The sequence below is a fragment of the Pollachius pollachius genome (genome assembly GCF_949987615.1).
Source record: "Pollachius pollachius genome assembly, chromosome: 9".
NCBI classification, from domain to species: Eukaryota; Metazoa; Chordata; class Actinopteri; order Gadiformes; family Gadidae; genus Pollachius; species Pollachius pollachius.
In genome coordinates, this window is record NC_136942.1 from 22,018,810 (window position 1) to 22,089,781 (window position 70,972).

General features: G+C 44.9%; 7 protein-coding genes across 14 annotated transcripts in view; 4 read left to right on the forward strand and 3 right to left on the reverse strand.

Moving 5' to 3' along the window:
- LOC307080885 (anoctamin-9) overlaps positions 1-2,983 on the reverse strand; it is a 14,234-nt gene extending 11,251 nt beyond the window's left edge. For 2 of the 5 annotated variants that reach the window (XM_079743845.1, XM_079743844.1), the window contains exons 1-5: positions 2,673-2,983; positions 866-940; positions 661-783; positions 310-446; positions 41-90 (exon numbers count right to left, since the gene is read on the reverse strand). In XM_079743845.1, coding sequence (XP_079599971.1) covers positions 41-90; positions 310-446; positions 661-783; positions 866-940; positions 2,673-2,693 — 406 coding nt within the window. In that variant the 5' untranslated portion in view covers positions 2,694-2,983. Of the gene's footprint in view, positions 1-40; positions 91-309; positions 447-660; positions 784-865; positions 941-2,672 lie in introns of those variants that run through there. The other 3 variants (XM_079743846.1, XM_079743847.1, XM_079743848.1) reach the window with 3 other exon arrangements.
- Positions 2,984-6,022: 3,039 nt separating this feature from the next.
- On the forward strand, positions 6,023-33,340 carry ano5a (anoctamin 5a). 2 transcript variants are annotated; one of them, XM_079743486.1, is made up of 20 exons: positions 6,023-6,276; positions 8,568-8,635; positions 13,004-13,111; positions 13,546-13,614; positions 14,726-15,010; positions 18,451-18,561; positions 18,733-18,848; positions 19,204-19,338; positions 19,673-19,778; positions 19,877-19,937; positions 20,371-20,522; positions 21,345-21,419; positions 21,903-22,131; positions 23,038-23,207; positions 23,421-23,518; positions 23,652-23,782; positions 24,007-24,212; positions 24,732-24,931; positions 25,411-25,516; positions 31,283-33,340. In XM_079743486.1, exons 1-20 carry the CDS (start codon positions 6,207-6,209, stop codon positions 31,511-31,513), a joined length of 2,727 nt encoding a protein of 908 aa, XP_079599612.1. In that variant the 5' UTR covers positions 6,023-6,206; the 3' UTR covers positions 31,514-33,340. The 2 variants fall into 2 exon arrangements, with proteins under 2 accessions (XP_079599612.1, XP_079599613.1); XM_079743487.1 differs by lacking the exons at positions 6,023-6,276; positions 8,568-8,635 and adding an exon at positions 11,991-12,003.
- A 1,037-nt stretch (positions 33,341-34,377) lies between these two features.
- LOC307080731 (P2Y purinoceptor 4-like) lies at positions 34,378-35,382 on the forward strand (the record flags this gene model as incomplete). Its single annotated transcript, XM_079743596.1, has 1 exon — positions 34,378-35,382. The coding sequence occupies exon 1, from the start codon at positions 34,384-34,386 to the stop codon at positions 35,380-35,382; it is 999 nt and encodes a 332-aa protein (XP_079599722.1). The 5' UTR covers positions 34,378-34,383.
- A 1,033-nt stretch (positions 35,383-36,415) lies between these two features.
- Positions 36,416-43,043, forward strand: slc17a6a (solute carrier family 17 member 6a; the record flags this gene model as incomplete). The annotated part of the gene is made up of 12 exons (XM_079743490.1): positions 36,416-36,501; positions 37,949-38,204; positions 38,464-38,582; positions 39,403-39,517; positions 40,514-40,601; positions 40,770-40,856; positions 41,006-41,148; positions 41,562-41,711; positions 42,069-42,201; positions 42,282-42,392; positions 42,488-42,615; positions 42,705-43,043. 12 exons carry the CDS (start codon positions 36,416-36,418, stop codon positions 43,041-43,043), a joined length of 1,755 nt encoding a protein of 584 aa, XP_079599616.1.
- A 6,333-nt stretch (positions 43,044-49,376) lies between these two features.
- Positions 49,377-50,515, reverse strand: fancf (FA complementation group F; the record flags this gene model as incomplete). The annotated part of the gene is made up of 1 exon (XM_079743491.1): positions 49,377-50,515. Exon 1 carries the CDS (start codon positions 50,427-50,429, stop codon positions 49,377-49,379), a length of 1,053 nt encoding a protein of 350 aa, XP_079599617.1. The 5' UTR covers positions 50,430-50,515.
- Positions 50,516-54,218: 3,703 nt separating this feature from the next.
- gas2a (growth arrest-specific 2a) lies at positions 54,219-66,332 on the forward strand (the record flags this gene model as incomplete). The annotated part of the gene is made up of 7 exons (XM_079743492.1): positions 54,219-54,363; positions 56,024-56,145; positions 59,136-59,280; positions 60,862-60,925; positions 63,284-63,482; positions 63,727-63,834; positions 66,120-66,332. 7 exons carry the CDS (start codon positions 54,219-54,221, stop codon positions 66,330-66,332), a joined length of 996 nt encoding a protein of 331 aa, XP_079599618.1.
- Positions 66,333-69,831: 3,499 nt separating this feature from the next.
- svip (small VCP interacting protein) overlaps positions 69,832-70,972 on the reverse strand; it is a 4,882-nt gene continuing 3,741 nt past the window's right edge. For all 3 annotated transcript variants that reach the window (XM_079743493.1, XM_079743495.1, XM_079743494.1), the window contains one exon: positions 69,832-70,565. In XM_079743493.1, coding sequence (XP_079599619.1) covers positions 70,551-70,565 — 15 coding nt within the window. In that variant the 3' untranslated portion in view covers positions 69,832-70,550. The remainder of the gene's footprint in view (positions 70,566-70,972) is intronic.

The window sequence follows — 70,972 nt, forward strand, 5'->3', positions numbered from 1 at the left end:
TCTGGGAGGCAGAGTGACCCTCATGTAAAGACCTCTTTACCTCCCGTGCTGATAGTAGTGTGATTCACGATGTAGTGGACGATTCTTATCCTGCAACAAACAAACGCTGGCACTTGAGCTAATAAAACCACGCATCACACATCCAACCATTGCATCTCTGTGTCCATTATATTCTGTGATTAACTTGCAATTTATAAATAAATATGTGATACAAGTTATAGAATAAAGCTTCCCCAATGTTGGATATAAAGCGATGCGTCAGAAAGGCGTCACTGCACGCATTTTGGATTCAGTGACAGAGTGCCTCACCTGGTTCTGAAGGGCATAGCGTTCTGTTCGTCGCTCCAGCTGCAGGCATCAGACACCTTCAGTAGATGTCTGTACCTCTCGAAGATCTCCTTTGGGGCTTGGATCCCATAGAAGATTATGTCGTCATCTAATATTTTCTAAAGTAAATAAGTCTAATTAAGAATTACAATTTTTTACAATATTAGTTACTACCTAGACACGATAACGATAACATGATACAGACCTATCAGTTACAGATTGTGAAGCTGCATGAATCTATCCCTGATGACAGAAAGCTCACTAGTCTGAATCATCATTTGTAATATGTGATACCAGCCTTAATGGACAGTTGTTATGTGAATACAAACTTACCGTGACTTTCAACTTCTTGCATTTTAATGCCTCAATGAAGGCCTTTTGCTTCTTGAAGGACTCTTTGTCCTGCTCCTCCTTGGTTTTTCCTACCAGGACGTAGTCGTAGGACAGAGGGGCGTGCTGCGCAGACAACCCCACATGACATCAGTCATTACATAAGGCCTAATGATGCTCATGTTGATCAGCAGGTGTCTGTTCTTACCCCATGGGGAACCCCCACATGATCTCCACCGTTCTCCTTCACCACCCCCATCAGCTCCAGGAACTCAATACTCGGCTACAACAGAACCACATTTAGATCAGGGCATCACGTCATCATCTGGAATATGGCCATGTACCTCTGAGAAAGCAATGGCGGATCTACACGGGGGCCTACGGGGGCCTGTGCCCCTGTAGACATGTCCCTGCCCACCCCCTGTGCCCCCCCCCCCGTGCAGATCAAATAAAACAATTATAATTTTACTGATTTTACGGAACTAATGCGACACATCGTTCTACAAGGGTAAATTAGAGCGGCGCACCCAAACTACATGCTGCTGCTGCTTGGTAAATGAGAGCTCAGCGACTACTCTTGGAGAAAGGAGCCACGATTTCTCCTGTTGCAAGAGTCGAATCTAAGCAAAACGATTTCATTTAGCAAGTGACTTGTTGTTCTTGCACTTAACCGTGTTACTGTAGTTCCTCACACTGTTGATGAAATTAAGTTTGTAAATGTCTGGTCTCGATATATTTAGAAACGTAATCATATCCAAGCAAACTCTTCAAAGCAGAAGCGAGTATCCAAATGTCAGTATCCTTGCTAGGTCTAGGCTACACAATGTTGTGATGTTAACCACGTATTTTCATCCATTTTGGCTAATGCATTGGGACAGCAAATACATTTGAGTAAAGAGTAGTAGGCTATCTGCCATTGTTAAGTAGGGAGAGATGGTTATGCAACAAAATCTAATGCATGCCCCTATGTTTTTTTTCTTCTAATAGAAGCTACCATTAAATGAGGAAAGAACAGTAGAGCAGGGAAGTTTTCTTTGAGCTCTTTAGACTGTGCAAGATTGCTGTAACCCTTCCTGTAAGCACAGCCTCTTGGGAACACAGTTTCTCCGCACTTCGTTATACCCTGGAGTTTTTTCACATTGAGACACTGTATGTTGTACCCTGTTTCATTTTTTATGGCCCTACACTTGTACAAAACCAATGTTTATATGATTTTGATGATTTAGGGCATAAGCTCCATCAATTTAAGATCGTTTGACAGAATAATACAGACTGGTGAAGTTATTAACCCTTGTACAAATAAAATGTTTGATGATTTTAAAGTAAAATATTTGCCTTTTTTGTGGCCCTCTGGTTTAACACTGGCCCCTCCTTGGCCCCTCTAGTAAAATGTCTCTAGAACCACCACTGGAGACAGATATATGTCAATATATGAAATATATGTAATTAGTGACACCTATCCAAATATATAATCAACACCAAATTATGGTTTCACTTGTATCTGAACGGGGGGATTAATAAAGTTGTTACCTATCACGTTCCAAACTATTTTTTTTTATGGATATTGGCCTATCTCTAGTTTATATTTAATTGAATAAATACTAGTAAAGTTAGGCATACTGCGAGTGCTTATATGAAACTACCTGCCTATAGTAGTGTCCCAGTTCTCTGTGACACTATATGACACACTATGACACATATCATATTACCTATTCATCGAACTTGAATAGGTATTTGAAACCTGTTGCATACCTGAGCAAAAATGAAAGCTAAACACTGATTTGTTTGATACAGTCAACAGGTGTGAACACAAACACATTCAACTGGGCCCATGTGCGATACGGTTGGTTACCACTTACCAGGCAGTCATCATATTATAGAGCATTTAGTAGACATAGTCTTACAGAAATAATGACTCGATAGTACACTTTAGTACATGGTTGTAGTTTTTGTAGTTACGTTGGCTGATATCTGTGAACTAAACCCAGTAGTATTAACATGTGATGGTGACTGACCTGGCGTCTGTGTCCCGGCATGATGTGGTTCGCTACAGGTGTGATCAGGCCAACGGCGAATTCCCCCACGGCTTCAGTGACCGTCTCACAGGTGTCGTTGAAGGTACATCAAGTTCTCCTTTTCTCCGACAGGAACACTACTTCCGTAGTCCCAATCATCGCAGACGCCTTTTTCTATTCGCAGCCAACGAGGAATGCAGAAGCGACTATACCTGTTGCTGTGTTGTCAGACGGCGCTTGTTATTCTAGCCTCGTGGCTTTATGGTGCTGGTGAAGGTAAAGACGCGTGGCTCTCATCGAGTGACGGCACCTGCAGGATGGAGCGGTGGCACCGTGGGAGGCAGGTGTCAGTAGAAGGCGTAAACCGCCACTGCCTCCGCCAGAGGGCTAATGTGCGGTTGTATGTACCGCAAGAGGGCGCCAAAAAGAGGGCTCCATAATCGACGAGCGAGCTTACTTTGACTGGATGACTATTTTATTTAAAATGTATAAAAAATATATTGTAATAAAAAAGATACCCATGCCTATTCAGCAATATAAAATATTATTTGTAGGGTTCGGCAATCCCCAAAAATGTAATAAAATAAATAAGTGATAATTAGTATAGGCCTACCCAATGGTATTTAATGGTATTTCACTCAGTCTAGCAGTTTTATTTTGTATAACGTTCCTCGGACCCTCACTACGTTCGATGAAAGTGCTTTTAATTATTTTGCACCCTCATCATGGTGTAACTACAGGATCTAAGAGAAAGGAGGGCCTGCACACTGTATTAATACTCCAGAAGTGGATTTATTAACAGGCAGCCTTTCGATCGCTATGATCTTTGTGCCTGATGAAGATCCCTAGCGATCGAAACGTTGCCTGTTAATAAATCCGCTTCTGGAGCATTAAAACAGTGTGCAGACCCTCCTTTCTCTTATATTCAATACTATTGTCTAGCACCTGTGGATTACCTTTGGATGTGCGCCCCACCCCTCGTCTTAGCAGAGCCGTGACTCCCTATAAGCGAACTAAGCGGCCGCTTAGGGCCCCCAAGAGCGCTGATTTTTTTTTTTTTATCATTTTATCATCATTTTTTTTATCCTTATCATGATAACCTAAAATGACCTCATTCTGAATGAACTGGCAACCCTACACATGTTTTTTGTTAAATTATAATTGTAGGCCAATGCAGCGGCTACTATGGATGTTTATTATTCTAATTGATTTCATTATTAAGCTATATCATCTTAACTCATCTTATTTGCAAGAACGCTTTCACGATTTTGTCACAATAGACTAACTTATAAGACCCTTTAAAAAGCAACTTTGTTGAAGATGTTTTAAAGGGGACATATTATACCACCAGGTGTGAGTGTGATTAGCCATACAAGCCGTTTCGAAAATCTGCCCCATCTGACATCATTAGTGGTCGTGTCCACCTAGATCTGTGCTGGATAGATGAGCAACATTTACTTCAGTCTACTGGGTAGGCTGGTAGACTGATCTATCCAGCACACATCTAGGTGGACACGCCCACTAGTGATGTCATAAAGGGCAGATTTTCGAATCGGCTTGTAAGGCTAATCACATTCACACCTTGTGGTATAATATGTCCCCTTCAATACTAAAGGTTGCAAGCCGCCTAGTGGACTAAACAGTTTGTGCTGTTATAAAATTTCAGACAGTAAAGTAAAAGAAATGTGGTTAGTGTGTAAGCTTTACTTTGACTGTTTCAGTGAGTATACTTAATAAGTAGTAAAATAATTGTGGCTAATCATGCTGAAAGAGGTACAGATAAAAATCGTAAGGGTTATGAATGCACACAGTTGCTCTGTTTCAAAACTACAACTGCAAAGGAGGGCCCAAAATTATCCTGCTTAGGGCCTCCAGGTTTACACGGCCCTGCTTCTACAGGATCACCTTAAACTGGAATCCTAAATCACCATGAACAATTACAAAAGCAAGATTAAGGACTATTTAACCACAAACTGTACATGTCCGATACTGAGCACTGACTTACTGACAAATGGAATTTATGCTTTACTGTGATTTGTGTTATTGTGTTTTGTGTCTTGTATTGTACTTAAATGTGAATTTTGTTTTTTAATGTTAAACGTGATACTTTTATGTCATGGCTGCCTTCTTGGCTCAGACTCTAAACGTCAATGGGAAAATCTCCTGGTAAAGTTATACATATTGACAATTAACCAGTAGGTATAATAATACTAACTACTTAAATCAATAACAAATATAAATATATTGTATAGTAATCACAATGTAGGCTATAGCCATAAAATGTCATTCCGAGTCTGTATATAGAACACACCATACTTATAATATGTCATCTGTATATAGCTTAACAATAACAGTGAGGTTAATGGTAGTACACTCACAGTACACCAAGTACCAACTGGACCTGTACTTGAGCCAGTTTCATGAGAGTCCATCACACCCTTCACACAGGATCCATGTTCTCTGGGTTGATGTAAGTAGAAGGGAAAGCACATGGGTGCTGCTTCTGTTCCACCTTGTTATTAGACATGTCTCCGCTCCCCTCACAGACTCCCCCATGGCAGTGCACACCTACAGGCCCAAATGCCCAGCAGCCTGGCATGTAATATAAGGCTGCACAAGCAAACGCGGTCAAGAGAAATGAGCAGCTGTATTTCTGCCCTGCGCCACACCCCGTGAAGAGAGATACATAATTACAACCAGGGCCTGACTACGTAAACCACTTGAGGGAAACAGGAGGCACTCGCTGCCTGGGACACTAAATTTATCCCGGCGATGGGCAGGAAAGAGGTGGTTGGAAAATGTGAAGGAAAGGTAATACAGTAAACCAAGACCCCCCCTGAGTCTCGTGTGAGCCAGCTGACAGTGGCAGTTGAGGACATTTCCACGGAGAACAGACCTGGCATGGTTCTGTTCAGGTACTCACAGGGCATGAGGGTATCTGTGACCTATTGGTTAAGGAGTTGGATTGGGTAACCGGAGGGTGGCTAGTTCGAATCTCAACCGGTTGGCAAAATTTGGAGGGGGGAGTAGTTGTGCAGAACTCTCCTACATCCTCATCCAAGCTCAACTCCAAGCACAGCTCAAAAATATGGATTTATACTGTAGACTGGTATTAAAAATAAAAACTGCTCAGCTACTCGTCTTTTAAAGTATAAAATATACAACATTTTAAATTGTTAAAATATTATGATATATTGTGATAAAACAAAACCACAAATGGTTGGAACCTGGAACCCTTACATCTCAAGATGTAACGAAAGCTGTGTTCCCCGCCCCTCAGTGACGAGGGAGAGTGGTGCAGTCCGGAGCACTGGGGCGTCACTGGCACGGTGGTGGAGCGTATAGTGAACACTAGGGTACTGGGGAGGAGTGTTGCCAAGTGATCGTGATATTTGCACGCCATCGTGTCCTTGGAAGACACGAATTACTTTAAGACATTTCTACCCCCTGTGGAGGTGTTGGGAGGTTGAGGAGAGAGACCAGGCTGCCCAAGAGCCTCCAGCGCGCCGCGCGTCACCTTGGCGTCTCCGCACCATGAACCGAATAACGGGGAGGACGGGTGACCAAAGTTTAATTGAGATGAGTCCCTCCGATTCTTTTAACGGTGAGTTGGCATTTTAGAAATACTCTCTATGTTGCTTGCTTCAATATTTCAGCAAGTATACCTATGAAAAGCGATAGTTAAAATAGCCCAACTGGGTTAAGTTGGCTCATTAGTCGCCTCCGGTAGCGTTATAAGTTAAGGCTTACAGTTGAATTATTGTTGTATTAATAGCCCACTTCTATACTTTTCCCTAAGGAAGCTTTACTTTAATTTGCGCGTTAAACATATAAAAGATAGGCCTATATAGGAAGCCAAGGCTCTTCTGAGTCACATGTTGCGGGACAAGTGGAAAACCCCGGTCACTGGAGGGGGCTCCGGGGGGCACCAGCAACCCGCCGTCAGGCTCAGAGAGGCGGGCTCAGAACACAAAACTACCGCTGCCTTATATGGGTCGACTGGAAAGTAGTCTAAGCTTCTGGCTTCTCCAGCTAACAGATTTTATCTTATTAAATTATCTTTCGAATTAAAACAGCAAAAGGAAATACAAATTCAAGCCCTTGGAATAGCCTATTTTATATGAGGGGAATCAGTTTTAACACAACAGATTTCAGTCCAACAGACTGGACAGCAGGCAGGCACTGCGGGACATAGGTAATGAGGTAATACAGCATTTAGTTTAGCTTTGAGTTGGGCTTTTAGTCTAAACAAATTCAAACTGAGATTCAGACACACCACACCTCTCAAACTACAGTAAATGTGTATCTCTCCCTCTCATTGACCATTCACTGCCATACAAAGATGTTTGTTTATACTTTATTTGGATAAAGTTTAAATCATAAGCACTATTATGATGCTATCCATCTGTATCTACTCGCCCCTTTATTTATCACCTTTAACTTCCCACCATAATCGTGCTCTGTAGTTTCGCTTCCTGTCACAGGAAGGCGAAACGTAAGTGAGGCAACTCGACGCCCGATCCCTATCTAACTAGCTCAAATCAGGCTGTAAAACTCAGGGCTACCTGCAAAACAGAAGCAGTGTGATGTAGCACGTGAACCATTGGTCATCAGCTGTTTTTCTTATGCTCAAATCTGTTGGGTTGCTATGGACAAAGGGAGTCCCACCTGGCCCTATGGCCTTCTGCAGATTGATCAGCTGCCGTCCCTGTGGACAAAGGCTGCTCTGTATCTGTGACCAGTCTTACTGCTGGCCCGCTCCTCATCAACTTCACTAAGCTACTCACACAAGAAGCGTTCTCACTTACTGTGCTAGGCTATTGCCACATGTTGGGGTCCAATCCTTATGATGCCACTGTAAATGGGTACATTATTTATTCATTCATATCATATTTCATATTTATGTTTTGAATATGATTCCAAAGCATGCAATGCTAACTATATGGCACTTGTACTATACATCTGCTGTATGTATTCAGCATTGTATTTATCAAGGTTGTGCTTTGCCTGTATATTGCAGGAAGTAATTAAAGGAAGCCATTTATATTCGTTTTGAATAAAGAAATGATCTGTTTTTGTTTCCACTGTGTTTTGCACGGTCAATATGTTTTTTTGGCAGCAGTGTAAATATGCTCTTTGCTGGACCGGCCTAAGAATACCCTCCACTTGTCATTAATTAGAGCCACTGCTCCTCGAGCACATGTTAAGCGACTATGAGCTGGCCCGGTGGAATTGTATGGTGTGAGGCTGGCATGTTTGCTCTCCCTTTGTGCGTCCCGGTCGTTTGTTGATGCTATGACAGACAACTTGATAGCCTTGTTCCTTGAATGTATGGTGGGGCATTTTAATTAAGCAACTCCACACTTTTATTATGGTAGATTTCAATGGTCGCTCAGATTTCAATGATAAATGTTGAAATTAGAAGGAGTCGTTTTTTTAAATATATTTTCCAGCCTTTTAATAATGTCTTGTGATAGTTTTTCTTACCAAGGCTCTCTTTCTTAAGTTGTCTAAGGCTAACCCAAGTGAGTCTTTCTTAAGTTGTCTAAGGCTAAGTTATCTTACCCTAGTGCCTCTTTCTTAAGTTTTCTAAGGCTAACCCTAGTGAGTCTTTTTTAAGTAGTCGAAGGCTTACGCGAGTGACTCTTTCTTAGGTTGTCTAAGGCTAAATTATCTAACGCTAGTGATAGACGGCACCATTTGGTTACATGTCAACACTGGTCTGATCCCTGGCAGCTGTTTATTTGCATTTGCTGAAGACAACCTTTGTTTGTTTCATGGTTGTTTCCTAGTTTTCATATCTAGTTTGGCTTGATTAGTTTGTCCCCCTTACCTTTAAAATGTTTATTATCTTATTCAGGTGAGTCATTGATAATGCATGTGTTTGTCTTGCAGGTGAGAGCAATGGCCCCCACAACCCCTACACATCTGCCTCAGGATCCTCCCAGCTGGGGCAACAAGGGGTAACTACACACAACCACAGGCCCTTACATTGACACAGTCACATGATGCCAAAAAATAAACTTCCCCTCCACTGATTAACAGAGCAATGTATGAATCATATTTTAAGACATTGTCTTCACTTTGAGTGCTTCTCCTTTCAGTAAAAGTTAGTTGTTGATTCAATTTGTAACTTGCATCAGGAATCACCAATGGCGTGCGGCCAAAAAGTTCTGATTCCAGAAACACCACATAAATGTGGAATTTCCGATTTCTAGTGACTGACTTCCTCTTAAGCTGGCCGCCGAAAGTACAATCACAACCCAAGGGCTTCCTATTTTGGTCCTCACTATCTACCCTTGTGTCTTAGCAACCAGGATTATCTTTTTGGATGTCCAATGGCAGGACGCTCTCAGTCACTGCTGTCATTGGGCAGAATGAATCAGGCTGACAAGAAGTGTGTTTATATCCCACATATCCAACATATCCCTCAACAGCTAACTTCATGAAGGTGACATCGCTTTTTACATACAATTGTCGAAGGCTCTTGAATCCCAGGCTGGTTCCGCTCAGTCCAACTGCCATGCGACAGGAAACGACACGGGAAACAACCCCCAACTGTCCCTAGTGTCTCCCCCATGAACAATAACCCTGTCTTCTTCTGCTCTCCTGGTGCCTCAAACAAATGAGCTCCCTGCTGTGTGTGTGGAGTCGTGTGAGTCCCTGAATGGCAGCCAGTTCTCCCTGGCCCCCTCAGACCACAGCGACAGCCCCCAGGCCCTGCCGCTCAGCCTGGAGCGCATCAACACCCTGACGGGGGTAAGGCGCATGCACGGGCATGCGCTGTGTGGCGTGTCTGTGTCTCACCGGTCGGTGTGTCATCCATAGGGCCGCACGGTTTCAGCGCGGCCCTTGTCCTCCTTTGGTTCTTGTCACCATATGTTGGTTATGTAAACTGTACACAAATGCAGTGGGGGCGTCATCGGGGTTAACCGCTGTCTGGGCTTCGTCTTTTAACGTTGCCGCTAGAAGCCAGCGGTCGTGTGGGTGAAGTTTATTAACTTGGCGACACGGCCCCGGCCTTGTTGCTTGTTTTGTCCTTGTGTATGTGTATTTGTCTGCGACAAGAGTTCCCAGAGTCTGGATGAATGTGGGACTGGATGTGGTGGGCCACTGTGTGGGTGGGTAGGGCATACTCCCTCACTGTCCCTTACTGTTTCTTCTGCAGAGCTGGAGAAAGCGGGCACTTTTCCTCAAGTTTCGCGCACGGGTACGGCATGGTAAACCAGGCCTGTGGTGTGGTGTTAGCTACTGCTGTGCATATGCCTGCCCCCCTGTCTGACAGCCTCTGAGTTATGTAGAAGCCAAATGAAAGGAAAGATCTAGAGAGATATCTTTCCAATTCAGTTGGAGGATTACTTTATTACAAAAACGACACATACGTTTGTCAAGTGTTAGCATAAGCGTGTTGTTTTCTCTGGTTAGTGGAAACATGTGGGCATGAGATACAGAAGGTGTTGAATTAGAATGGAAAGCAGGTTGCTTGGTTCTCACCTGCGATCGTGTCTCTGTGACTGAGCAGGAGGTGAACGCCAGAGGTGTAAAATATAATTGGATGGGGACCGGCAAACACAAACTATTGTGGAAGTCATGGCTGTAACTGTGCAGTGGTTGTGTGTGTGCAAGCATGCTTCTGTGTACATGCAGAGTCTTAACATGTGGGCAGGAGGCATGTAGCCTTCGCCTGAACTTGGACTGTCGTTAAATGAACACACATTTTGACTTTGAAGGTTTTCTAAATAAAAGACTGGTCATTTCGTCATTTAAAGCTTCTAATTTAGGTCTCAAAAAACGCCTAAGAATGCCAAATGACAGCCGACTGGGTCACAGACTAGTAGGTCAAGTCGTTTATGGCTCTGCTTTTTTAGCTCATTCAAGCTAATCATGAGAGTTGGATGAGAAATTTACTTAATAAATGTAAAGTAAAGGGAAACATTTCATGTTTCAAAATGTTTGTTTCAGAAAGGGGATGCATTTACTTGAAAGCTGAACAAGCCAATCCCCATTACATCAGTCGTGTTTCGGAAAGTGAACCCTTGCTTATCGTCCATTTGAACTGTCAGCCACCCTCCTCAGGACGTGGCTTCCTGTACGTCTTTCCCCTTTCCCTTCGCCGACCCCAAAATAACACCCTCAAATCAACGTTTCCCTTAGATCTCCACCCCGCCCAAGCTCTCCTCTCACCCCCATCCCCTCATCTCGTTCCATGTTGTGAACCCCTCAAACTAGATGAGAGATGTTCATGTACATCGCCCAATACACACCCACTACTTTGGGGTTAGCTGATTGATGTACGGACGTCTCTGGCCTGCGCGGGCCGCACCTCGCGGGGCCAGGGCAGGTCCCAGGAGCTGCAGGGATCCCATAAGGGAGAGCTATAATTACCCTAAATTAGAGAGACGCCGGGGCGAGGGCCCAGTAGGAGACAGCAGCTACCATGCCATGTTCAACATGGCTCCCAGTGTTCTGGGAGACGCTTTTAGCTCTCTTTCTGTAGTTAGGGGCCTGGTATGATTTGGGATCAGGCGGGATGTATAAAGAGGCCACACGCGTCTGCTCAAAGACCCCCTTTCCCGTTAAACATGGGCGGAGTGGGAGCTGTCGGATTCAGAACATAATTGTAAGCTGCTTCTTGGTGACTCTTAAAGCGTACTGTATGGAATATGCAGGCTGGGAGGGCTGAGTTGGAGTGGTTTTATATTTGCTCAAAGGTTTATGAAGTGATTTCTTTCTTAAAGTTATCAGTTATCAGTGATCAGTTAATTATCTGTTTCCATGTTCCTGAGTCCCTTCCTTATCATCTTCATCTGTAGTTTTGCTTATTCACTTGTCTCTCGTGCTGTACTGAGGACACAACAGAGAGAGGTATTTGTTTCTGTCACAATTTATAGGTTATCTGATTTGGATCTCAGGTTGCATGGAGATATAATATGCCCTGGGGGTAGAATGAGCTAGTGAATGAGCTAAGGTTGGCAGGGGCTATGCTAGCAGTATGCTGATGTCATCTCTAGATGCTCCCCCCTCTCTCTCTCTCTGTCTCGTGTTTATTTATTTGTGAGTCTCCCTTTCTCTCTCTACCCCCCCTCTTAACCAGATTGCTAAGCAAGTGAGGGCTTGTTTTGGGGATGTCAGAGGAATGGATGGAGCGTGTTGAGCTAGGAGATGAAGAGAAAGAGAGAGTGAAAGGGAGCGGAAGAGAGGGCAGAGGAGAAGGGCTTAACCAAACTCCCTGGAGAGAGAGAGAGCGAGGCAATAGATATCCGGCCGCTCTGCAGACGCGCTGACACCCACACACACCCACCCACACACACAGAGGGAGTTGGCGATGGAGGTAAAGTGCTATTCCTTATCCTTCCCTTCCCCTTCTGCATCGAGAAAAGCCTTAGTCATTGTGAGTACTTACACCCAGTAAGGCTGGAGCCGTAGTCTCTGGCCTTCTCAAAGATCATTCTAGGGCTGCATTCCGGTCTAGTTAGCCACTGTTGCCAGCGAAGGCATTCCTGTCCACGTTGCAGTCATTATTTTTAGTCTTTGGCAGAACAGCTGTACCGGCCAGTGGCACCAGACGGTCATCTCTTCTGCTCTCCGTTGTTCCCTGAAAACACTTCTTTGCTAGACTAGTGCTCCCACCGCAGCTTGACCTGGCCTGGCTGGAGAGGCACATGGCGAGGAGGGGGGGCGGACAATTCTAATGTCTTTGTGTAAACAACAACATTGGTCCCAGATAGTGGTGGAAAGCGAGCCGAGCAGAAAGAGGTTGGGGTGGGAGTTGGATGCACCCTGTCGGGTGCTTTTTGATATTGAGTGTAAATGGGAGTCCATGACGTCATCACGACGTGTGCCCATCCCCTTGCTACGGTTCCCTGCTCCCTTATCTATCGTACGCTGCCCACCTAGCTTCATCCTGTGCCTCGTACTCCCTGCAATGAACACCATCTCTCTGGTTGCCACAGCTGAGATGTCAGCCTGGTAGTGTGGTGTATTTAAATTAGCTTGAGCTTTGTCAAAGCAATATGACCCTGGGCTGTTCTCGGATTAAAGCATTTGCATCGCATGGGATACAGTTTGAATACTTACAGTGAAACCAATGTCCTGACCTCAACACACTATCGGTTCATGTGTGTTTGTGCAGGATATTTATTCCTTAACAACAATGTTTTATGGTCCGTATCATGGCTCACGTCGCATGGGTTGTGCTATCAGCTGATGATAGGAGAATGGCGTGGTTTGAGTGCCGTGTTCATTTGATTTGAGGGCCATCTTGAGAGCAAGGGTAATCATCTTTTCATGGGTTGACATGTTGACGCCTGGTCTGTTTTTCCATCTCCTAGATTGATAAGAACACACAGAGTAAAGACTCTGTGTTCTTCCGGGACGGAGTGCGCAGAATTGACTTCATCCTGTCATACGTGGACGATAAAGATGGAGAAAGGAAACAGGTGAGGAACGGAAATGCACTTTAATACTGAACGTTAATAATGTTCATTAATAATGTTCATGAACTAATATCTTCCAGTTATGTCAGTAGGTATAGTAGAATGGCCTCAGGCTATGTCCGGGTTTGGGGTTGTAAATGAACAATGTTTGTATAGCTCTGTTATATTGGCCCCGCTGCCCTCCCCTTGGCCACAGCTCTCCACACCAAGAGATCCTCTCACCCAGGTGCCAGAGCTGCATGGTGGGCCTCAGCCACCAGGCAGCTCTTGTTGATTCCTCCAGACACACACTTACCACATCCACAGACAGTCTTTCCCTCCAACTCACTGTTTCCACTGGAGATGCTCAGATCATACGCTTGCAGCATGAATTCCAGTGGTTTGTCGGCAGAAACAGTCTGGATTTTTCAACAATATGTTTGTTTATTCCTCTGCAGGAAAGGAGAAGGGAGTTTGAGGCCAACCTGCAGAATGCTGGCCTTGAGCTGGAGACTGAGGACAAATCGGTGAGGAGCTGCCCTGTACTGTTGTGTCTTCTCATTGGACTGCGCATTCTCAGGACGTTGTTGTTCTTGTTTCTCTGTTTCTGTATTAAAATACTGGCTGTCTTCTTATGGGATAGTACAAAGCACAAACTGTATGTTACTTAGCAGTCCCTGGACCACCTCTTAAAGGTCCCATGGCATGAAAATCACTATATGAGGTTTTCTAACATTAATATGAGTTCCCCTAGCCTGCCTATGGTCCTGCAGTGGCTAGAAATAGCGTTAGGTGTAAATCGAGCACTATGTATCCTGCTCCGCCTTTGAAAAAATGAAAGCTCAGACGCGCAGATTTGGAATTTGGCCCCATATGTCGTCACCAGGTTACCCCTTTCTCTGCTTTGCCCGCCCAGAGAATTTGGCCTGACAATGAGCTACGATGGTACGAGAGCCACATGTGTATGTGTGAATACACACACTGTAACGAAAGTGTTGTACACTTCTTTATTATTTGGATAACACCAATCTTCTGCTGTTGGTGTTATGGCGCATAACACTCAACATAAGGTAAGGTTTGCGTAAAGCTCCCATTTGGTGAAAAGACTAGACTGTGTCGGATTCTCTGAGCTCTCTGGTACTTCCAAAACGAGAATCGTAGTGGGGGTTATCTCGGCCATGGTTGAGAAGGAATTGGGGGAAAGGAACTTTGGCTTTGACACCCTGAAGTCCAGATTGAACTGCGACATGGATGAGAAAGGGATTTTTTTTTGCTCATTGTGTGACTGGCTCGTAGTGGCTATAATTCTGTACCACGGCTGAATTTCTTGACCGTCTTCAAGTACTGTATTAGGGGCCCTAACACCTATATAAAAGCATCCACAAAATAGCATGCCATGGGACCTTTAAACCAACACATTTTATTGGATGGAGAGGACAGCTTGACCTGATTTACCTCCTGCTACTTTATGAACTCTAGCTGAACTAACCACCTGTGAGTTGATTAAGGCTGAACCATCATCTAACAATGACTGAATAGATAATAGTTAATCATCAGTTACTCTACAAAGCCCTGTACACATGATCCAACTGCTGTTCCTCCTCCTTCCTCCTCCTTTCTCTCATTCTCTCTCGGCAGGAGTCGGACGACGGGAAGACCTTCTTCCTGAAGATCCACGCTCCGTGGGAGGTGCTGGCCACCTATGCAGATGTGCTAAAGATCAAGGTTCCCTTCAAGGCCAACGACATCCCGGACCACAGCCAAATCCCTATGAACTGGCTGTCCACACCGTTCCGCCTGCCCGAGCTCATCATGCACCCTGAGCCCGACTACTTCACTGCAGCCTTCAACAAGGATAAGGCCGACTTCTTCCTCATCGACGACAAGGACACCTTCTTCTCCCCATCGACCCGCAACAGAATAGTGAGTGCCCCTCCCCCGTCTGACCACCGGTCCACTCTCTAGTCCTGGAGTCAGGGATCATCCACTGGCACTCAACTAGTTTGGTCATATTAATAAAACCATTTTTTATACAATCATAATACAAATTATAAAGATTATTATAATATAGGTATAATTGTTTTATAAAACAAATTACTTTTCAGCTTGATTTTTTATGACTTTTCCTAAATCTATGGGGTGAACATGGCAAACATGAAATTAACAAAAAGTCCTGTACACATTTTGTACACATCGGTGTTGTTGGGGTCATTCTGACCCCTAGCACTATTATTCTATAAAACCCTAATTCCTATCTCGTTTTTGTTGTGTTAGATGATACTGAGGGCTCCTACAGATTAATTTGTGTGTGTTGTGTGTGTGTGTGTGTGTGTGTGTGTGTGTGTGTGTGTGTGTGTGTGTGTGTGTGTGTGTGTGTGTGTGTGTGTGTGTGTGTGTGTGTGTGTGTGTGTGTGTGTGTGTGTGTGTGTGTGGCGACCCGGCCCCAGGTCTCTCTCACGCAGGAAAACACTACACGCCAAGATCCGTTCAAAGCGCAATAGGGCGTTTACTCATTAATTAACGGAAAAACCCCGTGGGTCTGTGCCCAACGCAGGGAAACCAAAAATCATACTGGTGACTCCATGAGCCACGGTACAGTCCAGGGGTTTGTCTCTCCGGCCGGGCCGGTCTCGTCCCTGGCGAGGGAGGTCACTCCCATCGGTAGTGCCGTCCCAGCGGTGTGTTCCGTGTCGGCGCTCGTCGTCCCGGCGTGCAGGTTCCCTCGTGGCCGCTGGGGGAAAGTCTGATATATCCACGAGTCTGCCTGTCCGTATCGGTCCTGGAGGTGCCCTCCTCTGCTCGGCTCGGACTTGCACTCTGCCGTCGGTATGAGTACCAGAACCAGGTCGGCGGGCTGAAATATGCGCAGCTTGGCTCCCCGGTTGTAGACCCAGGCTTGAGCTTGCTGGGCCTGCCTGAGATGGTTCCTGACGATGGGCCAGACCTGCGCCTTGCGGTCCCTCACCTGCTACATGTGGTCCACCATAGTGCGATGGGGGGATGGCAGACTCTCCCATGCCTCCTTGGCGAGGTCGAGGAGTCTCCTTGGTCTTCTCCCGTATAGCAGCTCGAAGGGGGAGAAACCCATGGAGGCTTGGGGCACTTCACGGACTGGGAACAGGACATGGGGCAGGAGCTGGTCCCAATTTTTCCCATCGGTGTCCATGGCTTTCTTAAGCATCTGTTTTAGTGTTTTGTTAAAACACTAAAACGTGTTGTAAAAAAAAGTGTTGTAACACGAGCCCGTAAGTCTGGGGGTGGTACACCGATTTCCAGAGCTGCTTCACCTGGAGGAGAGCTCTCGGCTTCTCCTGGGTGGTCTGTTCAGTGGCCGTCAGGGTGTCCGGACCCTGGTGCCCGGGACAGTGTCCTGGGAACCGGAGACACGGCCCTGACCGTCCCTCATCCGCGAAGGTCGACGGCATGGAAACGTCCCGGTTCCCGGGACACTGTCGGGCTAGGTGTCCAGTCTGCCCGCAGCTGAAGCACCGTCTGTCCTCTCGGGGCTCCTGGGAGAGGGTCGGCGGTCCCGCTGGGGGTGTTCGGGGCACGGGATTCGGACCTCGTCGGTCCCGGTGCGTTTCGGCGGGCCTCGAGGGGTTCCGGATGCTAAAACTCAGTTCTTGAGCCACCTGCCAGTTTTCCAACTGCCAGACCAGCTCATCTACCGTGCCGGGGTGGTTGGTGGCGAGGGTTCTCCGGGCCTCGGCCGGGAGCTGATGGACGGTATTGTCTATCAACACCCTGTCCAGGAGGCTGGGTCCCTCTCCGTCTGCGAGCCATCTGCGGATCAGCCTCCTGTGTTGGGAGATTTGAGTCTGCACGGCGCCTCGGCAATCAAATCGCCATTCGTGGAAGTGCTGGGCCCTGGCGGCGAGGCTATGTCCATAGTAGGCCAATATCGCCTGTTTCAAGGCAGGGTACTGGCTGGCACGCTCCGGCGCCAGGTCTTGGCTGGCCTGCTGGGCGGGTTAGGTGAGGAGGATGTGGGCCCACTGGTCCTCCGGCCAGCTCTCCCGACGTGCTGTCCTATCGAAGGCCTCCAAGTAGGCCTCGGTTCTCTTTCCTGGGAGAACATCAAACAGCCTTTTAAAGGGTACCTGGTCTTCCACGTCCTCTGCCGCAGGTGTTCTCCATTGCACCAATTAGAGTGACCCAATGGACGCTCTCTGGCTCCGGCTGGTGGATATCGGCGGTATATGCCATCCACCACCTCTCCCTCGGGCCGCCTGGCCTGAGGGTTTGGGACCGGGTTGCCACAGTGTGTGTGTGTGTGTGTGTGTGTGTGTGCGCGTGTGTGTGGGTGTGTGTGTGTGTGTGTGTGTGTGTGTGTGTGTGTGTGTGTGTGTGTGTGTGTGTGTGTGTGTGTGTGTGTGTAGGGGTGTGAGGAGAAAACAGTTCCCATGAGTTCTCTGATCATTCAAGAAGCAATGGGAGAGGCAGGACATATTTCCCATGAGAACTCACTGACAGTTCTCATGGGCAGTTCAGCAGCTCTGATCATTCTTGCAGTATGTGGGATGGGGCAAACAAAGTTCCGGCGAGAACTTTGATCATTCGACAACATTTCTCTTTGCATTTGTGCCTCAACTAAACATTTTGAAATGACCACCAGACAGAAAAATATTTGTTGCTAATGAGGTTCTGTCACAGATGTTTCAGGGTGTCCTCCTGATGAGAATGAAGCCAGTGAGATAGGACATTCTGACCCTTCTGTGGTTTCTCACAATTATACCCTCTTGTTATATCTCAACCACCAAGAACTGACATGACATCCAAAAATGGAAAGCTGCTGATCCCCAGTTATACAAGACAGGGTAAACTGACTGCATCTAAATGGTTCCAGGCCCCACCAGATATGCTAGCAGCAGTCATATACAAGACAATCTGCATTTTAACCATATTTTATTTGACTGAATACATTACTATATTTAAATATCAACATAAAGCCCTGGAAACAACAAAACCTAATTTGATTTTCAATATAGGTCAATGAATGATATCGTACAGTGATTTGCATATTTCGCAATAGTCAAATACAATCAATACTTGATGTATAAGGGGAGGTTGGGGGCAGTCATGTATTATTTACTGGGCTATAAAAATGGTCAGTAGAAAGGCCGAATGAGGCTGAGAGAGAAACTTGGTTAAGACATTCAGTTGCAATTATTTTCTGCATGTTTAAATTGCTGGGGTCAAATTGACCCCAAACATCAAAGCTGTACGTTTATTTGAACATAATAGGAGGGTTAACAGGCAACAAAATGTTTTGGGAATTCATATTTAAACTAGAAAATGTCATGAATACATGGCATATAGTTGACCTCCTCCTCCTCCCCCTCCTCCTCCTCCTCCTCCCCCAGGTCTTCTACATCCTGGCCCGTTGCCCCTACACCACCGAGGACAAGCAGAAGAAGGGCATCAAGCGGCTGCTCAGCAACGGGACCTACTCCTCGGCCTTCCCTCTGCACGACGTAAGCCTTTTACCACGCCAACAACCGATATTATCTGCAGAATCCATGCCCTGAATGCTGTGTGAGGATGACGATGCGGATGATGATGATAGTGATGATGATGATGGGGACGATGAGGATGATGGCGATGAGGATGATGATGACGGTGATGATGTTGTGACCTCTGTGCAGTCCAGGTACTATAAGAAGTCGAGGGATCCTAACTGTGAAAGTGAGCGCTTCAGCCTCTACAAGCACTGGGCCACGTTCCTGTGCTTCTTCAAGGAGCAGCCCCTCAACCTCATCCGGTAGGTGCCCAACACTACTCACTCGTACCTGTGTCCTGTTGTTCATGTCCTTATGTCCATTGTTCATGGACATAAGGACATGAACAATGGACATTGTTCAACAATGGGTTCATTGGGGTTCATTAGGGAAACCCAATGAACCCATTGTTCATTGGGTTTCCCTAATACTTAAACTCACTCATTATTTTGATGCACATTTTGGCATTTAAGCATTGCTGATTACGATGGTTTTAGATTATATTTTATTTGCCAAGATGCGGTTAAAGTAAATAGACGGTATTTACACACAATCATTGGTGTTATTAATATTATGTTAACCAACACCACTAATCGTATTGCCCTCCGCTGTTCACAGGAAGTATTATGGAGAGAAGATCGGGATCTACTTCGCCTGGCTGGGCTTCTACACGGAGATGCTGTTCTTCGCGGCGGTGGTTGGGCTCATCTGCTTCCTGTACGGCCTGATGACCTACGAGGAGAACGAGTGGAGGTCCGTCCCATGGAGATCCATGTTCGACCCTCAACTACGAAGCTTCAGTAGTGCAAGACTGTGCTATGTGATTGTGTCTATCTTTAAAACACTGCCTTGTTGTTTTTCATTTTTGTAAAACAATATGATAAAAATGTACATTATGTATATATATATACACTACCCTTCAAACCTTTGCGGTCACCCAAACAATTTCAAGTTTTCCATGAAAACTCACACTTTTATTCAACGGTTTTCTAATCATCAATTAGCCTTTTAACACGTTAATTTCTAGTGACCCCAAACTTTTGAACGGTGGTGTATAATTTCACCTTTGTTACTATTTCCTATGCAGTAAAGAGATATGTGATGAAAACATCGGAGGCCAGATTATTATGTGTCCGCTGTGCGACAAGAAGTGTGGATACTGGAAGCTCAACTCGACATGTAGTTCCTCCTGGGTGAGTCACAGTCCTATTAATACACCAACATAATGTTCCTTTCTTTAAACACTCTTTGACTTTCAATAAGCATTACTCTAATGTGCTTCTCTTCTCAGCAATCGCACCTATTTGACAACGTAGGGACGGTGTTCTTTGCCATATTCATGGGGATCTGGGGTGAGTAGTCACTCGTGAGGCAGCGTTCTTTAGCCAAACAGCGCCAGCCAGTGGTCAAATAACCCTTTTTGTGGCTTGTAACAGCAGGTATTTCGATTATTTAACCTCAAAAAAAGCTCACAACCAGAGTACAGTAGTAATAGTAAAATGTATTAATTCAAAAGCATACTTTATACGCAGGCCAGAATTTTGCTGTGGAAGTCTACTTCTATATTCTGCCCTTTTACTTTGGCCAACTAGATGAATGTAAACAGTCTTCATCCCCATGGGGATATGAAGGCGTTGCACGTGTTGAACAGCTGCAAACATCAAAAACGACTACAATTATATTTATATAAATAATAAAAACATAATAGTGGATTATATTTGACAATGTGATAAGCGGCCCAAGTAACTGGGGTCCTGCGGTCTGCCCGCGGTCTGCCCCCTGCAGTCACTTTGTTCCTGGAGTTCTGGAAGCGGCGTCAGGCCCGGCTGGAGTATGAGTGGGACCTGGTGGACTTTGAGGAGGAGCAGCAGCAGCTCCAGCTCAGACCCGAGTACGAGACCAAGTGCACTAACCGCCGCCTCAACCGCATCACGCAGGTGCTTGTGTTCCCATGGTTACCATGACCCAGACCGCGCTCCGCGCTGAACCTTTGGTCACTTCCTTTTCTGCGCTGGTCGTTGGGGTCTGGAGTTCTAGAGGAGAGAATCCAGGCCCAACTCTTCAGTACCGATTTGTTTAATCAGCGTCGTGGAGGATTTCAGTTTTCTGTATAGTTTATTCACCTGCCTCAAAGGAGCCTCAATCATGGATGTTGGATTGATTATATCATGTCTTAAAATGAAATACCTTATAGACTATGCATCATACCAATTATTTTTGAATGAGCAAATATAAAGGGGTATGGGACCATATCCCCCCCCCCCCCCCCCCCCCCCTCCGCTCTAGGAGATGGAGTGGGTTCTAGAGCGGACCACTGCTGATCTGGTGGGCAAGGTGCTGCTCTGCTGGGCCAGCATTCTCCTGTGGGTAAGGCTGGATCAGCACCCCCTGAATGCTCTGGTCCTGAACAACAGACCTTGCGCCGCAGTGCACCAACGCTTGTGTGGAGAAAATATAATATCCTAAAGAAGAGCGTTCTGGAAAATACTTACATATAGAGTCAGAGTGCCCCAGCAGGCCCTGAAGTAGAGCATTCTGGAAAATACTCATATTTGGAATGCCCCAGCAGGCTCTTTGCCCCGCAGTGACCTATTGACCCTGCAGGAGCAAACCTCTTCCCGATCTTGGATCAGGGCTGAACCCTGCTCTGCCTCCGGGGTGAAGCTCTGGTTTCTAAATCTCTTCAGAGTTCTCTTTTCAGCATAACAACCAGTGCAATGACTCATAACTTCTCCATGCTTTGCTTGGTCGCTCTGTAGGAGATGGAGCCCTACTTACCCGTAACAAGCAAGTGTGCTCGCACGTGCCTGTCTGGAGCCACCGTCCTGTTCTGGGTGAGCATGTGTCTCTATCACCTTTCATGTAATTTCAAAAATAGCTTTTCAGTACCAGCCACCAAATATGTTTTTATAATATACAGCGATTTAATTAATCTATGATGTGAACAAACATCGTTATCCCCATAACAGGGCACTATGGTCCCTGTGACTATTAGAATTTAAAATATTGGAATATCATATTAACATACGTTAAAGCTAGATTAAGAGATGTATAAATTGGTGCTCAGGGAGTTTGTGTGGTTTCTGACCGCATGACCGTAATCTAATGTGTTCCAGTTGGCATTAAACCAGTTTGCGTGTGTCTATGTGTGCATGTGACACATGCACGCAGCGCTTGTGATAACAACAAAGCGCTTTATGATAACAACAAAGAAGAGCCGGCTTCCCACTGATGCTCTTCTTCTGCGCAACAGAGCTACTGAGTTCCTCACGTCTTCCCCGTCCCCGTCCACCTCCCAACCCCCCGCCGCTCCCCAGATCTCGCTCATCATCGCCTGCATCATCGGGGTGATCGCCTACCGCCTGGCGGTGTATGCGGCCTTCGCCAGCATCATGAAGGACAGCCCCACCAACAACCTGCACATGGTGGGCTCCCTCATCACGCCGCAGCTCGCCACCTCCGTCACCGCCTCCTGCATCAACTTCGTCATCATCATGATCCTCAATCTCATGTACGAGAGGGTGGCCATCTGGATCACCGACATGGGTGAGGGAGCCTATTGAGCCCGGGGGCAGCAGTAGCTCAGGAGGTAGAGCGGGTTGGCTGGTAACCGGAAGGTCGCTATTTACATTTACATTTACATTTACATTTAGGGCATTTAGCAGACGCTTTTATCCAAAGCGACTTACAATAAGTGCATTTGTTACAATAAGTACATTTGTCATAAGAAGTGAAACAATATATCGCTGTCGGTACAGTAAAGATGTTCATAGAACCAAGTGCAAGTATTACAATCGCTACGCTAACCCATTCCCCGTGTAAAGCAGCGATAGCAGCTACTGTAGATGCTACACAATTAAGTACCTTGAATAAGTGCAATGTACAAGGGCCAGGACGTACAACATTCAATGGTGGCTGTGCATTGGTTTCTATGCAGAGTCGAGATGAACTCTGAACAGGTGAGTTTTGAGTCTTTTGCGGAAGCTGTTGAGCGACTCTGCGGTCCTGACATCGGTAGGGAGCTAGTATTTAGAATCACGGAACCTCCTAGCGAGTGTCGAGTTGCCCTTGAGCCTCACCCTGACTGCTCCTGACGAGCTGGCTGTCGCCCTGCCTGGTTCTCTCCACCGTCGGTGTGTGAATGTGTGAATGTATGGTTGTAAGTCACTTTGGATGTTAATCTTAATGTCCCCTCAATGTTAATATAAATCTGAGACTGTTTCTTCATCGTATTTTGGAATTTATTTTAGTTTTTTATGTGCTTTGGCAATAAAAATGTACATCATGTACATGTACAAAAATAAAGCTCTTTGATTTAATGAAATGAAATTGACGGAGCGAAAGATGTGAAGGGAAATGCTTCTGCTTCAGGGCGGTTCTCCAGTAGTTCAGGAGTGACAGAGTCGCAGTCTACCGCTGGTCATTTACCTGTTGCCTTGATGTGTGTTGCAGAGATCCCCAAGACCCACCTGGAGTACGAGAACAAGCTGACGGTGAAGATGTTCCTCTTCCAGTTCGTCAACTACTACTCGTCCTGCTTCTATGTGGCTTTCTTCAAGGGCAAGTTTGTGGGCCACCCTGGAAAATATGTCTACATGTTCGGCAAGCTGAGAAATGAAGAGGTATCTATCTATCTACCTGTCTGTTTGTCTGTCTATCTGCCTATCTGTCTTTCTGGCTGGCTGTCTGTCTGTCTGTCTGTCTGTCTGTCTGTCTGTCTGTCTGCTGTATCCATCTATGTTTGTCTGACTCTCTGTGTCTCTTTCTGGGCTCTTATTACATTTTGAACATCACACAAGTTATTGTAACGGTACTGCCCCCCGGTGTGTTTGCAGTGCGACCCAGGTGGCTGTCTGATCGAGCTCACCACACAACTCGTTATCGTGATGACCGGGAAACAGGTGTGGGGCAACATCCAGGAAGCCCTGGTCCCGTAAGTACCACCTCTGTCCTTCACATCTTCCCTCACAGTGTGCAGGTATCTCCTCCCTGCGTAGACCGCCCCCTAGTGGCGGACACTGGAATGCATGTATTGGATCCGTCTATGGGTGTGTGTCGCCCTGCAGGTGGCTTATGAACTGGTGGGGGAGCCGCAAGGCTCGTAACCACCCGGAGAGCCTGTACAGCCGCTGGGAGCAGGACCACGACCTGCAGGGCTTCGGCCAGCTGGGGCTGTTCTATGAGTACCTGGAGATGGGTGAGCGTTCACAAGCCGCCACGTCACGGCCCCTCCCGCTAGGGGTCGTAGTGTGTTGATGTACAGATCAGAGGGGAAGGGAGTGTTCGATATGGTTGAACATAGACCTCCACTTTGTCTTGTCTAATCTCTCTCTCTCTCTCTCTCTCTCTCTCTCTCTCTCTCTCTCTCTGTCTCTGTCTCTCTCCCTGGCCTGGCTCTCTCCCTGTCCCTCTCTCTCATAGTGATCCAGTTTGGGTTCATCACACTGTTTGTGGCCTCCTTCCCACTCGCCCCCCTGCTGGCGTTGTTCAACAACATCATTGAGGTGCGCGTGGACGCGTGGAAGTTCACCACCCAGTTCAGGAGGCCCGTGGCGTCCAAGGCCCACAGCATCGGGGCATGGCAAGAGATCCTCAACGGGGTGGCGGTCCTGTCCGTGGTCACCAACGTGAGGAGACTCTCTCTGTAGTAACCTATCTGCTGAACGGTGTTAGTGTGAGCAGTCATTCTCTGATGTTGTTCTCTAAGCTGTCGATGCAGCTGTCATAATATTATCAAAGAATCAGACGGTTGTAGTCAGTGTTTCATTTGCTAGCTGTCAGCTAACCTACTGTATGTGCTACCAACTGCTAAAAAATATTGCAGATGTTTTCTGCAAGAATTGGTATCTGCTCATCAGCAGAAGAACAATATTGCTATCTCGTGGTTGTTAAAAGAACTTCATGAACTCAACACACCATTTCACTGCTGCGTCCTCTTCCATTGGCTTAGTCATCGGTGGTTGCGTCTCTTTGGTTGTTTTTTTTGCCTTTCTCCGTCTGAGGACATCCAATAAGACCCCAGCAGGTTAAAGGTTAACCCTGGTCCATCCGGTCTTCGACCGGAGCTTATGATGACATGTCCCCAGGTTCATCCTGATGCTCACCCTTCACCCTCTGCCTGCTCTTCTCTCACCCTCTCACCTCAGGCGTTCATCGTGGCCTTCACCTCGGACATGATCCCTCGGCTGGTGTACATGTACGCCTACCAGACCAACGGGCAGCTGAGCATGAAGGGCTACATCAACGACAGCCTCTCCATCTTCAGCATTGACCAGATCCCCGCGGACAGCCGGCCAGAGCCAGGGGAGAACCCCGCCTGGTTCGACAGCTCCATCACCACCTGCAGGTGGGCGGGGTGGGGGGGGGATGGCGATGCATTTGTGTGTGTCTGTGTGTGCGTGTTTGTGTGGGTTGGTGTGGGTGTTGGGGTGCGTGTGTGTGTGTGTGTGTGTGGGTGTTCGTGTATGAGTGTGGGTGTCTGTCGAAGTGGCTGGTGGGGGATGGTGGTGCGTGTGTGTGTGTGGGGGGGGGGAGGGTTTGACAGGTGCGTGTGTGTGTGTGTGTGTGTGTGTGAGCTCATGTGTGTAAGCAAACACATTGCATTGCATATATGCGTGTATGTGTGCGTAAGTTATTCTCCCCTTCACTGATAGCAAAGTTTTATATTTTTAGAATGAACAGTTACAACATCTGCACCAAAGTGCTTATTGAACAAATTAAAGGCATAAAAGGATTCCCGGTGAAATATAACTGATACAGCGGTGACATGAGGGCGTGTGAGGCTCTGATGCTGCAGGTCCCTCACAGCTGGTTGTGTGTCTCCAGGTACCGAGACTACCGCTACCCCCCGGGCCACGAGCAGCAGTACAGCCACACCATGCAGTTCTGGCACATCCTGGCCGCCAAGCTGGCCTTCATCATCATCATGGAGGTAACCCTGGGCCTTCACTGGCTCCCTCGGTACACAGTGAACACAGTAGTAGTGGTACCACTTCTCCCTCCAACACTATTGTCAACACAGCTATGTTACGCCCAGTCAACACTGAGCAGAGGCAATAGGCCTTCTTCACTCTATCTCTTTCATCCCCCCTCCCTCTCTGTCTTCACTCCCCTGTCCATAAAGGTGCGTTCACACCAAAAATGAAGGCGAGTTGCGAATACAATGCAAATGTTGGACCAATGGATGAGTGGCGCGAAACGAACAACCTGATTCACAAGGATATAAGTCGCACGAACACTTGACAGACCTTGGTTTACACAAGGCTAACCAGCTGAGCGTGGTTTTCACCAGACTAATTAGCTGACTGTGATTTACACCAGGCTAACCTAGGATGACCAGACTTCCCAGTTATTCCGGGACAGTCCCGATTTTGAGTTGCTTGTCCCTAATCCCGACCAAAGCCTGTCGGGACGCTAAAATGTCCCGGTTTCCACCAACCACTATGAAATGTCCCCTTTTGTCCGCGATTACATAGCAAACGTGGTCTTAGTATAGCCCGATCATTAACTAAAAACTACATAGAAACATTAAAGCATCCAGCATATGATTTCAACAATGTGTGCGGGCATAAGCAACAGGGATGGTCACAGTCGCACAATGGATTGATGATGGAAACCAATGGACGAGCTTTGGGCGGAGAAATTTCAGATGCAGGGAGATTCTGTACAAAAACATATGTCTTATTTGTCAGTTTGCCGTGTGTCTGCCTGGCACTAATGCTCCTGTTGAGCTGATCTTTCCATAATGAACAATACTTGGACCGACGAGAGGAACCACATGACCGTTCCAACCTTAAAGGTGTTGCTTGTTACACAGGCCAAAGACACCTGTCCGCAATTCCACAACAGCAGGCTGTCAGCAAACATCAATTTTGGAGCAAATTCACTACTCAAACAAATATGTGTAGGTTTATGAGTGTTTGAATCTGCTCTATGAGGTTAAAGCCTCACCCACACAAACACACACACACACACACACACACACACACACACACACACACACACTACATTGCTCTGTTCAAAACTTTCTGAAGCTTCAGGCTAATTCATAAAAATATATAGTCCCACACACCTCACTGTCTTTTCATATTTTCTTTTAAATGTGTATATAGGCCTAAATAATAAAGCAGGTCGGTATATGCAGTGGAAGCTTGTCCAGGCCCTGCAAGTCAGGATGTAGGCTATGAATCTGAACACATTTTTAGGAAGTGGCCATCCCCAAAATCCACCAGAATACAGGAAATCACATCTACCAAATCAAATCCCTGACTGTGCCCGACCCACAAATTGAGTCACCAGCCACTGGTCCTATGTGTTGAAATTGAGCCAAATATCTGCGTCTGTGATCTCACATGCACACGTACTACGGTCATGCAGTGTCCCGGTTTTAGTTTCAGGAAATCTGGTCACCCTAAGCTAACCGTCTGGGCGATTCTAGGGTCAGAGCTTTAGGGGTGCTGAGCACTCAATGAGCCCCACTGCCACACCACCCATCCTTTTTTCACACAAAAACAAAAAATATGTCTATTGAAAGATAACTTTATAATTTTAACATTGGTTCAACTAACTCAAAAGATTTTTTTTCTTTTTTTGGAGCCCTTTCCAGAACACCAGCTTTATTGTGACACAGATTCACACAGACAGCCCCCTGTAACAAACACAAAACCTTCTTCACTCAGCTGGTTTTACTGACCGTTAACTCCATATGCCTCCTTTTGTATCAACAGTAATTAGATTAGATTAGATTAGATTCAACTTTATTGTCATTGAACAAAGTAACTGGTACTTGGACAACAAAATGCAAGTAATCTTCTGCAAATTATTTACAAATGGCCATCTCTAATCTACTTGGTTGCACACCTGTCTGAACTTTCATAAAACAAGCTTCACATCAAGAGCAAAAAAAAGAAGGTAAACCCAAAAAGTCAAAAACATCTAGATTATTTACCCAGGTCTTGAAAATACTTAGAAATTAAAGATATAAAAAAAGAAAGAGAGGGAAATCTTTGATAGTACTTCCCCTGAATCCCCCATTTGGCTCTTCCATGTATGCAGGTAATTCACTCTACTTTGGGAGAGTTAATCTATGTCGCCACATTTTGAGGGTGGCAAACCTGTCAATGACCCTTTGGTGTTCAATTCTTTCAAGCAACTCCTTCTCAATGGACATCACAGCTAGGTGCTGGAGTCTGCTTTGGCCTGTGGTCCTGCTGAGCCATGTATGGAGCCGACGCAAGGCACAACAAGACCGCTCACATGTACAGCTGCTAACTGGTATTGTCAAGGCAACCTGCATAACAGCTTTCAGTGAAGGGAACATTTCAGAATCTAGGAGTTTGTACACTGCTAGCATGTCCTGAACTGTAGTGGTATCACTGCGTTTCTGCTTCATGGTGTCAGTCACTGCATTTTTGTATGTCACTGCTTGGGCAATGTCAATGGTCTCATTCTGTAGGTATCTGTGTAAACCTACTGTTACAGACAGGAGAGTGTGGAAAATCATCAGCAAATACACTGAGGAGAATTTACTGAGTTTTGCCCTCAATCCAACTGCTGTAGGTGTCTTGATTGTAGAGAAGCACTCAATGATAGCAGGCAAATTATAAATCACTGCAGTCACAGAATGAAGCTGGCATGCCCAGCGTGTAGTTGACAACTGCACAAGTTATTTTGGCTGCAACCCTAACTTCTTTTGAGTGTCTACAAACTTATGGTGGTTTACAAGGGAGACCCTAAAGAAAGAATATAGACTTTCCAGCATGTTGAAGAACTCTGTTGCTTCAGAGACAGCTTTGCATGTGTGGCATAAAACAAGATTCAACTCATGTGCATAGCAATGCACATAAATTGCCTCAGGTTGCTTTTTTTAAAAATGGGTTTGTACACCCCCAACATCCCCACTCCTGACAGCTGCCCCATCGTAGGTCTGTGCCACACATTTCAACTGATCAATTCCCTTCTTTACCAACTGATTTTCAATTGCAGCTGTTATCAAAGTAGCATCAAACTGTGACACCTCTGTAAGGGCTAGAAACCTTTCTTTGACGGCACCCTCAACAGATACGTACCTAACACAGAGTGCCAACTGTTCTGTCTTTCCATCCCTGGCCTCATCAGCCATAATGGCATACATATCTGCTGTCTTTATCTTACTGATGATATTTTTCTGTTAATTCTTGTGAACAGCGCTCTATCATCTCATTTTGGCTATCAGATGAGAGGTATGTGGTGTTTGAAGGGGCTGTGTATGTCTGCAAGAAGGGATCAAATTTGGTCAAAAGTGACATGCACTCTAGGAAATGGCCTTTTTTGTGACTCATCCGTTTCATCATGACCTCTGAATGCTATGCCTTGCTTCCCCAAGAAGCAGGTTACTGCCAAAATACGCTCTAGGTATTTCTTCTTCTTTCACTGATTTCAGTGGCACTTGCTGCCTCTATCTGCTCTACAACATTCCCTTTTGACAGGCTTGCTTTGTAGCTGTTCCAACAAACCACACTGTCTTATGTGACTGTGTTGTTTCATGTTTTTGAAACTTGCTAAGTGCCTTTTGCCAGTTATTCACTCCATCATTAACAAGTGCATCCTTTCTGACATTTTTGCCAAATACCCTACAAGGAAAGCAGAAAGCAGCATTTTGTCTAGCTGAGTATTCCAGCCATCTGAAACTTTTGAACCACTGTTCTTAAAAGGCTCTTTTTGTGTGCCAAACTGAGTATGAGGGTATTGAGACAGCTTTAACTGTTTAGGACCAGTGTCCTTATCCCCTAAGTCTGAACAGCTCTCTTCTGTCCCTGCCGCTTTGGCTTGGTGGGCTCTATGTTGCCCTCCCTCAGTCTCTTCATTTCTTTCACTAGTCGATTCCCTCTAATCCCTTATGGACTCTCCCTGTTCTTCTCCTCCTCCTTTAATATGAAAAAATGTGGTGTAAAATAATGTTACAAAAAGTAAATGTAATATAGGCTACTTAATGCCAATAAGTTAGCATAGGAGTATGAGTAGTTACTGTTTTGCTTGCCACTATTCACTATATGTCAATTTATTGTTGTTGTTTTCTCACCTGGTTCTTCCTGCATGCTCTCCCTTTCCCCTTCTCCATCTTTCTCTCTTTCCCTTCGCACTGACAATCATACACAAATGTATTGTAGGCAGGAGAGTTGAGGTCAGTTTGTCATGTCACAAAAATGTTATGGAGACCATTTACGGATTCTAAGGATATGATCAAAAGGCACACAGAGGCGTGTCATTTTAAATATCTTTATTATTATTATTATTATTATTATTATTATTATTATTATTACTATTGGGCTTAGAAACACAATATTTTTTTAATCACAAAGTCCTTTCACAAGAGAAGCTGTATTCTTCATTGTGGGTTTGAAAAAAAAAAGCAGGGGACCTTTGCCTACATAAGCAATTTGATACAACATAGATAGCTGGTTTATATTATGTTACTTTAGATGAACACTTTTCAGAAAAAAAAAGAAAAAGAAGATAGGTCATTATGGACTGTCCCTAGTCTCTTACCTGAATCTGTCTTTTTTCTTTTAAAGAACTGTCGTATGTCCATTGCTCACTGGCAGGCCACACACACACACACACACACACACACACACACACACACACACACACACACACACACACACACACACACACACAGAGAGAGAGAGAGAGAGTAACGCTAGGAGTTAGTATATACTACTACGCCTACATGAATGTGATGTGATTATTATTGTTGCAAAGCTTGGTTCAGGTTAAATCCTCTGTGAAACATGAATGAATACAGCAAAAAAAAACATTTAACTTTATTTTATTGTCTAGTTTGATAGTCAGACACAACTGAAAAATAACAGATATAAATCTATGAATAAATAACAATTTATTAAAAAAGCCACAGTGAGTGTTTTCACACATACTGGTGGTGTACAATGATATGTCGTTTCGTTTTTCAGCTGTACACACGTTTGTTTTCACTCTGGTCCAAACGCCGCACCACTGGCAGGGCTCCATGTTTCCACGACGACGGACCAGAAAAGACGCGCCCGACGTCATGTTGACATGACTCCCGATTGTTAAAATGAGTCTCAAAGTAACGATAATCTTTAACAAAAGAGACACACGTACGCACTACACAGGTACTTGTGGCGATGCCGTTTTTGCTTGATAAATGGACCGCTCCAGTTCGACTGTAGCCGCGCTAATGGTGCTAACGGAGCTAACCGGGCCAACGGAGCTAACTGGTAAACGGTGCCTGGACTCCAGCACTCACCGATATGGTATCGGAATCGGAACAACTCTAGGTAAAAGGAAAGAAGTGTGAGACACAGCTTTGGAGCAACTTACTAAATTGATTCACAACACTTCAACTAAACGGAGTCGCGCTGGACGACGGTCGGGCTGCGGAGCGGTGCAGGTACAGAGGAGAAGGAGGGCGTGAGAAGAGGATGATACCATTTGCTAAGCGGGGATGTTTTCATTTTCGTCCTTCACATACATTTTAAACCACAAACTACAGAGTATGTTTTGGACATTATTTAACATTACCAAAGACAAACAAAAATTTTAGAATAACAGCATTTCTTACTCCCAAGTTTTAGGGGAGCTGAGCCCCAGTGTGGTTTAAAATAGGCTAACTAGCTGAGCGTGGTTTACACCAGGCTAACCAGCTGACACAGTCCCCTTACCCCTCTCTCCTCAGCATGTGGTCTTCCTGGTAAAGTACTTTGTGGCCTGGCTGATCCCGGACGTCCCGTCGGAGGTGAAAGCGCGCGTGAAGCGGGAGCGCTACCTGGTGCAGGAGTACCTCCACAACTACGAGGTGGAGAAGCTCAAGGACCAGCTGACCTGCAACACCTACAACGACTGCACCTGCCCCCCAATGATCTACCCCTCGCTGCCGACCCATGAGGTGCTCTCTGAGTGCCTCTAGCAAACGAGTGTGTGTGTGTGCGTGTGTGTGGTCTCCTCACACCACACCGCGACCCCGCCCTCACCCTGTTGATTAAAAGAGCCCTGCTAGTAGTGCCTATCATGTTTCACAAGGCCACAACTTTACTTTAAGAAGAAGGATGCAGTAGTTGGGGAGGATTAGGGGTAAAGGTGCAGCCAATGGGCTGAGGGCAACACAGTTTGCATGCATTTGGCTGCCGGCTAGTGCCTCAGTATACTTGACGTTAAACTTTGGACGGCGTCCCGATGCTGAGAATTGTTTTTAACTCAAAGGGAATCAAAGATGAAATGCTGTATGACACTCTCCGAGCCAGGGCAGCTTGTTCACTGCTGTTTAACACACACTATTTATTTTCCACTATGAAGTGCCACTATCACTAACCAAAGAGCGAAGGGTTCAGTTGACATGATATTGACATATATGGCGAGAGCAATTTCTTTTCGTTTATTAGTTCTTGTTTTTCCTCCTGATGGTTGAGGGAGTATGCCTTGCTTTGCTACCTGCTTTGTTGTGTCCGCACAAGCCTTATCTAAGTGACTTGAAACCAGCGAGGAAGGATCACAGTATTATGTTATTATGTATTTCTATGCATCCCGTCAATCCTTCCCTCCCTCCTCCCCTCCCTCCCTCTCCTCCCTCCCTCCCCTCCATCCACCCTCCTCCCCTCCCTCCCTCTCTCCATCTCAGACTCACCACCTTATGTGTTGAGTGTGGGCCTGTGCGGGGGGAGTTGCCATAGATTGGGCCCGCCTCTGCCTCTGCCCTCTTATCCCACCCCACTGTTCCCAGCAGTGTTTTGCTCTAACCTGTTCAGTGGGCCGGCGCGACCCTGTTGACTGTTGACACTGAGAGGTGTTCCTGGAGATGAGAGACTTGAGCGATAGAGTGGAGGGATCCATTTTTAATGTGCTTCTGTTGACCAATAGCTGTAAGGCTAATGAAAGCCAGCCCCGCTCCATCGTTGGAGGGCTGTTTGTCTTTGGCCATACAAAGCGCTTCGGTCCTCACTTAGCTGTTTTGTTTTTTTGCCTACGAATCAGATTGCCACACTGTCGATGTAATGAGTATACATTCACATTTGATCTATTGTTTTGCACAAAGCACTTAATGAAACAAGAACAACCGTGGCATAAACACATGTGTGTAATCCTACACTACATATATAGAGCTTTATAGCATTAGTGTCAAGGTGATCGCATCCCTGGTTTGATTGGAGCAGCTGGGATGCAATAGTAGTGGGATATAGTTAGACCATGTTTTAATTTCTGATGCTTACTTTTGAACATAGATCAATAACTACACAACAAGAAATAAAAAGTATGTCAAATAGTGAACTCTGTTTCAACATTATATGAAGGATATTTATCATGTATATTATACATACATAAGTTATGCAAGACTTTTAATTTAAATGAAAGAATGTTTCATTAGTCCCCCTGTCTGAAAGCCACATAGCTTTGTGTATTGCTGGTCTTCTAAAGTTTGCTTTTTTATACCTTATTCTATTCTTGAATAATGCCTGTTGATGCCTTAATACCTCTTTCACTGTTCTTTGTGATTTATTTAATATATATAATTTTCTTCCACTCTACAGCTGTGCCTTGCATTTCTTTTCTTGCTAAGCTTGAGTCGTTATACTTATTTCATATATTTACTGTATGGAGAAGAGAAGAACAACAATGTATTAAAAGTTGTGACGGGGGTTTGTTTCAATTTATTCTCTAATTTTTATACACTGCATTGTGCAATGAATTAGTTCTCCTGGCAAGAATTTACAATCTACAATAAAGAAGTAGTTGAAATGTGCTGCGCGTCACAGGGTGTTTTATTAAATCACTTGGATGTTGAAACATAAAGTGGACAGTCAACTGAAATATTTTATTTGCCGCATTCTGCGGTAGCTTTGTTGAGCCTGGCGCCACAGAACAGATGGCTGAGCAGGCCGAGATAACTCAGCGTTTGCTCTGGTAGTGGGTGTGTTTCCACCACAACACACTGCATAGTTGCTTCACAAAGGCTCCTCAGACATGGGCAACACTTACAACCAGGTAACTGCTAAGGTTTATAGTTCTGTGTTATAGTCAGTTATTACAGTGTCAGATATTACAATGTGTTATCAAAGTGTCAGTTATTACAGTGTCAGTTATGCCAGTTATCACAGTGTCAGTTATTATAGTGTCGGTTATTACAGTGTCAGTTATGTCAGTTATTACAGTGTCAGGTATATCAGTTATGTCAGTTACGTCAGTTATTACAGTGTCAGTTATGTCAGTTATTACAGTGTCAGGTATGTCAGTTACGTCAGTTATAAGAGTGTCAGTTATGTCAGTTATTACCGTGTCAGTTATTACAGTGTCAGTTATAACAGTGTCAGTTATTTCAGTGTCAGTTATTACAGTGTCAGTCATTACGTCAGTTATGTCAGTTATTACAGTGTTAGGGTTAGTTAGTATCACAGTGTCGGTTATGTCAGATATAACAGTTAACAAGTCAGTTATTATAGTGTCAGGTACTAGTGTCAGGTATTCTCTATTCGATTATTGCATAGGCTCGTATCCATTATGTATCTTTCTGTGTAGCTGATAGTGTAAAGATTGAGTTTAGGGTTTAAATTAAGGGCTATAATTACTTTATTAAAGCGCAGAAAACTTCGCAATCTTTAGATAAATATACTCAGGGCTGTAGCCAGTGAGTCCAAATCTTTGATCTGTAGAATCAGATGACGTGTCTGAGTAGGTATGTATGCCTCACCTCACAGGTGAATCCCGTCTCTGTAGCCTCCAGAGACGCCCTTCTGCGACCTGCAGGGCACTGGACAGGAGGGCCTTGCGGTGATCCAGTTGTACTTGATGCCTGTCATCTTCATCTGCGTCCTGATACTCGGGCTGCCCCTCAACCTGCTCTCCCTGTGGATTTTCTCCCACCGCCTGAAGCGCTGGACGCGTAGCACCGTCCTCATCTTCAACCTTACGCTGGCTGACGCCTCTTGGCTGCTGGCCCTGCCCTTCCTCATCTACTTCCACCTGGACCGCCTCGACTGGACCCTGGGCCTGGACCTGTGCAAGACCGTGAGGCTGCTCTACCACAACTACTTCTACCTCAGCATCTTCTTCGTTTCCTCCATTAGTCTGGACCGCTACTTGGCCATCGTGCACCCACTGCGCTCCGTGGCGCTGCTGGGCCGCCGGCAGACGGTCCTGCTGTGCGGGGCCGTGTGGCTGGTCACGCTGGCCCTCAGCGTCCCCGTCGCGGGTATGACCATCGTGCAGCCCTGCCCAGGCATCAACCGCAGCGTGTGCACATTATACATGCTGCTGGACGTGACCAGCGAGAGTTTGCCCTACTCCGTCTTCTGCTCCATCACCGGGTTCGTATTCCCGCTGGTTTCCATCTGCTACTGCTGCGTGCGCAGCGTCAACGAGCTGCGCCACCTGCCCTGTCTGCACCGCCCGCAACACAAATGGCGGCGGCTCGTGCGCGTGATGAGCGCGGTGCTGATCATATTCTCTCTGCTATACCTGCCCTACCACCTGAGCCGCAACGCCACCATCGTGATGCGTGCAGTCTACCCGGACACCCCCGCGGCGTGGCGCACCGCTGACCTGCTGTTCAGCCTGGAGATGTGCGTGTGCAGCTTGAACACATGCATTAACCCGCTGTTCAGCTGCTTCGCGGGGCAGCAGTTCAGACGGGAATTCCACGACACCTTTCAGATACTTTGGCACCGACGTGCACGCGTCAAGTCAGCGGCGGCCCCCCCGCTGAAAAGTGAACGAGGAGCCGTTACGCGATCACGGCCCTCCGGGGTGAGCGCCGTGGCGCCCCTGGAGACTCTTTCTGCTCGGTGACGTCTCGGAAGTTGTGTTCTGTGGCGTCGTTTTGAGTTCAGTTTCGGGAATGGAAGAACGGAACGGAATTCGAAATGGTTTAATCCAAAAAACGAAACCAATGTGATACGTCCACATGTACAGGCTATGAATCGAGAAAATCAAATCCACCTCCAAGCCTTTTTGTAGTGGAAAATGCCTTTATTTTGTCAATGGTGCTAGGCCTGTAAATGGTTTCATTCATAATAAATTCTCAATAAAGATGATCGCTCTCAACTATTGGTGGTTATGACTAGTTATTCTAACACAACACCGCCTCTGTGTGGTTACCCTGTGAAGGAAAGACTGATGCTTTGAGCAATACAAATATCAGGCCAAATGCTAACAGCTGTCTGCAGCATGCTTTAAAACCACTGAACAGGCCGCTTGGTATGGTGTGATTTAAATAATAAAAATCAGGAATGGGCATACGTTGTTGATCAAGCATTTCCATTGCAAATAATTATCTATGTAAACCAAGGCAGACCTTTCATGACAAAATGTTTAGAACAGCAGGGTTTTAGTGGAGGGGCGTGCGGTGACGCACCGAGCCGCTGAGGGGAGCTCATTTCGCGCGCTGATCTCCGCGGTGCTGAATCCCGCCTGATTCTCACCTCAGATAAGAAGAGTGGCGGTCCTGCTCACCTCAAGGTGAAGCCGGTTCGATTGCACGATAATTCGCCATCGAATGTCTGGTGGTTAATAACACTTTACAACTTCAACCGTTTACATTTTGGTTAATCTGATTTAATCGTTAATTGGATCCTAGGATGGGCCGCGCGGAACGGAGCACCATTACGCACGGCGGAGCGGGTTGTCTGACTGCTGCTTGGTGACTGGGGAACCAGCCCGATCCCGTCCAACCTTTTTCTTCACTCCACTCGTCCGTTGAGGACGGCGGGTTTATGCGTGCAGAGGAGCAGCGCTTGGAATAACGTCTGGATGAACAATATGTTCATGAACGCCGCGCCGCCCTTTATCATAGAGTAGCTGTTAGATTAAAAATCATTTGGATATGGAGCCAGGAAAGGAACGAGCTTTTCCTCCCACTAAAGAGGGGATCAAGAGCCTGGCTGGGAAGGCCCTCGGGACTCTGCACAGGTAAGGCTTAAGATGTCCCATTGTTCAGATATTCGTTGCGTTATGAAGGAAAAAAAGACAAATATATATATATTTATATATATATATATATATATGAGCCAGTGTTTTTAAATTCGTATGTTTTTATAATTCCATTTAAGCCAAGGTTGGAGACTCTAATTTGTCTCATGATGAATTATGGACAAGACGCTGAAAAGCAGCATTGTGGGGCCGAATATTTAAGGATCCGTTATTTCCCTGGAGGATGTCTCCTCACAGCAGCTGAGGAGATTTTAATATTTAATGAAACAGCACCAGTCGTGACATCAGGTCGGAGGCTATCTATTACCATGTGTAGTCCTCCACATCCATTAATGATCGATCTATTTTAGATCAACTGTCCAGAAATATTTTCATACAGTTTAAAGGGACCTCAACATATAAATAAATATATATTAAATAAGACACAGCTAAACGCCATAAAACGTCTCACGGCCGATTGTAAATGAAAGGGGCTAAGCCTATTCGGGATGATTAAACAACGGTTCTTTCTTAAAATAGGACTTTTTTGCAAAGAAGGTATCTAATCATTGTAGGCTGAAGATGAAGACAGGAGAATCCTGGCCGAGCTCGACGCTCGGCCAGGATTCTTCTGTCTTCATCTGAATCCTTACAGGCCCCAAACATCTCACATCTGGAAACAATGAGCATCAGGAGAAGCGATTCATATTTTAAATTACCACATTTGCAAGGTGTCGGATAGACGCAGAAATAATGTTTTTGAATTAACTAAAATTAAATACAACGGTATTTATACATTTAATGACATAAATATAATTTTAAAAATCGAATTGTTTAATAGGCTTATCCCTGTGATTATGCCTGATCTAGTTATGTAGGCCTGTGCACGATTTACTGCATTTGAATGTAGGCTAAATTAATATATAAACGAGTTAAAACACAAAATTGAAAAATTCTAAAATGTCTCTTAAGAACCGCACGTCAAACGGTAGTTTCACTGAGATTCGTGAGGTTCTGCTGCAATGCGGTATGAAGGTCATCTCTTCGTTAAGAGTCCCTCGTTAGGAAGCAACCTATGGAATAAAGAGGACGTGTAGGGGCCCGTCCGGGCTCCCCGTCGAGGAGAATGGACCTATTGTCCCTGCGGTGATTGAAATGGGCCTAAAACCAAGACCTCGGTACCTCTGTGCTGCTTCCGTTATAAAACCACAATGCCCTTTGAAGAGGTCGCATTTATTTGCATAATGTAACAAATTAACGAAATTATTAAATTGCCGAAATTTAATAACGACTAATTCGGGCTGCAGCCGAAAGTGGAATTCCTACAAAAAATATTAAATGTTGTCTAATTTTGTGGTTTATTTTTATGTTTTAGATTTGTTATATTTATTTGGATGAAGTCACACAATGATCAAAAGCTAAATATGCATAACCAATCGGTGTGCAGGAAGCTGGAAAGACGCCAGCAGACCGGTGAGGTGATCGAGCTGACGGAGGATGGGAGACCCCGGGACCAGCAGCAGAAGAAGACACCCCTGTGCGACTGCACGTGCTTTGGGGCTCCTCGCAGGTACATCATCGCGATGATGAGCGGGCTCGGCTTCTGCATCTCTTTCGGGATCCGGTGCAACCTGGGCGTGGCCATCGTGAGCATGGTCAACAACAGCACGATCCATCGGGACGGCAAGATCATAGTGGTCGAGGTACGTCTCTGGACGGCTCTAGGGGTGGGGGGGGGCCTTCCATGTAAAAAACTAGACACGTGCATGGTGATTAATTGAAATCAGTGCCTTTAACCTATTCCATCTCATCAAAGGAATTTACCAGCACGTTATCGCTCTAATATGCATCATATTTTAATTATTGGAATTTATTCAGCAAATCAATTTGATTATACAGGCTATCCGACGTTAACACCTTTGACTTTATAATCATTGGATTTTCCTTATTTCATTTTTTTAGAAAGCAAAATTCAACTGGGACCCGGAGACCGTGGGGATGATCCACGGCTCCTTTTTCTGGGGCTACATAGTCACCCAGATCCCGGGAGGATATATATCGTCACGATTAGCAGCGAACAGGTAGGCCAACTACTGATGTCTTTCGGGAACGAAATTCGTTCTCCTACCGAATAGCCTGACGCGTGGGCCTCAGCAGGCCTCGTGGAGAACAAGTTTGATATCTGCTCTGGCCGTATGCAGCGCACGACCCCATCCCGTTCGTAAAGACACATTTATGGTCATCCACTTAGAGGATGTGGACCTATAGGAGGACGGCGGGATGGAGGACTGACCTGATGCGCTCCTAAAGGGGGAGCGGCACCGATGCCCGCAGGTCGCGCCTCCTCCTCGTGTTAATGAGCCCCCCTGGGACCCCCGTGTCAATCCCCCTGGGACCACCGTGTCCATCCTTTATATTCGGAGGCATGGCAACCAGACCTGCGGAGGAGATCAGAGAACCGCGTGAAACGTGCTCGCATGCCACACGCCGAATTTAATTAACAACTGATTATTCAAATATAGAAAAAACACATCTGTTCCGTTCCTTCCGTGTTTATAAAATGGTAGGCAGACAAAGTGATATCATTTTTGAAGAAACGAAAACACCTCTTTTGTTTGCTTGTAGCATATCTATATTTCCATAACCTATCTATCTATCTATCTATCTATCTATCTATCTATCTATCTATCTATCTATCTATCTATCTATCTATCTATCTATCTATCTATCTATCTATCTATCTATCTATCTCTAATTTGGTAGTATAGCCTGTCTATCTCTTCCTGTCTATCTGTGTACAGCAAGTGAATACTATTCTTTAATAGGCTACTTTACAATAATAGACCTGTGTATTTATGGTGCAGCCCCTATGAAAGGTAACCGTGACGTTTTGTCTTCTAGGGTGTTTGGGGCGGCCATCTTCCTCACGTCTACACTCAATATGTTCATTCCCTGTGCCGCCCGCAACCACTATGGAACAGTCATCTTTGTGAGGATATTACAAGGGCTTGTGGAGGTACTGATGAGTATTGAATCGATTTCCATTCCACAAATTGTTTTTTGTGGGCCACTCAAAGGGATGATTTTCAATAACCCACGTATGTGTTCACTCGTATGATCCACAAACGTTTAGCTATCATCATGTTCCTCAATTGAATACAAGCAGAGATAGCATTGTCCTCGTGAACAACCGAGTGTACCTGGACTAAATCGAGTTACCGACAGGCTGCTGTCATCTGCTATTGTCAGATTAGTCAGAACTCTGCCTTGTCCAACCACCCTCAAAACGAAACACTTCACCCCCTACACCTCACCGAGCACACCCTGACTCACACTGAACCTGACCAATCACAGCCCGGCGAGCCGCTGTTTCAGCAAGAGGGCTGTTCTATAGCTGAAGGTCGCTCTCCATTGTGGTTCTGTGTAGCTGCTGCTGCTGCAGCCAAACCCTTCATTACAACAGCACCTCTTGGCCATGAGACCTGCCTCCACTGCACGCCCTGTTATTACTGCAAATTAAACATTAGCATTTCAGGGTGTCTACCAAAGCAGACCGTAGCAATTTGTGTCCATCAATAGCTGATTGTGTGCCACTTAGAGTATAATGAAGATTTAATGGGTGCAAGTGGGTTTCAAACGGAGTGGGTAGTCAGCTTAAAAGCGTGTGGACTCACACCTATCCCATTAGTCTCAGTTTGTTTGCGATCAAATGTGATTTGTCTTGCGGTCCGTACATTTGACTAATAGGACAAGACAATAGAGGTGCAGCTTAGCCAACGCCTCTCCCTCTAATCACAAGGCATAGCTTGTATGTGAAGGAGGCAAACAAGGATCAGAGCAGCAATGAAGAATTAGAATAAAAATGGTAATCTTCTTAGGAGAGCGTTCAGGGCCATTCTTGGGTAGCATGAATCAGAGGTAAAACACTGTATAGCATAAGCGTCGTCTCTGGGTGTTGGACAGACAGTATCATCGAATTCTCTGTGTTTAATGTAGGATTCTTCCCTCCCAGGGAGTTACCTACCCTGCCTGTCATGGCATATGGAGTAAATGGGCCCCACCGATGGAGAGGAGTCGCCTGGCAACTATATCTTTCTGCGGTACGTACATAACAGTCACTGCCAACAGAAAGTACAGAGCATTTCACTTGAATTCATGTTTAAATGCTGTATCCACTCTGCGTGTTGGTTTGGGTTTGATGAGGGCAGCCACTCTGGAAGCGTGTTTCCTGGTTATTCATTGATCATCGTTTGTGGTCCTGTGCACAGGCTCCTATGCGGGCGCTGTCATCGCCATGCCTCTGGCTGGGATCCTGGTGCAGTACACCGGCTGGTCCTCTGTCTTCTACCTGTACGGTGAGCACCCCCCTGTAGACCTGCAGTTGGACTCCTACCAGTCCCCTGGGTATTTGACTATCCTGCCTGTGTTTGGTGCCTTTACTGTAACGCTAACCCCCACCCCCCCCCCCCCCCCCCCCCCCCCCCCCCACCCCCCCGCCTTGCAGGGTCGTTTGGGATGGTGTGGTACCTCTTCTGGATCCTGGTGTCCTACGAGAGCCCGGCGGAGCACCCCACCATCACCGCCGAGGAGCGCACCTACATCGAGGAGAGCATAGGAGAGAGCGCCCAGATGATGGGGGCCATGGAGGTGGGCTCCTCTCTGCCCAGATCGCTTGCCTTTCATCATTCAACCCTTTATACATTTTATTTATTCAAGTCATTTTTATTCTTATTGTGTACTGTGGCTCAGAACTATTTTATTTTTTGCTGATTGCTCAGAACTCTGTGATAGTTATTAGCAAGGAAATTGTTAAGACAGGCACATTTCATCTGCTTAGTAGGCATAAAGCAAAGAAACTAGCAAAAGTACAAGAGTAAAAATATATAGTAGCTATAAATATAGAACCAATTGGAACAGTAAATATTTAAAGTGGAATGTAAGAGGGAGTAGGCCATAAAGACATATATACATTCAAATACACACAGTACATGGTATTACTGCTGAAAACACATTCAGCTCAAATCCTTCTCCATTACCTCCATCTTGTTATTTTTACACAGAAATTCAAGACTCCTTGGAAGAAGTTTTTCTGTTCCATGCCCGTCTACGCGATCATCGTGGCCAACTTCTGCAGGAGTTGGACCTTCTACCTGCTCCTCATCAGCCAGCCCGCCTACTTTGAGGAAGTGTTTGGTTTTGAAATCAGCAAGGTACAAACCAAAACACCCCATTACTCAAAGTTCAAAGTACTGTGGTTGGCATTCATTCATTTATTTTTCCACTAAAGATGTGGCATTGGATGTGTGACCTGATGGAAATGTTTTCCACCGTTACACAATCTTTATCTTGAAAAGGAGTATGAATCACTCTGGTTGGACAAGTTTTATTCCTGCCCGCATGGACCGCAGTCATTCTCTGAAAGTACGGCTGATTGATGTGGCAGCTAGACAGTCAGGAGTTCAAAGACACAGCAGATTGGTTCCAGAACGGGGAATATCTTCCCCTTCATCTGTGGTGTGGGATATGCCGTTGTACCCTGACATGGCTGAGCTCCCATTGTGTCTCAGGTTGGAATGGTGTCCGCTCTGCCCCACCTGGTGATGACCATCATCGTACCTCTGGGAGGCCAGCTGGCCGACTACCTCCGCACCAACAACATCATGTCCACCACCATGGTGCGGAAGATCATGAACTGCGGAGGTGAGGGTGGTTCCCCATTGGTTGGTTAATGGGATCATGCGGATGAACCCACTCACTGAAATGTTGCCCTTTGTGTGTAGGATTTGGGATGGAGGCTACTCTACTGTTGGTGGTGGGGTACTCTCACAGCAAGGGTATGGCCATCTCTTTCCTCGTCCTGGCGGTTGGTTTCAGTGGCTTCGCTATATCAGGTGAGTCCAATCATTCAGGAGAATGAGGTCAATCCCACAGAACTCCAACAGTTACCTGCAGTCATGTTAACCGTATGATATTCTAATTGCTTTAGGTTTCAATGTCAATCATCTGGACATTGCTCCTCGCTACGCTAGCATCCTCATGGGTATATCCAACGGAGTGGGGACTTTGTCAGGGATGGTGTGCCCTCTCATAGTCGGGGCCATGACCAAGAACAAGGTAGGTTCTTAATTATCATGGCATGGATGTCAATATCAAGAAAGTACTTCACCCTGTCCAGACTTCTCACCGGTGTGCTCCTCCCTCAGACCCGCGAGGAGTGGCAGTACGTCTTCCTCATCGCTGCCATGGTGCACTACGGGGGCGTCATCTTCTATGGCATCTTTGCGTCCGGGGAGAAGCAGCCCTGGGCCGACCCCGAGGAGATGAGTGACGAGAAGTGTGGCTTCATCGACGAAGACGAGCTGGCCGAAGAGACGGGGGACATCACCCAGAGCATCGGGGCCGGGGGAGCGGTGGGCGGGCCCCCCAAGAGCTACGGGGCCACGGCTCAGCTGAACGGGGGCTGGGTCCAGGACTGGGATAAGACAGAGGAGTACGTGCAGCAGCCCGCCGGTCAGATACATGCCAAGGATGGATACTCCTAGAGCGTCCACCCCTTCACGTGGGCGATGCGGTGAGTGGACTTACCAAGGCCAAACCAGTGTCCGGACCGCGGACTGCACAAAGTAAGTGGTTTAATCAGCTGTTCATTCCATGTACTCAACAAAAACATAATTTAAACATGCAGCATAAAGAGATAGTTCAAAATTAATTGCAATGCAAAACAATCCTCTCGGGATTTCAAGGTGTTACTTATCACGTGTATCTAGCCGGCATAATAAACTATAGGAATAAAACATGTACTGATATATTAGAAACTTAGGGTTCCCAAACCTCACCAATCTACTTGAACAACGAGAGCCATTGCCAATCGCCATAGTAGGGTCTACAGTAGGTTAACACCATTCTGATTGCACTGATAACATAAGTATTCAAAAGAAGAAGATTCTAATCTATTTCTCAAAAATGTGTTTTATGTATTGTATATACCTGTATACTGTTTCTGTGAGACTATTGTGGATTTGGGTCTTTGATCTGTGTTAACATTGATATAAAAGGCCATATTTTTCATGGACAGTACCTTTTCAGGGATATGTCTGCTTGCAAAAATGGTCTTCTTAAGCAAGGCCAATAAAACATAGGAGAAAACTAGTGTGAGTGAAGTTGAACCTCAAATGTAGAATCTTAGTGTGTGTCGTTGCATGAATTTGCTCAATTCAATGTTTGGATACAGCCTTCTGATAGTCTCTGATAGTCCTGATTCCGCCTGCTGCTTCTGGTCTTAGATAGGTGTTTGTCAACATAAGTAATAAAGTGAACTTTCATAATCAGGTTCTGGCGGTAACGTAAGATGCATCAGAAAGCTCTGAAGGCCAATGTTCTCAAGAAGTTGTTTATGGATGTTTGGTGTGCACTGCAATAACTCCTGTGTATCACTTCCCCGTCATCACTCTATGTTTAGTGGCGTAGCACTGCCTTGCTGTATCTACTTGTAGTTGTTTTAGAGTCACGTGATGATCAACATAAGATATGTGTTTGAACCAGTTCATGTTATTGCTGAGGATGCAGGGCGAATCATCGCATTCCCACCGCCAAGAAAACCGTACTGTATCTGAACAACCGCGTTTTTGTGATCCGTTTGGTGTTTCTTGGTTGTTCTCATTGTCACCATACGTACTTTATTGATGATTTGATATTGTCAAGTAAAAAATAAATTAAGAAAGAACACATTTTAAAAAGATGGGCTTTCCCATCGTATTTTGTTTGCTATTTAATCACTTTAGATTATATGTGAACACTGCAAGGATGTTTTAAAATATACACATATTTAAGAATGTTAAAGATGACCAAAAGATACTATCAGGCCTTTGTGCCTGACATTTAAGTATACAGATAAATGTGATTTTATGGCTTCCCATAATGTGTTTAACAAAGACAAAAGTTGATGTCAAAAAGTGTCACAGAAATGCTCACATGGTTTTATAAAAAAATATATTCAAAAGTCTTCCTTTTGTGATTTTCTTTCTCGTCACGGTTTCTTCTCCTGTGTGGTTCACCTCAAAGTTAAAGGTCCAGAGAAACTATAGATAGACCACCAAACTACTCCCCCCCCCCCCCACACACCCTTTTCCAATCAATGTCCTCTTTCGCTCTCATTAGCAGATCAATTGCAGTTGTCCCCTGAGTGTGTGAGGAAGACTAGTGGACCATGTAGCTCGGTAATTGTTACAGGGAGTGAGAACAGTAATCCTAATACTATAGTCCAGATTACATCTGCACCAGCTAACCATACTGTCTGATATCGCCCATCGTATACATCCACCTGCTATAGCATACCACTTGATTCACACAAAGCAGAATAACAGTCAAACCCTACTATGCAGTGTTTTGTATGATTTAAGTCTCTCGCTGGTGTCTGCTGCTGTCTGGTGTACTAGCAGAAAATCTTGAACCCCAGGCTGACAGCGCACCTTTTACATGATTCCCCTGCTCCTATATGAGCAGGGCAAGGAAGTCATGAAGGAAAGGTATGAACAAGATAACCTGAGTGTAATGAGCTTTCTCCCACCTCTCCAACTGACAAAGGAACAAAAGTCCACCTGCATGGCAGGACCCTGCTTATCGTTGGTATCGTTGAAGGTCAGCAGTGTTACACGTACAGCAGTACCCTGATGACCGGGGCCTGGAGGAGTACCCAGGCTTATGGAGCTCATACATAAACATCCCAATGAGGATCAATACTGTTTCAGCAGGAGTGGTTCTGGTCTTTTCATTAATATTGAATATATCAGTCAATAAAGATTAATATGGATATATAATAATATTCCAATGACTATAGATAAGAGTGTAATCGTCACAGGTCATTCTAAACTTTAAGTTGAGTTGCATACATTACATTAGTACATTAACATTCTTAATATGACTGTGTCCCATCACCTCAGAAAACACTACACTCAATACGGCGTAGTAATCGTGGCAAATTGAACAAACACAGGATAACAGTTCCTGAAATCAATATCAAATCGATGTAATGAGGGTATCAGAATCAGCTGCATGCTATTTATCAATCAACTTATTCTTCTTAATCTCCCTAGCCGAGAGAGGACACTATCGCCCCTCGCTCTCTCCCTCTCTCTCTCTCCCTCAGCGGCAGCTTCTCAGAGCACTTGTTAATTTGACAGGAAACACAATTGTGTCACCAGCCACGTGGAACATGTTTTCCCATGCCTAACCAGATGGAATGGTCATGGCTGTTACCCCGGCGACGCGGCTGTGTAATTGGACCAGCAGTGGGTGGACAGAATCGACGAAGCTCACTGGTTGGTTGAAACCATTACCCATTTACCTGTCTTGTAATTGTGTTTCACGGTTTTGTGTAGCATGTGTGTGACTTGGTGGTGCCTGTTTGTGAGTTTTTGTGTTTAATTCTGGCCAGGCGGAGCGGGGAGAGGCAAGCAGTAGAGGGCAGGTGGTGGGTCTCCAGTGGGACTGTAATGGGATCACGCCCGGCCAGAATGAGTGTTTGATGACAGGGGTAGCACTCGTCCCCTGAGGCTCTCCCCCTGCATACTATTATCCCCCTGATCCCCACACCTCTCTCTCTCTCTCTCTCTCTCTCTCTCTCTCTCTCTCTCTCTCTCTCTCTCTCTCTCTCTCTCTCTCCATTATTAAGCTATTGCTGTTCAAGTGAACTCATACTGTGTATCAACCACAGTGGATGTGAACCTGTAATTTTAAAATCCGGGTTGATCCATAGGTGTAAATAGAGCCACAATGTTTGACAAAAACAGTGGAGTAATTATTGTTTACGAGACCCTCTGGCACTGCATTGTACTCTGGACAATTAAATTCACACGCCTCATTTTCCCACCGTTGCTAATTGCTTTATTAATGGAGAGCTTTGCACTGTAAGTAAGCTTTTGCGAGCATCATAAATGTCATGTTGAATTGCCCTGAAGCGAAATAAACGAACACACACTTTACGATCTGAATTTCTAAATAAAAGTATGTATATTTAGATTTTCTTGGATTCTCTTAATGTCTCCATTTCTATGTTTCCCACTTTCAAATTTGGTTATTTTAGAACTACATACCAAACACTCTTATCAATTGAAGTTTAATTATGTATCAGCTTTTTATATCGCCCTTCAATACTGACACACAAAGGGCGTTAGTTCCAAAACTAGATTAAATAGCAGCATTTAGTCAAACATTGACCGCAACACCAGCCCTTCTTAGATGTTGAAGATGTTCTCCTCAGAAGTTCAAATGTGAGTATTTGTGGTCAGAGGAGAAGAGTGACCTTCTCATTATCTTCTTTTCAAGGAATCTTTTGCTATTTATATGGAGGATAATTGATCCGAGGTCTTTCATTTTCTTTTGCCTCTTTATATAATGTGTACAGCTTCACACTGCCTCTAACCATCACACACAACGCAGACTATAACTAAATAATATAGTGTTTAAGATCAAAATTACACACTCTACAGCTTACAATATCTAATATTGTATATCGCACGTTAATAATTAACACATACACACACACAAACAAAGACACACACACATACGCATTTCTGATACATTGCAGTAACGTCATGCTACCTCAAAGTAGCATGCTTTATATTTGGTTTCAGGTTTCATTCCATTCCGGTATGTGTGAGTGTGTGTTTGCATGCATGCGCACGTATGTGTGCGTGTATGTGTGTATGTGTAGGTGTGTGTGTGTGTGTGTGTGTGTGTGTGCATGTGTGTGTGTGTGTGTTTGTGCGCGCGTGTGTGCGTGCGTGTCCTTCCCTGTGTGTGATCCATCACCTAGCCCAAGCGTAGTAGTAGTAGTATTTTAGTCCAGGCTGGAGCAGCTTAGACGTGTGCTGAAGGGTGGCTCCACCCTCACAGCCCTGCCCACTCCACCCCCTCCCCAAGGGCCTCCTATTCACCCTACCAGATGGGGGCTGGATCTGAGATTTAATGGATACTACCCCTCACTCCCTCCCCTGCTAGCACGGTGGGGGTAGGGGTAGGGGTTTGTTTTCATGGTTCCAATAAGGACAGACAAGAGGCAGCTCGTATATAGAGGAGGAGGGGGAATGTCTGTCTGGTATTATAGTCTAATACATTGGCTCATATGCCGCTGCTGTGTTACTTGCAATACATGACTCATAAATCAATAATATAGACATTTTAGATGTAAGTATATACCGTACATTTATTTTTGCCAATAATTGTGTACCACTCTCAGTGGTCTGCAAGGAGTTAAACTGCAAGGTTGGTGTTGAGGTTCTTATTAAATCACAGCCAAGGAGCCAGCAAGACGCGATTGGTTCTTATGACACTGTTATGGGGTTGAATAATTGGAGTGCACCAATTGGATTATGTTGCCCACACACTCATAATAATCCTGCAAGGTGAGAGGAGCTGTCCCTGTTAACACAAAGTACCTGCCAAGATGTCAGATCACATGCAATCACCTTCTCCCAAATCTCCATTAAATCCCTCTCTGCCTTTACACAGCAGACAGTGACTCTTTGGTTCTTCATTGCCCCGATATAGTGTGCTCAGGTAGCAGGTTTGAAAATCCAGTTGACAGGTCAACACACTCATCAGTAAGTTTGTTTACCTGCTTTGCTTCTGACAGGCCACTGCTTGAAATGTTGGAACACAAAAATCTAAATCACTGTCAGGAATATTTAATATTTCAAACCACAATTTATTGCATAATTAATAAACAAATGCTTATTAGAAAATAAGAAGAGCAGACAGGATAAAGAGCTGTGTTATTTGCATTTGTATATATATATATATATATATATTCTTGATTTGTTGAAAAAAAATTACGCATACACATGCTGGCCCTTGCTCAGTGACCCGGGCGTGTCTGTGTGTGAATTGCTTTATGGGCGTGTTCAACGAGCCGTGTCCATGTTGGTGTTTCCTCCGAGTCACCCGTGCAGTAATGCGGTGTCTGGCAGCGCGGTGTCACGCACCGGCCAAGGCTCTGCCTTTGATTGAAGACGCCATATAAGCCTAATTGATCCCAGAGCAGCAGAGGAGCTCCGACACGTAGGTGAGGTTTGAGATGTGTGAATTAGTAACAAAGTCACATGACCAGCCTGACAGCCAATCACTATGCGGGTTCAGTTTTGTGGCGGTGCTGAGACAATAATGACAGATGGCGCATGAGAATAGATAGCTCAGCTGCGCTCTGCATTCTATGTGAATGAATATATCTAGATTTATAAATATAGTCCTATTGCAAGAGTAAAATAATAAGAAGAAAACAAATGTTTTTTTACTTAACGTGATTGAAAACACAAACAATTGTGGCTTCTTGCATGTAACACAGGCTCCAACACGAGCCTCCCTTGAATGATATTTGATTATTTAAAAGAACCATAAATCACTCATGCATGCCCATGTCTTTGTGAAATGCCAATAGGTCTTTCATAGTGGGGATGGGAGTGTCTCTGGGCCCAGGGTCTCCAAGGAATCATTAGGGGAGTGTGCCCAGTTGAAATGAATTTACACATCCAGGCACACACCATGATTGAAAAGGGACACATGATGCTACCATCTGTGATATGGTATAGCAATTATATCATGTTAAATCTGTACAAACACATACCAAGATAATACATGGAAATTATGAAATGCATGTCCCTGAAACTACTACTGACTTGAATAAACAAAAAACATTTTGATTGATTTATTTAGAATGCCTTACATCTGATATATCTGAAACAATTTATTAAACAAATAAAGAGTCACAATACATTTGATAAATAAAGTTTCAGTGATATGAGAAAACAATGTAAAACACCTGCATCTAAAATGACAATGGCATAAAAGATAGCAACGTAACGTCATCATGTAACACATCATTACTTTGATAACACTGCCAGGAGATCCCCCCAAACACTGAGACCTTCCACATCAAAATCTCCGTCTGCCATCTTCAGAGCATTGAGCTCTTTCTCCACCTCCTCCCTGAGCAGTGGGGAAGTCGCCACTAAGGCTGCAAAATGGTCCGTCAGCTTCTGGAAGGACACTCCCGTTGTGGTACCTGTTGGAACCCACTCCCCTTCGTTTATGTCAAAGGTCATGTCGGAGGCCCACCTTTTGAGCACAATGCAGTACCTGGCCCTAAACTCCAAGTTGTCCTTGACTTGGCTCATGATATGATCAAGAGGCACATGCAAACACATATTTTGCAGCAGCTGTTCGTTTTGCTGTAACCAGTTCAAGAGAAAACCACGGGAGGCTGTTGCTGCTGGAGTGTTGATGTTCCTCCTTAAAGCAGAAGCAATCACCAAGACGACATGGTCCTCTTCCTCACATCTCTGCAGCATCTCCTCCAACAGTTCATGCGCTGCGTGCGCCTCTCCTCCTCCACCAAACCCCGCATCCAGGGTCTCCATCAGCAGCCTGCCCTGGACCTCTGCCAACCTACCCTGGACCTCCGCATCCACACCTGGAGATGCATTGGTCCTCACAGGCATGGCTGTCAGGACTCTGCTCGCCGATATACACGCAATGAGCTGTTCGACGTGGCCCTTGGCGTCCTCGGGCTCGTTCTCATTGGCTTCCGTAGGACTCAAACTACCGACCAGTAACTTCAGGTGGGTCCTGGGTAACACGGGGTTCTTCAGTAACCTGGTGAGTAGGAGGTGCTGACAACGCGACAAATCTCCGAACGAGACGTCCGTGTGTCCCGGGAAGGTGGCTCTTAGGCTTTCATTGGTGGTCTGCAAATGTTTCTCCATGATGCTCCGGATCGTCTTCTTGTTGTTGAACCTTGCATGCAGGAGCTGACAGTACAGGGTCCACTGAAAGGCTCTGTCCAGGGTCTGTGTGTCCCACTGCCTCACCAGGTCCGTCTGCACCGCGGCCAGCAGCTCCGCGGTGCTCTGCAGGTTCTTCAGGACCTCCTCCATGAGGCTCTACATGGGGACACTCGGGTCATTGCTTCTGTGTACCATAACGTCAAAACATCGTTACTAACATCAAGCTAAACGGCCAACTTCACGGACTGCCAGCAGTCAACGTCTTTGATAATGTGCGCGTGCGCAGTGGTGTGCCGCGACTTTGTGTGGCGCTGGTTTGAACCTTCAAAATAAAAGTGAGCCAAAGCGATTCAAGACAACTCATTAGAGCCATAAAAGCTTCAATAAACATCTCAAAACATATGTAATAAATCTGATACACGTTCAATACGACAGAATTGACGTTAAAAGATCCTAACAAACGACACGCCAAGTACCTGACTTCACTGCTAACAGTCGACTGCTCTGATCATGTGCGCTTGCGCAGTTGTGTGCGGCGCTACTCTGTGGCGCTACTTTCATACTTCAAAATAAAAGTGAGCCAAAGCGATTCGCGATTCAACTCATTTGAGTCATTAAAGCTTCAAGAAACATTTCACAACTTACATAATAATACCGATTGAATATTGCATTTTCTGTTTAAATGGGGGTTTCAACTGAGTTGTATGTCAATGAGTGACATAAAATTAACGTTTGATATTATCATGAGACATGTGTATTGCAGCAGGCTTTGGAAACATAGTTGTATATGTAGGCTATGTACATATACAACCTGATAGCTGAAGCACCAAAGCCAGGGGCAGGAAGAAAATACAAAAAAGGGGCATAGCCATCATAACTTCCCTCCCATTATGAGCAGTGGTTTCCTCATAGGGTCGGGGGTGTCTGCAGCAGTGGAGGCTATATTTGTGTGAGTCCGTGCAGTAGTGGATGCTATGTGTGTGTGAGTGTCTGTGTTGTAGTGGATGCTGTTCCCTGAACGCTGGCTCAGTGTTGTGAAATGCTTCCACTGTAGTGTACTCTAAGTGTGTGTAGTGAAAAGAATGCATATTGTAATCCAGGAGAACAGGGAACGCGGTTCCGAAAGATCTGCATCCACCACTTGAATTGCAGGGTAAGAGTCTTGATTTATTTTTATTATTTTAGAAGCGGTCTCCTCTAGACAATCCTTCTTTCTGCTTTACCACTTTTGAAACACGCAATTAGAATTGTATTAATTCTCTGGTCTATGCACAAATCTTTCAAATCCTCACAATCCATACGGCCAGAAAGGGCTGTGCGGTTTATGGTCTCGTGTTGTGAATAGACAATCTGTGAAATTAACAGACAGAAACAAGAAATTCAATAAAACCGATAATAAAAGAGACTCCATGAACATACACTTGAAAGTTATAGTGGTTGTACTTGCCTTAAGTCTTGAGTCAGGTTTGAAGGATTTGATCATATTCCAAGTAGGTCTACAGTCAAATTATTGGTCACAACAAATACTTGTTCGATGTTTGCTTGTTCAAGCAAAAAATAACGGCAAAAACTCAATTTATGACTGTACTTAAAAAACATTGTTTTCAACAGAGCCTATTTATTTGCACTGTCATGCAAATATATGATCTATTATATGAATTATGACCCCCCCCTGCCAGTGAATGATAACCATTCGTAAAATCTCAGAGAATGACTTCCGACTCTTTGAAATCCTGAACCAAGAAACAAAATTAAACAAAAGATTCAGATTTATTCATATGAATATAAATGCCGGGTTCTCCTTTTCATTATTATTATTGTTTATATTATCTAAAAGTACAGGTTATATACAAGCTAAGTTAGTATGGACTCTGAAGGAGCCGGGATGGACCAAGTGAGCCTTGAGACCCTGTTAAGTGAAAGTAAAGGGATTAGTTGTAGTGAGCGCTGAAGGGACAACAGGCTCTGTGTCTTTGACTCGCTGTGACCCAGCAGTCGGGATTCCACCATAACCTCATCGCCGAGTCATCTGGAGCCAACTAGGCCATGTTATGATTGCTTTCTACAGGCTCCGAACAGGCCTTTGAACATCTTAAGGCCAAATAGGTCAGATTAATGCTGGTTTGATTGCCCTGAGAAAAAAAATAGAGGAAGACGGAAAATCAGAGATTCTGATTCCACGAGACCTGCATAGATATAATAATTAGGAAGCATGGGCAAGAGGCATGCGTCCTGACCCAGTAGAAGAGGAGCCAGATATGTTTGGGATCCTTTGGATTCCTCTAAGATGTCTTTGCATGAGAAAACACTGGAAGAACCCAATAGGAACAGAACGTCACTTGTGCTAATTCATAGTAGCACCGCAAAAGTTGGAGAAAAGTCATCCATCTGGATCATACTGGATTGAGCCCATGCTGTCAATCGAGACTCCGTTGGCATTGTAGGACATGGGGACGTTACAGGCAACACACACATGCTAAGCCTTGAGATCCAGAGAACATACTTGTTCAGTGGGAGAAGGAGGCCTTCTGCTCAGGGAAAGGTGGGAATGTAGTGTCTGGCTGCGACTGCCCTGTCCCAGTGTGTAGGTGTTTGCACAATGGCCTGTTGTGTTTTCTGTTAGCGATAAGATTAGATGACCTTCTCTCTGAGAGGAAGTTCCTCTGAGTCTCCAGTGTGGCAACCTAGTGTGATTCTGTCTCCGGATCCAGGGTGACCCCAGATCCCCACATATTTGCTGGTCAGCAGTCTTGAGGTCAAAGGATCAGAGTCATATGTGGACCTGACGCTCTGTTCCAGAACGAGGGTGGAGCCTCATCATTGCAATATCCCGGGGTGAACCCAGGAACTGCACTTCCTTGTTTGAGTAAGGATTTATTAACATTTGCATTGCATCCTTCCGTTGCGGAAGGCCTGCCTGTTAAAACTGAACACAACAAGCAGCCATTCACAGTCCAGGCTACAAATGAAAACCTTAACGGAACAAACTATGTGTTTCCTTTGAGAATCGAGACAAGTGGCATTTCAAATAATTATGTTGCTATCAAGGAGCCTTGAGGAAGGCTCCTTGATAGCACACAGAACACAAATTTTAGAACACAGCTGAATGTAATCTTTTCCACCGCATATTATGATATAGTTTGGTAAATAGGCCCAGTGCTCCAGTTACATCAGTAAAAATTAATGAAGAAAATGTAGTATTGTAGGTTTTTATCAGTCCTCCTTGGATTTACATCTAATGGCCTCGAGTTTAACTCTGAAACAATACTTAAATCTGAAAATATAACCAGCATAGTATACAAATAAATGGCAACACTTTATTGAAAGTCAGGCAATAACTGATTCACTTACTAACTCGGCATTAAGCAGAAGAGAGATTCAAGATTCAAAGGGACTTGCAGGTATAAGACACTATTATTATTAATTATAGTTGTCGTCATAGCAGTCAATTAATCTGTAATACTAAGCATGGACGTCGCTCTTGATTGCTTAATTGACCTCCTGGCCGCCTTGTTGTGGACGGCATTTGTTGAAATGCTTACAGTTAATCTCATGTAATCTTAATCAATCCTCGACTCTTTGCCCGGATCCGTCAGTCTTGGCTGGTCTGAGTCCTTCGCTAGTGAGAATGGGATTAAGAGCAAGGCGGATGGGGAGCGGAGAGTGGTCCACGTCATTAGCGTCTATAGCTTATGCCAAGGCAAATTTGGCCTTAGTTTGGTTAGAAGGACAATATAATCCTGCTCCCCGCTCCTACCAAAACTGCTGGGATGTTGATCAAAGATAAATAGTATGAGTCAATTGTTGTTGCAGTTGCATAATATCCTCACAGTACAGTAAGTGACTACATCTCTGAGCATGAGTGGCCCTGCTAGGAATCAGACCTCTAACCCTGGCTGTGTCTTTGTCCCTCTGTCCTCTTAGACATTGAGAGGCATCATGTGCAGCTTACTTAGCCCGAAGCAGCCCCCGGGCCCCGGTCTGACGGACATGCAGCAGTACCAGCAGTGGCTGGAGAGCCGTCATGAAGCCAGCCTACTGCCCATGAAGGAAGACCTGGCCATTTGGCTCACACATACCCTGGGTAGGATCCACACGCACACTGACAGACAGACAGACAGACAGACAGACAGACAGACAGACAGACAGACAGACAGACAGACAGACAGACAGACAGACAGACAGACAGACAGAGACACACACACACACACACACACACACACACACACAGATCCCCATTCCCACTGTCACGTGACCTCCCCGAGTGCACTAATTGAATAATGGGTATCATTAACAAACGTCTAAATGATATACGGCAAATAAAGGAGGGTGCATCAGCAGAAGGTATGTTAAACATTGGCGTTGTGTATTAAATCACTGTGTGTCTACTGCTCTCATTACATTTCCATACACACACAAAGCATTCTGATTAGCAGATTTGAACTATTCGATTGTAGCTCAACTTGGTTATATGCGAATAGAAACCTATGATGTGGTTTTTGGTTAACATGTGATATTGGCTTGTAATTTCCCTCTCTGTCTCTCCCTCTGTCTCTCTCCCTCCACTGTCAACCCTATGTGTTTGTATTGGAGCCAGCTGAGGCAGGAATGTGTGTGGTTGGCCAGTTGGAGGTGCATCACAGGCATAAAGAAAACAGGAGTGAGATGCTGTTCCCTGTTTGACTGGGAATACGGCTTCCTTTCTTCTGTTTCGATTTACAACAACAACACCGACTTTCAGGATCCTCATCCAACACCAGCCTCAGCTCGTGTTGTGACAGATGGGACCAGGACTTGGGAGGTGTCTGTCAAAGTTCTAACAAGTGAAGCTTTACAATGGAGAGAGGGGAGGGGGGGGGGGGGGGGTCCACAGCAAGTGCATTGTGGGAGGAATGTTGTTGGCTGTGCTATTTGAGTGGATGACAGATCTATTAAAGGAGTGTAATGTTGTTGTGGTCTGAGGCAAACGATGAATGTCATTTATATTAGTATACGCAGTCTGACAAATGCTGTGCATTGTGTGTTGAGAGCTACTGGAATATATTCTCCCGGTTCACTCAGACACACAGGGTCTCCATGATACGAGACAGCAGCATATTCCTCAAGCTTTCAATCCCCCTTTTCCCTCCTTCATTTTTGGCCCAGATCACCACATTTGGAACTCATTAAAGGCCCGTGCCCCTAGCCCCCTCCTCCAATACGAAGGAGAAAGGAGATGAAGAAACAAAAAAATCCCCCCCACCCCCTAGTTTCTTTCCACAGCTACACCCTACCACCACCTCCTATTTCAGCATGAGCTAACGCTGAAGGAATGGCCGTCTGGAAGCCGGTCAACTGGACAGCACATGTTGATCACCCATCTATCTGGGAGCTGTGGGAGCGCAGGGACAGCATTACTGTGCAGAGCAGAATGGAGAGCTGCCTCTAATGAATCCGTCTCTGTGACTCTATGTTGTCATAAGATCTCCAATCTCTCTTCAGTCATGTGCTGGCGTGAGGCGCTGGTCACTGCAGACACACGCTGAGCTTGTGTCAGGGCTCTGGGTGTTTGTTCAGGACGGTTTAAAGTGCACAGGTCACCTTAGATCAGGCTCACCTATCAAATGACGTTCTCAAACGTGGTGTGAAGACAATGGGTTGATTATTATTGTGATTACAAGGTGATTCAATCATTAAGGGACTCTCTGGTATATGTTATCTGACCACCAGTGGGTGTGGTTTCTCTCTCCCTGTAACCTGTACAGGTGTAGAGATAACAGGGGAGAGCTTTATGGATCGCCTGGAAAACGGGGTGCTGCTCTGTCAGCTGGCTGAGACCCTGCAGGAGAAGTTCAGGCAGAACACTGATGCCCATGGGAACAACAAGGTAACAAGTAACTGCATTTATACATCGCTTTTTAGGACACTGACATTGCTTTACATGATTTGGTATGTGTGTGTGTGTGTGTGTGTGTGTGTGTGTGTGTGTGTGTGTGTATCCAGCGCTGTAAAGCACCCTACTGGGTGATATTCATACACTGAGACCGATAAGTATTATTGACATTGTTGAACAAATGTGTTCTTTTCAATATTTTCTATATGGTACCAATAATGTACAAATAATGTACAATCTAAAAACCTTTAACCCCCTCAGGCTTATACACAAAGAGCTATTTTCTTTGGTTTGCCTTATAATGATATAAAATGAATTATAAATAAACACATGACTCACACTATAAATAATGAACATGTGGTGAATAGTTGAGGAAAATCTTTCCTGTGCATATCCATTTGTGATTCAACCTCAGCATCCAATAAAAAATATCGTACTGCGTTATTCGCCTGGCACCACTGTGCTGAGGGCTCAGGCTACGCACACCACATCATAAATGACATTATAAATCATTTATAATTCACAACTCTGGCTTTATACCTCTCTTATTGTTTTAAGACTGCATAGGCTCGATACACAAGCCGTGGTTCTGCCTTGCGATTGTTAGTGCTTGGGACTTGGTTCTATGAACATCCTTACTGTACCGACAGCGATATATTGTTGTTTCACCTTCTTCTGACAAACACACTTATTGTAAATTACACATATTGTAAATTGGATAAAAGCGTCTGCTAAATGCCCTAAATGTAAATGAATGAATGTAAGAGGGTTTGATGGCTCCTGGGGGGAGAGGCTGGCTGTTTACACCAGGGCCCCTGCTCTGCTGTTGAGGCTGGGTCTCCTGATCCCAGTGTGAGCGCAGCAGCACAGATGTGTGGAAATACTTGAGGTCAATGGCCGTGGGACGGAGGAGGATCCATTGACATAGAGGATCCTATTGATGTCTGAGAGCGGAGAGAAGCAGGGAGGAACCATGAGAGAGTCTCCCTAGGCGCAAGAAAAGCCTCAGAGAAAAAGCCTCAGAGAAAAGTCTGTGAAACCAGCTTGTGTTCAACGGGAGACGGATCTCTGACGTGTTTAAAGCAGCACACCGGGGGCGGGTTGTTCTCGTAAGAGCTCTTGGTTGGGCTTTTTGCAATATCAAAGTAAAACGATTCTATATTGTTTCCGAACAAACAGGATGTTTTGCTCTCTATCCAAGATGTTGGATTGTTTTCTGGTTTCTGCTTGGTCAACTAATTGCAGTATATTGTATACTGCAGTATGCTGGTTTCTTACTGTTATCTGTTATGTGACTGTTATGTGTTGAACCGACTGTCTGACCAGACAACATGACATCTTAGACATCTTAGGTCTTCTGTTCGACCATCATATGCTCCATCCCTCTCTTATACTTTTATTGAATATTTCTCTTTCAAATTATTGTTTGGAAGTCCATGTGATCGTGTCATTTAATGCTTTACTGAGGGTGCTTTATAAGCATGCATTTTGTTTAAAAATGCTAAACATACTAGTATGGCACAATTATGTGCAACATAACTTTGATGTGACATTATGATATTATAGATACATGGAGAGATATTCCAACATAGACCAAATATAAAATATGAATGAAAAAATTGTGAATGTTTTATCTTGCTTGTACTTTTGCCTAAATCTATGTACAAATAAAATTGTATGAGTTGTGACTGCCACCATGTTAGTGGCATATCACCCACTGTCAAGGTTATTACTCACAACTAGCTATTATCATAAATCTAGGGTCTGATGGAGTCTATTATGAATGTGCAGTAGCCAGCATATCAGATCTTGAATATTCCAGTCTGGTTGACTAAGCTAAAATATTTCCATATGTTTTCCTTTCATAGCTGCCGCCGTTGGTTCCCATCCAGTCCAATTGAACGTCTCACAGAGACTATAGGGGTTATATTCAATAATCACCCGTGCCAAGATGGCAGGGAGTAAGCTAGCTCAGCACCAATAATAATATTATTACTTACAATCCGAGGAGGAGGTGTGTGTGTTTGCATGTCAACGTGGGCGTCATTATTATTGGCAGCCAGGAATCCAAAGTCACACTAAAACAGAGATCCCAGGAAAGCCCAGGAAAGCTTGAGAAGAAAAGTCTAGACAAAAATAAGTGCATATTTTGAGCATTACCTCATCCTACCTTTCCCGGAGCACAGACGCGCAGATCCTGCATTAAAACCAAACCGAGGAGTGTAAATCACGCGGAACGGACTACGTGGGGGAGGCAGGGGGGCAGGAGGGAGAAGGGGAGGGCATTTGTGTGTCATTCCATCCCAAATCACACACACAGCCTAGTGTAGTGGCCGTGGGTTTTAAAACCTGCCAGCTCCCAAATAGATCTGTGAGGAGGAGAGAGGTTCTGGGTTCGGAGCTGAAACCAGAGACTTGGCAGCTGGAGAATAAATCTGCAGCAGTAATCAGTGAAGGGCCCTGTGTGTGCTGAAGCCTCGTGCAGGGGCCTCACCATTGGTGATTTTGGGTGTTAATGGCTTTTCATTATTTTCCCGGTTTACTGTACACCACTAACTGTACAATGCTGCGGTCTGTCTGTGGCTCTATTTACCAGCTTTGTGGTTCATGTAAAATGACTCCGGGCTCGAGCCCAAGTCTCTGGAGTCCACTTGTCTGCCGCCTGCCTCTGTACCTGCTCATTAGGGTCATGCATCTGAATCCACTGTAAGTTGCTTTGCATCCAGCAGAAGATCAGGAGGTAGAGTGGGTTGACTGGTAACTGGAAGGTTGCTAGTTCAATCCCCAGGTCCTCCTGTCTGATTGTCGAGGTGTCCCTGAGCAAGACGCCTTACCCTGACTGCTCCTGACGAGCTGGCTGTTTCCTTGGAGGGATGGCTGGCCGCCGTCTGTGTGTGAATGTAAAATGATCCCAGAACAGCCAGACACTCTCTATAATATCACACCAATATGTATCTCCTTCCGTTCTATCGTCCGGTCTCCAGCAGACGCTCCCGTCCAGAAGGATACCCTGCCGTCGGAGTGCCCCTTCTGGTTCCTTCTTCGCCAGGGACAACACAGCCAACTTCCTGGCCTGGTGCCGGTCCGTGGGGGTGGGGGACACCTGCCTGTTTGAGTCGGAGGGCCTGGGTGAGTGTGTGACGACTGGCGCTCGCTCCAGTGTGGGAATCCGAATGTGGTTTATGCAGACTCATTTTGTGCAAGTGACCTGTGAACACCAGTGTGATAACATAGACACACTGGGCACTGGTTTTATCCTCCGGATTTAGCGATGCCTTTATCACTATATAGATATGTCTGTTAATGGGCCCTGCTGTGTAATAATAAAAAGATTGTATCGGCCTGATTAAACATGTAGTGGGACCCATCGTCTATACGTCAGCATTTCGCTGCCCCCCCCCCCCCCCGCTGCCTATCTGGCAGAGAGGAGACCGAGGCTATCATCGGCTTGTTGTGATTCAGACGCACAATGCACCACAAGGACAGCAGCTCCACTGGGACCACTCTAGCACATGGTAGCCTTCTATCAGATGGAAGCAACCCACACACACACAATATAGTGTGTGAGTGGAAATGTGGGCCACTCGTATGCAAATGTGGGTCTGTTTCACATCTCCATGCTCTCTGTATCTTCTAGGATTTGGTTTGACCTGCTGCAGGGATGTGATTTATGCGTTCTGTTGGGCCTGGGAATACCGATATGCATACAGATTTACGTTGTAAAATCAGTACAGTATGGGAGATTTACAGCTTTACGCTGTAAGATCAGTACAGTATGGGAGATTGTCATGCATGGGATATAAACGATAATGATAAGAGTTTCAGTGAGGAATTGTAGGAATGCAAATGACATGCTGACCAGGCTGCGCTGCATAACTTCTCTTTTGACAGTTATGGGTTTAAGGAAAATCAGCAAATACTGCAAAAAATGTCCAATTTGCTCTCATTTCTGTTTTATTAAAGATAACATTGAATGTGTCCCATGCTTGTATGCTCTGTTCAACCTTGAACCATTTGACGAACAATGCCCTCAAATAGAAGTGTGTGCAGGCAGGAGTCTGTACCATGGTGCAGACAGCTGTTTTTTATTTGTTCATCAAATCAAAACATGGTTTAATGACGTATACCACAAAAAGAGCCACTGGATTTTTCAATGATTGGAAAATATAATATATGATATACAAGTATTATCAATATAAAATGTATACACTACATGTTATGATTCTCAACCTTTTAAATGTCACTTTGTTATTTAGATATACAAACATCTACATAAACCTGCATCTCTCTCGCCTCGTTCTGCCTTTACTTTCTTTGGATGGAAGTTTCGGTACAACGGTATACGTTACGACACAAGGTTAGCGACCCTCTCTCCATAAGGCATGGTGTGCGCTCTCTCCCATGCTTCATACATCCTCCATCCCCCTCCCTCCCACCGCCTAGATGCCAGCAGGGAGATCACCCTCCATGTCTAAACGCTCACCTCCGCCCAGACCGCTGGCCTGCGGTTCACTCTCTTCAGATAGTGTGCATGCATGGGGTTCGTCGGAATAACAATTAGGTGTTTTTTTGTGCCCATGTCATCGCTGCAATGCTTCGCCATCAAAAAACCATTAATTCAACCATCCCCCCGATCCCATTTGATAGGACAGGGATAAAGAGTACATCCATGGCGCTGTGCTGTTGTAAGACTTCCTCTCTCCCCTGTAGTTCTCCACAAGAAGCCCAGGGAGGTGTGCCTCTGTCTCCTAGAGCTGGGTAGGATAGCCTCAAGGTAAGATATGGATGTTGTTAAGGATTAGGATTTATATTTTAAATATAATTCAAATTATAAATCATTATGACATGTATTGTTTGTTGTTGATTCACTCATCCCTCACAAAAACAATACAAGCAATACAAGCATGTGTGTTCCTTGAACAATAAGTCCTTTTTATGTCATGATTTTATTACGTTTAACATGTTGGACTTTTTTATTATCACCGAAACCTGGCACACTCAAGACGATTGCAGCTCTCTCATAGAAGCAACCCCCCCCTGATTACAGCCATCTACATCAACCGGGGCGGGGGCGGGGGAGGGGGGGGGGGGGGTTGCTGTCATTTTCAAAAATCCTTTTGATGCACTCCTGTTGTATATAATGCTTTTAATTTATTTGAACATCTTGGTTTTAGCATACACTCAAAAAATCCTTAGAATTTACAGACCCCAAAACCAAAAAGTGTTTTTATCCAGGAGTTTTCAGAGTTTTTATCCTATTTTATGTCTAAATTTGACAGAGTTCTTATTTTAGGTGATTTTAACACCCATATCGGCAGTCCCACTCAGGGTTTTATCACAGATTGTTTAGATGTTTTAGATTATTTTAATCTCACCCTAGCCGTGAATGAACCCACTCACTCTAAAGGTCATACACTAGATTTGGTTTTATTCAGTGGCCTCAGCCCAAATAATTTCAAATGTATGGATATCTGTGTGGCGGATCACAAAGCAATTTTATTCAACGTGGTTTTATCTGTTTTAAATGCAGATAAGCTGTCCGCCGGTGAATTTTTAACCCTTTGTCTGCTTTTAAGTTTTCTCAAAGTTTATTTTACTCTTTTAACCAATTTTTTAACAAAGAGGAGCTGGTCTCCAATTTTAACCAAACTTGTCAATCTGTCCTGGACAAAGTTGCACCAGGAAAAAAAAAAAAAAAAAAAAAGAATACATATATATATATGTATATATATAGATATAGATATATTAAAGCCCAATCCAGAGCCCTGGTTCAACAATTTAACCCACAAGATTAAGAGAGAGTGTCGATTTTATGAGCGTAAATGGAAGGAGACCAGCCTCCAAGTATTTTATTACATATGGAAAGAATCAATGAAAACATTTCAATCAGCAGTAAAAGAAGCAAACAAATCCTACTTTTCTAACCTGATTTAAAAAAACGTTTGAAATCCTGAATTTTTTAAGGTTTTAGATTAATTCACCTCCTCTTCTCCCTCTTATTTTAATGATGCTACACAAGAGACCTGTGAGGAGCTTTTACAGTTTCTTAAAGACAAAGTTGATTTTATTAGGCAGCAGATCACCCCTCCAGATAGCATTTTATCCACCAGTAGAGACATCTGTAACCACTCTTTCTCTACAACCCAAATAGCCTATGGTGTACTGCAGGGTTCCATTTTAGGTCCTATTTTATTTTCAATATATATGCTCCTACTCAACCAAATTATCCAGCGGAACAAGCTTTCTTTTCACTGCTATGCTGTCGACAGACAGATATACCTCCCGCTGCGTCCGAACGATCCGAGAAGCCTGGCTGCTGTTTAAGAACCGCTCATAACTTCCTCCAACTTAACTACTCCAAATCTGAAATAATACTGTTCAACCTGCCTACCACCATCAGCAGTCCCATCAGCCTCGGTCCATTTTCCAATAATATCAAGCAAACTGCCAGAAAAATTTTAGATTCAGACTTCACTTTCATCCCTCACATTAACAAAGTTGTACAGTCCTTTTTTAGCATTTTCTATCACAACCCAACCTCGAAAAAGTAATCCATGCCCTGATATTCTCTCATCTAGACTACTGCAACTCTCTGTTAACCAGCATCAACCACAAATCACTCTCCTGCCTCCAGTTGGTTCAGAATTCATCAGCTAGGCTTCTCACTGGTTTTAACAGATGACATCACATCACTCATGTCTCAGCTTCTTTGCACTGGCTCCCTGTCAGTTTTAGAGTCGATTTTAAGATTTTATTGATCACCTTTAAGGCTCATCGAGGTCTATCCCCTGAGTACATCACAGACATGCATGAGCCTGTTCGCAGCCTTAGATCCGCGGGCGAGGCCCTCCTTACTGTTCCAAGGTTGAGGCTCAAGACTAGAGGTGATCGGGCCTTCTCCACCAGGGTGCCTCAGCTTTGGAATGACCTGCTTGCGGAGATAAGGCTTGCTGAATCAGTAACCTCTTTTAAATCACTTCTTAAAACACATTTTTATTGACGTGCTTTTACGTGATGCCATCTTTTTATTCTCTTCCTAAATTTCTTATGTCAAAGCACTTTGTAAACCATTGTTTTTAAAGGTGCTATATAATAAAGATATTATTATTATATGTTGCCTGTCCTGCCCCAGGTACAAAGTAGAACCACCAGGACTCATTCAGCTGGAGAAAGAGATTGAGCTGGAGGAGAAAGCCCCTCCCCCTCCTCCATCACCTGTGTCCCCAGACCCGCCCCTCTCCTCCTCGCTGTCCCCGTCTTCGTCCCCCTCCCCCGCTCCAAATAAATCCACCGCCAGCAAGAAGAGCACAGGCAAGCTGCTGGATGATGCAGTAAGTCAGCACCTCCTGCTCCGATGGGCACGTTTCCAAATTTGGACCAGTCAAAAATGTATCAGAAATATATATAAATATATACTGTATATGTTTATATGTGCAAGATGTTGTTAAGGTTTTCCTACAATGCATTGGAGTGGTTCGACTGAAATATGCTGTGTGGGTGATGGTCTGTGTATGTGTTTTTTTGTGCGTGTGTGTGCGTGCATGCCTGTGTGTGTTTGTGTTTTGTTTTTTTTAGGTAAAACATATTTCTGAGGATCCCCCCTGCAAATGTACCAATCGATTCTGTGTGGAGAGGCAGTCTCAAGGCCGCTACCGCGTGGGCGAGAAGGTGCTCTTTATACGGGTGGGTACACAAGCTGTTCGTTCTTCACAGTATAGAATATGCGTGTGTATATATATATATATATATATATATATATATATATATATATATATATATATATATATATATATATATATATATATATGTGTGTTGTATAATGTGTACTCAGTATGAAAGCTGAAAACCAATCCATTGTTTCTCAAGCAAGTGAAATCTCATTAACTATAAATGATATTCTAGAAATCTCGGTTCTTACAAAACATAATGTCATTTCGACGTTAAACAGGAGGGTTAAACCATCTCCCCGGATTAAGCATCTTTCTTATAGATTATCAACCATATCACAGAATACTGACAACCTGTCATTACACGGATTAGTGGGTAAAACGTGAGTGCAGTTTTGTTGAATGAACAAAGGGGTGTGGGAGAAGGATAAATGGAGAGTAAGGGAGATTAACGAGCTAGCATTAGCACCCCTGGGATCCTGGTTACTTGGCAACACACAAGCAGGATTCACACTTCTGGAATGGAGAATCACAGGTCCTGTGTTGGGGATGTGTCAAGAGGAGGAGAGCAGTCTCTTGGATGTCCTCTGTTAGCTGTATTATACAACAGCTCTCAGTGGAAGGTGGGGCTGCACACCTTTTTAAAAACCTGCTGACCATGGTTACAAATTAATTATATTGGCGTAATTATTCCAGTTAGAGACTTGCAAACGTTAATTTTTCAATCTTTGTCATAATAAATTAAAAAACGTGTTGATTAATTTAAAGGGTGGGAAATTTCCAGCCTTCTGTTTGTTGCTGGGCAACCAAGGACAAATTATATAAATCTGCGATGTGCGTCTGAGGCTCATCATTCTAACAGATCAAAGCGACCCCCTCCCCTCCTCCTCCCCTGCATTCTTCCCAGTCTCTCCATGTCTCCCGCCTCATAATGTGGAAGATGCCTTAATTAAAATCCCTCAAATGGCAGTAGCGCCCAGAAGCGCCTCCACAGCACCGAGGCATGCAGCCCGGTCCCAGACTGCCCCCCGTGTCCCATGAAGGTTGAGTCTGAGGGCTAACCCGGCTGCTTGTGGGAATAAATGAGATATTTGTACCTAGAACAAAGAGGCAGGAGAACAGCAGCCTGTTTGGGGGTGGGAGGGGCCCCAGGCCAGGGCACTCTCCTGGGTGTCACAGCAGACCTAGTCCTGGCTCTCCGGGGGAGCCGTGAGTCTGATAGCTGGCTGATTGAAAGCTGTCCCCGACACCGAGCCATTACGTCCCCAGTCACAGAGCCTTGGGCTGCAGGGCGGGGGGAGGGGGGCTAGCAGGCGATGCTGATTGGATCACTGCCCTGCCTCTGCCCTCTGAATTGATTCCTCTTGGAGGCGTTATGAATGTTTGATAGGAGGCTGCTAGATTGGGTGACACTGATTTTCTGACCAGCGTGGGGGAGGCGGTTAGCTGTCAACAAGTTAGCTGTGCGGCCCCCTCCTCCTCTCAATCCGTTGATGGAGTCTATCAGTCAGTTATCTTAGAACATCACCGTTGCAGGCGTCCATAAGGGTTTTACAACAGCGTGTGGAAGCTATGTTACCACGTCACTGTAGCGGTGTGCTAGCTTCAAAGTTGATGTGCCTTTGACAAGCATACGTGTTGAAGAAACATGGTTTATATTCAAAGTATACGAGGAAGAGAGCAGACATATTTTACATTGCCTGCCATTCATCCAGGCTCTGAAGACGGTTCCCTGGTACCCAACAGAAGGTCTAGCATGCATTAAGTAGCCTAATGCATGATGTTAACCTGTTGTGATTCAGGAGGTAGGGGTTCAACCTATTTCGTTATCAATTGCACACATTATGTTGAAGTGAAACCCCTGATCTCGAGTTAGAGTTTATTGGTAATAAAAAGAACGGGAACGGTATTATAGACATTAAGGGCTAATTCAAGCCTTTATAGGAAGGTGACACAAATTTATCATTGAAAATGTGTCTGAGGTCTCCAATGAGTTGATGAGCAGCATGTGATAATTATACCATGGGCCGGGGGAGGGGGGGGGAGAGGTCTATGACATCATCGGCGCTCAGCAAGATGTAACCACAGACCAGCAATGTTCATAGATGTCCACTCACCCCAGGCTAGCCTGTAGAGCTGGTCGCCACAATAAGCAACATGTGATATCTCAAGGTACAGATAAAAAACAGTTTCTCATTAGCCAAGACAGGCACAGCCCTGATGAAGAACACAACGCCTTAAAATAAGTGACAACCCTCTGTAACCGTCTCCATCACTCTTGGCCCTGCCGCCTCCCTTCAGATGCTGAACAACAAGCACGTGATGGTGCGGGTGGGCGGAGGCTGGGAGACCTTCGAGAGCTACCTGCTGAAGCACGACCCATGCCGCATGCTCCAGATCTCCCGGGTGGAGGGCAAAACCTCGCCGGTCACCAGCGGCCGGACCCCCATGATCAAGGACCTGGGCCCCGACAGCTACCTGGTGGTGGCGGCCCACTACCGCAGCAAGAAGTGAGCGCAGAGCGGGTATGGAGGACCTCTGGGAGGACCCGTGATGGTGTCCACTCTGTATTGAGGTTTAAAGGTGGCTGCAGGTGGATGGATCCCTGCACACACATCCTCCGTGGCTGCAGAAGAGAAAGCATTTAGATGAGCCAGGGGAGACAAGGTGTTAAGGGTGACTCAAGTGAACCCCTGTCTCCGTCTGAAGAGCGGGGTCGTCTGATGGAGCTCATGGAAGTTAGAGGCCTGGTATCAATGCTATCTGCTATTCAGGTTTCATGACCATTGAGGCAGTATGGGTATTGTGATTCTTGTTGTATATTTTTTTGTTTTATACCATAACATCAGTTCCTTATTTTTTCCTTTCTGTACCGTATATGAAACATGGAGTATTGCCCCACATGATGTAGTGGGGCCTTCTCTGGAACCATGCAAAACTTTTCGGTGCACACTTTAATGATGAGTTTAAGCTAGTTCTGTGGTCCTCACAGACTACAAATATGTCTATTCTAGCACTCATTTTAATGCTCTATTTACCAAAGTAACGTATTGCCTGGTTATCATATGCTGTGATTTGATCGGACCATTGTTAAACCAAAGTGAGTCTTCTACCTATTTCCACTTCCAATTAGTCCAATTAGTTTCTCTGTGGGTCGGCTTTGATGGGTTGAAGTTGTATTTTCTTGGACATTTGTTACGGCCACCCTTTATAACATGACAGGTAAAAACACCAAACCAGAATTAAAGTTCAAATAATAATGAGGCTTCATTAAACGCATGTCGTTCCCAAACTCCCAACAACGGGAGGACTGTTTAACCAAAACAAAAAAGGTGGAGGAAACCTGGGCCAGCCACACATTGGGCCGTCGAAGCCAGAAGTTCCTTCTCCTAACCTACAATTCCCAGACTCTACTAACAACAGAAACACCAAAACAGACTAACAGCCCTTCATTCACGGAACCCAAACAGCTTACGACAAAGTGACAACCCAACGACAGCCCAGCTGCCAATAGTGAGAGACCCTGTGGGAACACAGGCCACGCCTTAAGTAGCGGCAATAGTAGTAGTAGCTCCACCCTCGAATCAGGAACACCTGAGAGACATAGAAGAGAAAAAAGCAGGAGGAATAGCAAAAAGGGGAGGCTCGTAACAATATTATGTGACACTCTTCTTACCTTTCTTCTGCCAATAATTCTAAAAATAAGTATATATTTTTGTATTTACTTTAGCTTTAAGGTGAAAGACATTTTAACAAATAAATGCAGTATTACAGATTACCTATTGAACCTTTCTCCTCTTTGATGCATTTATACACATTTATCGATATACCTTCAGAAATCAGCTATAGGCCTGTTCTCATGAGAATGCTGTTCATCAGCTTCTAAATGTCACTGCAGTCCTATTATGCATTTTTTATAAGGCTCCCTAAACAGCGTTATTTTAATAAGACCCTAACCACGCATGATTTCTCAACGGGGGCGGTACCGCCCCCTGGGGGGCGTTCGCACAACCTAGGGGGAAGCTGGGAACGTGATTATTTTTTTCATTTTTTGGGGGGTATTTTAAACTTTCTTATAAAAAATAAATAGCCTATTTACATTTATTGGTTTCTAACCCCTCTACCGTCTCAGCTACTTTTTACTGTCGATGCGCAGTGTAACAGTGGTCATACAGCGCGGTTCGGTCCTCCACACGCCCGGACTCCCGTTACATCAGCTATCTTCATGATCTCTATAGTAACGCTAAACATAACCCAAGTTGGTAGGTTAACAGTTCAATAACCAACACAACACAATCAAACATGGCCGATAGCAAGAAAAAAATAACAAATTTTCATAGCCCGTTTTCCTCCTTCCTCTTGCTGTTGTTCAGTTCCAGCTGCTCTGAGCGTAGTGTCCACGAAAAGACCGTTGCATTTCAAATACAAATTATATAGGCCTAATTAGGCCTCTGCGCGCGATCTGTTTTCGCGGCTCCCGGGCCATTCGTTCATTGACGGGGCACGGCGGGAGACGCGGGAGTGCCTTGCCCGCGGATCCCGGGCCGCGGTGACAGCGTTGCCCGGGCCGCTGTCACGGTGCCCGCAGTGCCCGGGCCATTCATTCATTCACGGGGCACGGCGGGAGACGCGGGGGTGCCGTGGCCGCGCTCACGGTGCCCGCGGTCCCCGGGCCATTCATTCATTCGTTCACGGGGCACGGCGGGAGTCGCGGGAGACGCGGGAGTTCCGTGGCCACGGTCGCGGTGCCGTTGGTGCCCAAGGTCACGGTGCCCGGGCACGACGAGAGACGTGGAGGTGAATGCCCGGGCCGCGGTGAATTGAATGTTCAATCTAACCATTTCCTCTCTCTCTCTCTCTCTCTCTCTCTCTCTCTCTCTCTCTCTCTCTCTCTCTCTCTCTCTCTCTCTCTCTCTCTCTCTCTCTCTCTCTCTCTCTTTCTTTCTCTCTCTCTCTCTCTCTCTCTCTCTCTCTCTCTCTGGAAGTTTATTACAGTGATGGACATTTGCAAGTCATGAATATTCATTTATATATTTTTATATTTTTTCACCAAAACCGACTCAGAGGGCATTCATTGCTATTAGTGACAACTGCAAAATCTATGAAAAACGATGCAATGACACCTTTAAGCAATATAACACGAGTGTGAGTGGGGTTGTTATTAATTTTTTTATTGGTGGGAGGATCAGGGTATGGTCAGGGGGGCGTTTGCTCAAAAAAGGTTGAGAACCACTGCGCATTGTTTTAGTGTCTTCATGTGGGCTGCCTCATTTTTGGTACAGTGCTGACCCCTAGAGGTTTTCCACTGCTCAAGGGTAAAGAAGGGTTGGCAGAGAAAAATTGGCATTGGCATAGGAAAATAATGCAAACGTTTCTAGTAAAAAGACAAAGTTTGAGCCTTCGTCTTTAGGGAAGCAACAACATATATTATTTGCCTTTTAATGTTGAGGTCCACACACTTGGTATACTGCAGGACCGTAGACTATAATCCAGTGCTTGTCCGAGCCCATGAGCCTTTGTAAGGACCTGTTCCACCCAGGTGTGGAACACAGCCCTTCCTTGATGAATCTACACAACCACTGATTTATTGGTGCCATTTTATTTTATCAGCATGAAATAATACACTTTACACAATGCATTGGGTAAAACATAATTTAATGCAGCAGCAAAAAACACGGCCTACATTTCCTGTACCTCCAAATGGCAAGAGCACAAAAAGCATTTAAGGATCAAGTGATAACTTAAAAAACGATAAATAGCACTGAGTTAAGCATGGCAAGTCAGATTAAATACATACTCAGGCCCACTGCCTGATCTCCATTCCTGTACTTTCTTCCACTGGGGACGAGTACAGCAGCAACAACGTACCATTCAACACATGCCTCCGTCACAGGCCATCCTACATGACACTTCACTGACAAAAGCGTATTGTTTTCCTTATGAAATCAAGTATACAAAGACAACAAACATTTCTCATAAATAAAACAATTCAATGACGAATCCAACAATCTAATTCATGCATAGCGAGGTGAATTTAATGAGGACTCTAAATGACAAAGTGTGCACCAAAATAATAATAATAATAATCTGAAAATGTGAATCAATGAAATATGTCATACTTTAATTAGGAATTCTATCTGATTTCCAAAATTAAATATGAAATGTTAAGAACAGTTTTATATTTGTATCTATATTATATAAAAATATTTGCATTCAAAGGCAACATCTTTGTCTAAAGACAAACTCTGTTAGGGCTAACTACTAATGTCCTTCATCATCCATGAATGCACTGACTCTTTGTAAATTAACCCATCATCAGAAATGTCATAAATGGCAAACACCCATTACAGGTTAACCAGAGCACAATGTGACAACCTGCCAAGCAGCCAAGGTAAAACCAGTATTTCATAGAGAGATCTTCAGAGAACAGCATAAAATTCTTTGCATTTCTCGATCAACACTTCTGTGAGGGAATCAGTTTAACTTGCATTCTCCTTCCTGTGTTAAAGCTCCTTCAACAGTCCAACATGGCGTGTGTGGTCACATGGCATCAGGTCCTGCTGTGACTTCACTTCAGATTGCTCTTTAAACCTCACTTTACTAGACGCTTGGCGAGCAAAACAATATATACTCAAAATAAAGGACTCGTTGGACAGCGGCAGAGACAACTGCCATGTCATCTTGCAGCAATCCTTCCTGTCCTGTAGTTTGAACTCAAAGACCAGAGGATCCTCAGCCAACCTGCCACTGAACAGAGAACCCACGGTTAGAGAGATCATACCAAAACATAACGTCAAAATTGTTAATGCATGCTCATGTCAAGATACAAAATAACCCCAGTGAAGGTCTAAGTGGTGAATTTAAGAACCTACATTGCCTTTACTTAACCCTTTACTTGACCAATACAATTTAAGACATAAATAATAACAATAAAACAATAAATGAACAAAACAATAATTACAAATTTCATGTGCTGTATAATTTTATTTTATTTCTAAAGCATTCAGATAAGCCACTTATAATCAGATTATATATATATATATATATATATATATATATATATATATATATATATATATATATATATATATATATATATATATATATATATATATATATATATATGGGGAGGACTGGAGACACTAGCCATCAGC

Excerpts from the sequence above, each read along its gene's own strand:
- ano5a (XM_079743486.1), top strand. The coding sequence starts at position 6,207 with ATGAACCGAATAACGGGGAGGACGGGTGACCAAAGTTTAATTGAGATG. Across the intron at positions 21,420-21,902 it reads GAGCCACCGTCCTGTTCTGG|ATCTCGCTCATCATCGCCTG; the intron begins GTGAGCATGTGT and ends GCCGCTCCCCAG. Across the intron at positions 22,132-23,037 it reads CATCTGGATCACCGACATGG|AGATCCCCAAGACCCACCTG; the intron begins GTGAGGGAGCCT and ends TGTGTGTTGCAG.